Genomic DNA, 67232 nt, shown 5'->3' with positions numbered 1-67232 from the left:
GGAATTATTGAAAGAGGAGGGGAGTCCAAGACAGCCACACACAGACAGAGCAGAGATAATGAGAGAGAGGGAGAGAGAAAGAGAGTGAGTGAGAGAGCACAAAGCTGATAAAGGCAGGCAAAGGAGGACTGGGCCATAAAAAGGAGGGAAGACAATGCCAGGCAGATGGAGCAGAGAAGCCAGGGACAGAGTTTTCTGCTCCCCGGAGGTCAACTCAGACCCTACTTTTCCCTGCAAGGTATCCAGTCTGGTGGTCCCTCTTCTGCCCATCAAATCTTCTTTTGGAATTTTCCCTGCCCCCCAATCTAAATCTCCTCCAGATCTCACCTCCCTAGAGGTGGTGTGGGCAGAGGTGAAAGCCCTCGCAGGCCTAAGGCTTCGTGGCCTTGGGGCTTCATTAAAGGGTAGTAGCAAATGGCAAAGTCAGGGAGGAATAATAGTTATTATATGTATGGGGATGTGGTTAGAGTTGGGAGAAGAGCAAGGAGAGGCAAAATCCAAAGAAAAATCTCCCCTTCTTTCATTAGATCAGGTATTAACTCTTGTGTTCCATTTCCCTACCAGATATCCTGTCGTTTAGGGATAAGCATTACTTTTTGTCATTTAGGGAATGACAGGATATCTGGTGGGGAGGTGGGAGGAAGGTCTTTATTGTTGAGAGGAAGGAGGAGATATAAAGGAAGAACTGAGCTGGACAGGGATGAGTTTAGTTGAGTTAAATTATGTTGAGTGTAATTGGTTTTGTTTGGGTAGAGTACAGTGGAGTAGAGTTGCGTTGTTGTGTCATGTCAGGAAGGGTTGGGTCAAATTTATTTTAGTTTGGTTGAATGAGTGGAGTTTGGTTTGGGATTGGTTGAGTGGAGATGAGTTGGTTTGACTTGAACTGAATTTAGTAGAGTTAAACTGAGCCAGGTTGTGTTGGAATGGGTTGAGTTGACTGGAGTTGAGAGTTTGATTGACCTTGCATAACGTTTGATTTGAGTGGGTTGAGTGGAAGTAAATTGAACTGGGTTGCCTTGAGTTGAATTTAGGATAGTCAAGATGCATTGAGTTGAGTTGAATTAAGTTGGGTTGGTTGCGATAAGAAAGTTAAAAGACTCCTAGGAGACAGATCCAGGAGAATCGTGTCTCAGGAAGGTGGTGTGAGATTCCAGCAAAGAGAGACCTGGTGAGGGAAGGTGTCCATGGCTGAGATCTAAGCAGACTGTGAGTCCGACATGATTTGGCATATAAATGATTTATCTCAGTGCTTCTCCATTTTCTTTTGTACTCTACACTTTCATTGGTAATGGAGGCTCATGATTGCATGGGAAGAAAGCAATATCAGAATCTCATTGCATGTGCATGTGTGCTCACGTGTGTGTGTGTATGTGTGTGTGTGTAATTTGAAAAAATACCCACAAGTGGTTCCTTTTTTATTTTTAAAATTAATTTATTTTTAATTGACAAATAATAATTATGCATATTTATGTGGTACAATGTGTATTAGTTTGTTTTCATCCTGCTAATAAAGACATACTCAAGATTGGGTAATTTATAAAGGAAAGAAGTTTCATCGACTCACAGTTCCACCTAACTAGGGAGGCCTCACAATCATGATGGAAGGCAAAGCAGAGCAAAGGCACGTCTTACATGACAGCAGGCAAGAAAGCTTGCAGGGGAACTCCCATTTATAAAACCATCAGATCTTGTGAGACTCACTACCGTGAGAACAGTATGGGGGAAACCACCCCCATGATTCAATTATTTCCACCTGGCCCAGCCTTTGACACATGGGCATTATTAAAATTCAAGGTGATATTTGGGTGGGGACACAGCCAAACCGTATCAAATGTGATTTTTTTTTTTTTTTTTGAGACAGGGTCTTGCTCTGTTGCCCAGGCTGGAGTGCAGTGGCATGATCGCAGCTCACAGCAGCCTTAATCTCTTGGACTCAAGCAATCTTCCCATTTCAGCCTCCTGAGTAGAACTACAAGCACATGCTACCATGCCTGGCTAATTTTATTTTCATTTTTTTTAAGAGACAGGGTTTCACTGTGTTGCCCAGGCTAGTCTCAGACTCCTAAGCTCAGATGATTTGCCCACCTTGGCCTCCCAGAGTGCTGGGATTTACAAGCGTGAGCCACCGCTCCTGGCTAATGTGATGTTTTGATCTGTGTATTTGTTGTGGAAAGATTCAATCAAGCTAATTAACAAATCCTTCACTTAACTGACTTGTAATTTTTTGTGTGTGATGAGAATGTTGAAAATCTTTTAGCAATTTTGAAATATATAACAGATTATTATTAACTGTGGTCACCATGCAGGTATAATAGATGTCTAAAACTTCTTCTTCCTAACTGAAACTTTGCATCCACTCATCAACATCTCTCCTTTCCCCATTTCTCCTCCTCCCCACCTCCCTCTGCCAGCCTCTGGTAACCACCTTCCTATTCTTTGCTTCCATGAGAGTGACTTTGTAAGATTCCACATATAAGTGAGATCATACAGTACTTGTCTTTCTGTGCCTGGCTTATTTCACATAGCATAATGTCCTCCAGTTCCATCCATGTTGTGAATGTTTCCATCTTTTTAAAGGCTGTGTAGTATTCCAATGCGTCTACCTACCACATTTTCTTTCTTTGTATTTTTTTTTTTGAGATGGAGTCTTGCTCCATTGCCCAGGCTGGAGTGCAGTGGTACAATCTCGATCTCGGCTCACTGCAACCTCTGCCACCCAGGTTCAAGCAATTCTCTGCCTCAGCCTCCCGAGTAGCTAGGATTACAGGTGCCTGCCACCATGCCTGGCTAATTTTTGTATTTTTAGTAGAGATGGGTTTTACCATCTTGGCCAGACTGGTCTTGAACTCCTGATCTCGTGATCCACCCGCCTCAGCCTCTCAAAGTGCTGGGATTACAGGCGTGAGCCACCGCACCTGGCCACCACATTTTCTTTATCCATGTATCTGTTGATGGACACTTAGGTTGCTTCCATCTCTTGGCTATTGGGAATAATGCTGAAATGAACCTAGACGAGCAGATATCCCCTTGACATACCCCAAAGGTGATTCGTAAATGCCTCCCAGGCTACAGCATGTTCCAGGGGAGAGTCAATATCCCGCAGAATCTTCACTCTTGCCAAGAAGTTCTGTTTGGATGAATCCTTGGCTGGAAACAATTTTTTTAAGGAGAATGAAGGGGAGCATAAAGGTCAGAAAGTCTCCCCTCTCCGTTTCTTAACCCAATTCTTAGGTAGCAGCCTTTGAAGAAAAGAAAATGTAATATTTATTGAGCACCTAATATGTGGTAAGCATTTTTGCTTCCATTGTTGTATAGAACACTCACAAAATAGTTCTATTTTATAGTGGGGGAACTGTGGCCCAAGGAATTGAAGCAACAAGGCCAAGGTTACACAGCTAGTTTGATGTAAACCCAGGTCAGTGTGTCCCTTTTTGCCAAGAGAGTGACAGAAAACCATAGATGGTTTGGGGTGACAGCAACCAAAGGATGGTAGGGGAGGTGAACGGGAGTGATGAGCTAGGGTGGTGGTGGGGTGCTGGGGGACTGAGAGTGAGGGTCAGAGGAGACTGGGGTGCAGACAATGTGGGCTGAATGGTCTGTCAGAGAAGAGGTGAGAAGATAAGGGAGTGGGCAGTCCAGAGACACTTTGCAGGTGGAGGTCTGCTCATGGAACTTGTGGCCTCAGCAAGGCAGCAACAGGTCAGGTGCTGGTTTGTACACCTTCAGCACTTGGGAATTGAGACCCTCCTAAGAATCTGGCAGGTGAGTCCCTGCAAGGAGGTTCCCAGCGTTCTCCTCTCTCCTTTGTCTTCTGTTCCTGAGGTTCATCCCATCATCTCGGAGCTCCTTGACAGCTGAGCACTCCCAGGGCCTGTCTGGAGGTAGGCCAAGATGTCATGTTCTGAGTGTTTGCAGGATGGGTGCAGTGGAACTGAAGGAATCACAGAGCGGTGAGGTCACTCCTGTGTGCTGGGTGTTGGGTGCCCCTAGGAGGCTCCCAGTTTCTGTCCTGAGGGTGGCCTGGGGGAGGGGTTCAGGTCTGGAATCTCTGGGGTGCTCACAGAGCTGGTGCTCCTCTCCTCCGGAGTGGGTGGTTGTGGGCAGCCAGCTGCACGTCCTACTCACCACCTGGTTCTTTCTTGTGGTCCTGTGGTCCTGGCTGGATGGCTGGGCCTCCTCCTTCCCCAGTGCCTTGATGACTCACATACCCCCTTCCCCACCACAACACACACATACCTCCCCCCAACACAAGCACACCACACTTACCCCACACAACCACCGGGCAGCCCCACGAGAGAGTCCCAGGTTGGATGGAGGGAAGACTGACTCCTCCCAGCTGTGGAGCCGGGACAGCTCTCCCCATCAAGCTGCTCTGAGGGGCTGGGATCAGGATTCCAGTAGCTCCTTCATTCACTTGCTCATTCTCGGCTTAAAATATGTATATTTGTGGGGATAGCATGCATATAGAGAAGCCAGAGCCTGAAATTTTAGAACTGCAGTTCAACAAGCAGAAATGTCCAGCCAAGTCACCTCATCTCTCTTTGCCTGAGTTTCCTTATCTGTAAAATGTACATAATGCTCTCTTGCAGGGTGATGGAGGGGATCAAACAAGATAACAAAAGCCAAAGTGTGTGTGAACTGTAATCAGAGTTTATAGTTTACAAACATATAAATAGTCATTCATTCATTCACCCCATTGAACAAAGGCTGATGAAATCCTTGAGCACCAGGCAGTGTCCTAAGCCTCCAGGCTTCTACACCAGGCAGTGTCCTAAGCCTTTTACAAGCATTAACTCATTTGATCCTCCTAAAAACCCTATGAGGATGATGCTAGGATTGCCCCCACTTTATAGACAAGGAAACTGAGACCAGAGGATTTAAGTAGTTTGCTCAATGCCATCTGGCTAGCAAATGGTACAGCTGGGATTCACACCTAGTCCTTTTTGATCGACTCAAGAGTATTCCATTCATTCATTTAGGGAACATTTATGAAATACTTTCTCTTTTTTTTTTTTGAGACAGAGTCTTTCTCTGTCACCTAGGCTGGAGTGCAGTGGCACAATCTTGGCTAACTGCAGCCTCCACCTCCCGGGTTCAAGCAATTCTCCTGCCTCAGCCTCCTGGGTAGCTGGGACTACAGGCACATGCCACCACGCCTGGTTCCTATTTGTATTTTTAGTAGAGATGGGGCTTTAGCATGTTGGCCGGGCTGGTCTTGAACTCCTGGGCTCAAGTGATCCTCCCTCCTTGGCCTCCCAAAGTGCTGGGATTACAGGTGTGAGCCAACACATCCAGCCAAATGCTTTCTCTATGTGAGTCCCAGGACCCATGGAAAGGAACCAGAGTTGGTGAGGTGGTTGAGGTCATCACCCAGGGGCAGAGGTAGCCTCCTGAGGGTGGAGGTTGGATATGCGGGGTGCAGGAAGGGTTGCAAATTTTGGTTGTTAGCCAGCTAAGATTTCTGCCCTGTGCAGGACAGTCCTACACACGTTGTCAACAGAACCCCATTGATAAAACATTCAAGAAAAGAGCACAGGCTTTGGAGTCATCCCAGACCTGGGTTGAGTCCCAGCCTTACCATTCCAAGACTGTGTGACTTGGACAAATCGCTTTATGTCTCTTAGCTTCAGTTCCCACCTCTGAAAAACATGATTGAAGACATTATGTATGTGAAGTACCAGAAGTATCTAGCTTGCCTTGGTTGCTCAATAAACATGAAGGTCTTTTCCGGCTCAAGCAAATACCAAGAAGTATGGAGAAGAAGCAGTTTTGGCTTCTGGCATCCTCTCTCGTGAGGAGGTCTGAAGCAAGCTGGGTTCTGGACATGCAAGAGCACTCTCACCACATGGCCCTCCGCCTGCTCTCCATCCAGGCCCAGGGCCCAAAGCCAGTAAGGCTCCTAACCTACCAGCTCTGAGGCTCCAGGCAAAAGCCACTCCCCTCTTGGAGCCCTGGATTCTTTGTCTGTCAAATGGAGAGACGCAGTGCTGATGGCCATCAGTTGTTCCTGCCCATCTGGCATCCCTTCCCTCTTCTTTGGGTGACTGCAACCAGTTTTCTATTGGGGAACATCCTGCTCCCACTCTCAGTTGCCTGGGCATGTGGTCTGGGACTGGCCAGTCAGCATGTGGACATTCCATCTTCCTGTTCACAGCCATTGGTTCAGGTACAAGTGTGTGAGCTATCCCTGGAGCAATCACAAGTGTCCCAGGAACTCCTGGTACCAAGAAAAAGGCCAAGAAAGAGGTATTCTCTTCCCATGTGGGATTGGGGCATGAGAACAGCATAAACCTGGAGGTGCCTGAGACCTCTGTAACGTCACTTGGGGAGAACCTGCCTGAGGATGAAGCCAACAAGAGGAAAAGAGAGAGGAAAACGAGAAGGAGATGAGAGTCAGGGGAAGAGAGGTGGGGTGGAGAGAGAGAGGGGCAGGGGTGGGTAGGAGAGAGAACCTGATATGATTTCTGGATATAGCCTTGCCTGTCCTTGGATTTTCAGCTTGAGAGAAAATACCTCCCCTTCTTTTGCAAAAATTAGTTAGAATTGTGTCTGTTGCTTGTAATAGAAATAATCTTCACTTATTCAGGGGCTAAAAGCACTTATGTTGGCCAGGCACGGTGGCTCACACCTGTAATTCCAGCACTTTGGGAGGCCAGGGCAGGCAGATCGCTAGAGCTCAGGAGTTCAAGATCAGTTTGGGCAACATGGTGAAACTCTGTCTCTATAAAAAACAAACAAACAACAACAACAACAACAAACAAACCAAAATCAGCCAGGCATGGTGATGAGTGCCTGTATTCCCACCTACTTAGGGGGCTGAGGTGGGAGGACTGCTTCAGTCCAGGAGGTCGAGGCTGCAGTAAGCCGTGATCATGCCACTGCACTCCAGCCTGGGCAACAGAGTGAGACCTTGTCTCAAAAAAACAAAACAAAACAAACACAAAACATCTACATCAAAAGATTGCTGAGTAGATCAAAAGGGAAGATAATGTAAGCAAAAATGTTTCTCTATACTGTATATGGCTGAATGACGATAAGTTATTAGTGAAGTGTTAAAGCAGCAACACACATTCCATGCAAATGACGAGTCAGTCAGTCTAGTTCTGTTTGAAAGACTTGAGAAAATGGACTTTTACGGTTCTTGCCTGAGAACAGAAGGAATTTTTGGAAGTGCAAATTCTTGTGCCCTAAATTTTCAGTTCATTGGGTGCAAGTTTTCTAAGGATGAGGTATCCTTGCATTGGGTCACACTGTTTCTTATGTGACTTGTTCCAAGGTTGCTTACTTTACAAGAGGCCATAGTACAGTGAGGAAAGATACCTGGCCTGTTGGGGCAAGTCCCTGCCTGGCTCTGAGTCTCTGATTTTGTCACCTGAGTGGGGCTGGATTGGGCCTTCTTCTAGGGAGCAGCTGGCTCTGACCCACTGTGGTCCTGCTATTCCCAGACCTTATCCTGGGACAAGAGAAGTCTGCTCACCTCTGTTGTCTGCAGCATGCACTGGTTACTGAATTCTCCAGAGAAGCCACCTGTCCGAAACCACAGCCCATGCCAGAAAGAGGCTCTTTCTGGAGTCTGGCAGACATTTCCAACTCACTGTCTCTTCACCGTCTGTTCCAGAAATTCGATTTCTCAGCCTGCTTTGCAACCAAGTGAGGCCACGTGACATGGTTCTGATGAAAGAAATGTAAAGTGGAAATCTCCTGGGGCCATCTCTTCCCTTTCCAACCTTTTCCTGTTTGGAACATGGGCATGAAGTGCTAAGTGCAAGGACACAAACTATTTTGAGGATGACGGAGCTGAAAGATGGAAAGAATCTGGACTCCTGATGGCACTGCTGAGATGCCAAGAAGCCACAACAGGGCTGGGTTGCTTACCTTTGGACTTCTTGTCATCTGAGAGAAATAATTCTCCCTCCTTTTTGGGCTTAAGCCTCCATATTTGGAGTTTTTGAGATATGTAACCACATGCATTCCTGACACACCAAGCTAGCACTTGCCTGCAACCATTCTGTCTCTTTTGTTTTTTTAGAGAGATGGTGTCTTGCTAAGTTGCCCAGGTTGGTCTTGAACTCCTGAACTCAAGCAATCCTCCCACCTTGGCCTCCCAAAGTGCTGGAATTACAGGCATAAGCCACTGCGCCTGGCCACTATTCTCTCCTAAATTCTTTCTAGGCGTGTAGTCCAGCTTTTTTTTTTCTTGCATCTGGGGCCATAATGACAGAATTGGAGTAATTTTATACTTATTAATTATAATAATTCTACCAGCAATCATTATTTACTGAGTGCCTCCTGAGTGGCAGGAATTGAGCTAAGTGATTTGATTCTCACAACAGTCCCAGGAAACAAATACTGTTATTTTTCTCATTTTCAGATGAGGAAACTGAGGCTCAGAGATGACAAATGACTGGTTCAAATTCACACAGCTAGAATTGAAGCTGGCCTCTGAACCCAGGTCTGCCTTACACCAAAACTCCTGCTCTTCATCCTCAGCATGCCTAGTTCACCAAGCTTAGTTAATAGGTAGGGAAACTGAGGTCCAAGAGGAAGAATTACTAGCCCAAGGTCACACAGTAATTTCAGGGGGTCATTTTACAGGAAATCAGATCGACTGGGTCCCTGTTCCAGGGCTCTTTCTATGATATCCTGCTGCTTAGCAAATGCCAGGGCCTGAAGTCCAGGCTGAGGTCTGGGGATGGTGGGAGCTATTGAAGGTTCTAAACAGAATTAGTAGAGTGTTCCACATGCCAGAGGAGGGCTGTGGCAACACTTCCTCTCCCTTCCACTATGGTGGAGAAGGAAGTGGGGTGAGAAGACTGATGTTTTACAGCCTCATAAACTTCCTGAGCAACGTCCCCTAGCCAGATAATGGCTCTTTCCCCTGGTTTGTCCGTCACAGGTGGCTGAGTCCCCTGATCCCAGGAGCTGATATCTAATGCTCTGCAGATTACACTGATGGGGGGTGGGGGCGGCTGGGGAGGATGCCATGGCATGACCACTCAGCCATCCTGTGCCAATCATATGGTGCTGGCTGTCTAGTGGAGAGGTCTGTGGGGCAGAGGGCCCTGCAATGGAAACTCCCCAGATGAACTTGGGGACTCTCCACTTAGAGTCTCCCACTTGTTTATCTTCTTGGCCCATCCCTGGCAGGATCTGGGTGTCTGTTTAAGGATTCAGGGTTTGGGATCCAAGATAACCAGCGATGAGTGTCATAGGGAGTTATGCTTGTAAATGTTGAAATCATACAGGCCAGGGCTCAAATCCCAACTCTACCACCTATATGTAGCCTGTGGTATAGGCTATAGCAAGTCAGTTAATTTTCCTGTTTATAAAAATGGGGACAAGAGGAAAATCTACCTCATGGGGCTGTTAGGAGTTATAAAGGAGATGATGCACCAAAAACCTTTAGCATAATGTCTGCCATATGGTAAGTGCTCCAGAAGTGGTTAAAACTCCTCCCACTTTTCTTCCTCTCTGCATAATCTAGGGAAATCTTTGAGCCTCATTTTCCTGTTTTGCAAAATGGGGATCATGATACCTTCTTCTTCCAGCTATTGTGAGGGTTTCAACGAGAAAGGGATGTAAACACATTTGGTGGGCTGGGTGTGGTGGCTCATGCCTGTAATCCCAACACTGTAGGAGGCCAATGTGGGAGGATCACTTGAGCCCAGGAGTTCAAGATCAACCTGGGCAACATAGTGAGACCCCGGTCTCTACAAAAACAAACAAACAAACAAAAACAAATAAAAAAAATTAGCTGGGTATAGTGATGTGCACCTGTAGTTCCAGCTACTCAGAAGGCTGTGGTAGGAGGATCACCTGAGCTCAGGAGATCAAGGCTGAAGTGAACCAAGGTTGCACCACTGCACTCCAGCCTGGGCAACAGAGTGAGACCCTGACAAAAAATAAACAACAACAAAACCAAAACATTATTTTGTGACTCTCAATTCTCAGCTTCTCAGCTGAACTATATTCCCTAAATTGGATCCCCCACATCACCCCACAAGCAACTACCATCCTAAAAGAGCATTTCTGTTCCCTTTTAACTTCAAATACTGGTTGGTTATGCTGGGCCTTGGGTACGGGTACTCGATATTCCAGAACAAAGGGGTTGGGCCTTGAAACCTGACCCTTACTAGTTGTGCATCTTGGACAAGCTGCTTCAGCACTGGGCCTCAGTTTCTTTCTCTGTAAATGGAAGTGATAATACTGACTTTATAAGGTTGTTGAGAAAAATCACATGTAACAGTGCATTTAAAACACAGAGCATTCTGCCCTGCACATAGTAGATATTCAAGAAATATTAGCCATTATTATTATTACCTCCAATGGTCAACCCTAACCTGGTTCTGAACAGGTAAAGAGGAGGAACCCTCTTGCTCAGGTAGGGAGTAGAAGCAAGGGCCAGTAAAGAACTAGCATTGAGCTCCTACTGAATGTTGGGGATGCCCACAGGGACTATCTTACTTCATCCTCACAACAACTCTTGCAAGAGTGGCATTATTAACCACATTTTTACAGATGGGGAAACTGAGGCCCACAAAGGGCAGTTCACTGCTTAAGGTCACACTGAGAGGTCGGGTGGGGTGGAGGACTGGGATTTGAAGAGATGTTGGATTGAGTCCAGAGCCTTCCTGCCTGACTGCGAAGCTGCCTGCAGAGGTGGGGCCGCGTGGGGCTGGGTCCATGAGTGATTCAGGTAAGAGTCAGCTCTGGTTTTCCAAATAGTGGGTGGGGCCCAGCAGGAGTGAGGCCTCTCCAGGAGCATTACAATCCAGGCTGTAGCTAGGGTGAGCAGGAGGGCACATGATTGGTGTGGATAATGGGGAGGGAGCTATGTAGAGAGAAATCTTACCCCTTGTCACCATTGGGGTATAGGGAAGGAGGTCATTGCTGCCTTAGCTGGAAAGGGCTCAGGGCCTCGGGTGAAGCTGGACCTGTGGGCCAGTTGGGGGTGCTGGTCCATGGGACAAGCTGGAGAAGGCAGGGAAACTGAGGCAGGCAGTGATACTTTTGGTGGTCATCACAGCAGATGGGTGATTGGCAGTCACTTCGATGAGGCTGGTGCTGGACCTGTTTTTTTAATGCATTCACCACTCCTTTAGATACTCATTCACTTCTTTGTTCAAGCAACCAACATTCCCTGGATGTCTTTTATCTGCCAGATCCTAAGCTTGGCCTTGGGGCTACAAGAGTGACTAAGACTCTTATAGCCTTATAAGGTTGGGGGAGCAGAGGGACAATGTGATCAGGAGTGGCACTACTGTGGCCAGAGAAGGCACAGGGGCTTCCTAGAGGAGAGAAAGGGGAGGAGGAGGTGTGTTAGAGGAGGCCTCCCAGGGGACATGGGAGGTGGACTTGCCTTATGAGTGGAAGCTCACCATCTTGAGGACTAGCATGGTGACACCAGTCCCAGACATTTAGACTATAGGCTGTGCAGTAGGGAGCAGGAAAATGTGGCCCTGTGCTGTTCTCTCTTTCCCAGGTCTGGTGCAAGGGCTGCCCCAGACCTCTCCCCTATGTATCCAGCTGTATGCTGGGGCAGTTGCGGGTGCTGGCCCATGGGCCAAGCTGGAGAAGGTTTGATCCTCCTCATCCCCTGAGGCGGATCAAACACAAGAAACCCAAACCCAAATCCAAATCCCACCCACCTACTCATGCCAGCTCCCCTCCCTGGGTATTACCACCAGCGTTGAGCCAGAAAGCTAGGTGTCTTCAGTACCTTTCTTCCCCTAAGCTCTAGTGCTAATCAGTCACCAAGCCCTGGCACCTTTGCCACCATTTCTGTCATCTGCCTTCTCCCCACTCCATGCTCTTGGTCCTGCCCCATCCCTGGAGGGCTGCCCTGGCACCCTGCCTGCTCTCTCAGACTCCATCCTCTCCTGTGTTGAGATCTGCGGTGCCGGTCACAGAGCCTGGCTGCAGTGAGGGCTCAATTGCTCCATGCTGGAACTGGACCAGTCTTCAGAGACCTGCTCATTCTGTTGTTCAAATGGGGAAACAGAGGCCCAGTGAGGCCTAGAGGCTTGTCTGAGGTCACACCATGGAAGAAGTGACTTGAACTCACTTCTGATTCTGAGGCGAAGGCTCTTCCCATCAGTGCCAGGGCCACACAAGTGTTTCTTGTTTTGAGTGCAGATGGGTGGCTTGGAAGTCAGCAGGAGGCACAGGTGTGGTGACTTGATGGGCTCAGGGCCCAAAGGGAGGGAGGGCCTGGGAGTGGAAGATGGAACCTCATTTAAGCCCATCTCTCTTTTCTTCTCACCAGAAACTCCCCCTTTCTTTGGACAAGTGGACCCCTCCACCCTGTCCCCATCCCTTTTGCTGATAATCCCATCTCCTTGCCCTGTAAATGCCAGGGGGCACTTGGTCTGGGAAGGTAAGGAAGGCTGAAGCCAGTCCTGGCACCCTGAGAGCCCCAGGCCCTCTGCCTGCTCCACTTCTTCTCCAGGTCTGCCCTGACTTGCTCTGCCTCCCTAGGGCAGCTGGCTTTTGTCCCAGGGGAGCATGGGAACAGCTTGGGTGAGAATGGGGGAGGGGCTTCCCAGCAGATCTCACCTTTCCCACCTGGCATAATTTCTACCCTGCACCCAGCGATGCCCAAGAGCCAGCACAAGAACCTCTGAGCCCTCTTGCCGGCCTTCCCCACTGTGGGGCCCACAGGATGGCTGGGTGTGCTAGAGTAACTGAGATGACTTGTGGGTGCCAGGACCAGGGGACTTTGGGTGATTTGGGGCCTATTCCTTCTTCCTTCTAGGTGTTTCCTGAGCTGGAGAAAAGGAAAGCTGGATGCTGGGATTCTGCAAATTCGGTGGTGGGTGTGAGACTAGCTAGAGCATGGACCCCGGCCAGCCCTGGAATCTGAGTTCAGAGATCTTTGAAAAAAAAAATGTCTTCTGATAACTGAGCACCTACTACATGCTGGGCACGGCACCAGGAGATTTGTGTGCATTCTCTCATTGAATCTTACAACCACCTTCTGGGATGCTTTTTGCTATTAAGCCGAATTTGTAGATGAGAATACTGAGGGCTAGAAACGATAAGTACCTTGTCCAAGGTGACACGGCCAGTAAGCTTTGGAGTCTGGATTTGAACTAGGCTCTCTTGGACTGGAGCCCGATCTCTTCATTTCTGGCAGAGACCTGTGGCTTTAGAGGGCCGAGACCAACCCATGGGGGAAGTAAGTCCTTCCTGTTAGATCTGTCTAAGGAATAGTGAGTTTTTCATGTAGAAAACCACATGCAGGCCAGGCTGGACTGCCCCATTTCTAGCCCCCTTTCTTCTCTGCGGACTGCCCCGTTTCTAGGCCCTTTTCTTCTCTACCCTTTTCTGTAGAGTGCGTTAGACCCATTTTACAGAAGAGGACTCTGAGACCCGTTCTTCTCTGCGGGGCAGGGTGTGTGGTTCAGACGAGTCTCTTCCATCCTCAGTTCTGTCCCTAAGCCCTGAGTGACCTCAGCATTGAGCATCGTCTCTGAGCCTCAGTTTCCTGTCTATATCTAGTGCCACCAGGCATTAGAAACGTAAGTGCTTCAAGGATCTCGGGTGAAAAGCCGCCTTAGCAGCGATCATACACTAATTAATAAAATGCTCTTGGCCGGGACTGGGCAGAGGAAGTAAGCGGGCGGCTGAAGTGACAGCTGGAGGGAGGGGCGGGGTGGAGCCGGGAGAAGGGTGGGGAGGGGAGGGGCCGGAGCTCCGGGCAGTGTGCGAGGCGCACGCACAGGAGCCTGCACTCTGCGTCCCGCACCCCAGCAGCCGCGCTATGAGCCGTGAGTGTGACCCCGGTGCCCCGCGCGGCCAAGAATTTTTTTGGCCTCCTGGCGGAGCCTTGAATGCCAGGCTCAGCCCCTCGTCTCTCTCCTCTGCAGGGAGTCTCTTGCTCCGGTTCTTGCTGCTCCTGCTCCTGCTGCCGCAGCTCCCGGTCCTGCTCGCGGACCCGGGGGCGCCCACGCCAGGTAGGCGGCCCATCCCTCCCCACGGGAACCCCCAGTCTTGCGCCCCTGGTCTGGTTTCAACCCCCTCCCTTCCCCTCCAGCGGGCTCAGCTTCCCCTTTCTGCTCGCGATGCTGAGAAAGGGGACTGAGGCTGAGTCTTTTGGTGGGATGGGGGCTCTCTGAAGCCCCCCGGGAGTGTGGCCTGGCTAATGGGCCTTTCAGGGGAAACAGCAGAGTGGGATCTGGTGCCGACTTGGGGAGAAGGGACAGTCCCTATCCACCCCCCTCACCTGTTCTGGGCCCCAGATGTCTAAGTAGCCTCTGCACCCAACAACCCCACTGTTTCCTATAGGGGCCTCTTTGGGAGGAAGCCGCAGGCACCAAGGGAAATGAGTTCCCTTTCTCCAGCCGCTAACCGTCTGGGAACCCATCCTGATTCCCATTGCCAGTGGAGAAGGTCTCCCCTGGTGAAGACTTTGGGAGAACACGGGAGATGGAAATACATTTAGGAGACGCGATGTGTCCTCTGGGGTTTAAGAGATCCCCACTGAGCAGATGAGGAAACTGAGGCTCAGTAGGTGCCCTGATCCCCCAAGCTCACACAACACATGGTGGGCCTAGGATCTGAACTCAGGTCTGTCTGCCTCCACACACTTCACAAGGTCTTTCCACAGAAAGCTGCTTCTACCCACAATGGGCCATTCTGGGTTTCATGGGGGAGGTTGATGGGGAAATTCCGCCCCTCCCTCCCCCATGCATGTGCCAGGTTCCAGGTGAAGGAATTCAGCTCCTCCCTCAGCCAGCCTTCCTCCCCCAGCTTACTGTTTCTGTGTGTGTGCATGTGTGTGAGCGTGTGTCCCAGCTGGACATCGTTTCCTCCACCACCTAGCTGTGTAAAATCTCTAAAATGAGACCCAGAGAGGGCAGGAGGGGGCAGAAGGGGTCTGCACTTTCTGCTGTGATGCTCTAAGGATCTGGTGCTTAGGGGAGAGAGGAAAGATACGTACATGGACTTTGGATCCGACCAAGTTTCCTGAAACAGAGGCTTTGGGTGGGTGGCATTTAGGGAACCCAAAGAGAGGATGGAGGGTGCTCTAGGAAAGGGTTTGGGTTGAATAAAAGTCTGGTTTATGGGAAGAAGAGGAGGAAAACTCATGTGGCCAGCACTTTAAAGTTTACAAAGGTTGGTTGTGGATATCCACTTCTTTGGTGCTCTCAACAGCCCTGCCAGAGACGTGCGTTAGACCCAGTCTACAGAAGGGGACTCTGAGGCCCAGAGGGAGTGAGGCCACTTGTCTGAGTCCTCACAGTGAGCTGGTGGTGGGGAGTAGAAGGGGCTCATCAGGCTGCCTGGCTGAACCATCTTGTCAGTCCCTGGATCAGCCCAGCACTTCCTCTGAGCCCCCAGCTGGCTCCATCCAGGAACTCTTGGTATACAGGGCCACTCGCCTGTGTTCTTTTTTAGTCCATTCACTAATGTACAATGAGCCACGGTCTGTGCTATTTTGTTCTTTGCCTTTTCTGTTTCCTTTTGTATAATAAATGTTTACATGGAATTGTTTTTTTTTTTTTTTTCATTCCCAAGGGCTTATCTATACCAGTCTTTGGCTGGGGCCTGGAGACACAGAGCTGGGAGGAGCTGACAGGCCAGAAATGCCAACAGACTGTCATCCAAGGGGACCAGGGCTGTGCGGAGCTCATGGGAGGAAGCAGGGGTGTGCAGAGCCCAGGGGAGGAAGCAGGGGTGTGGGGAGCCCAGGGGAGGGAGCAGGGGTGTGGGGAGCCCACGGGAGGGAGCAGGGGTGTGGAGAGCTCAAGGGAGGGAGCAGGGGTGTGAGGAGCCCAGGGGAGGGAGCAGGGATGTGCGGTGCTCAGGGGAGGGAGCAGCTGCCTCTCAGTGCGAAGAATTGTGGGAGGCTACTTGGATCTGATGACATTTGGACTGGACCTTGAAGGAGGTGGCGGGTGGGGGAAACAGTAAGAGACTCCACCGTGAAACACCATAAGGGTAATTGGGAGCAGGAGGCTGAGAATGGATAATGTGGGGATGAGACTGGAGGCCGGAAAGCCGGTACCGAGGCTCCTGCAAGGATTTAGGAAAGAACGAATGACAGGTGGAGTGCAGGGGTAGAAGGTCTGGGTTGCCCTCATATTTCCAAGTCTGCAAGTAAACTGAGGGTCAAGCTACTTGGGCATCTGCCCCAGGAAGCCAAAGCCTGTGTTTTGCCTCTAGAGGCAAAGGAGATGAAGAGATGAGGGCTGCACTCACCTGAGAGGGCAGGCGGAGGGAGAGAATGCTGCTTTCCCTCTCTGTTAGGGGAGGAGATGGAGGCCAGCCTGGAGGCAAGGCTGTACCAGTGAACCCTGAATCCTCAAGTACTTCCCCTCTAGTCTCTGGACCTGACTCAGTGCCCATCTTCTAGATGAGGATAGGGCACAACCTGGCAACTAGAGCTGCGTGCCAGGCAGAGGAGCCCCAGGCCAACTGACCCGGGCACATGGGGAAAGCTCCCAGCCGTGCCAAGGCTGCCCAGGCGCCTGCATCTGCTCTGCCAGCACCAGCTGGGTCTGTGGACCAGGAGGGGGCTTCCTCTCCAGCAGGCTCTTCCAGCTGCTGGGCCCAGTTGTCTAGGTCTGGTGCGGTGGTGCTTAGGTATGGGAACTGGGACCCAGGCCAGACCAGTCAGGGTCCTCCACCCTTTTTTTTTCCTTCTGGCTGCCAGGTCCCCAGAGCCTCTCTAAATATTATTGTTTAGGGGATTTGGGTCCTGCCTCTTCACTGGGCAGTCTTGCAGCCTAACGCCTCCGCATCCTGGAGGACCTGGTGTTCCCCGGCTGTGCCTGTCCCCTAGTCACGCTCAGTCCTGGACCTGGAGCCCTGACTTCTGGGCTGGGGGATGTTTCCTTGCCCAAACCCTTGGAAAGGTTCTGGAACCAGGCAGTCCTGGACAGTTCTCATCTGTGGGGGTGGGGACTAGCAGCTTGGCCTTTCGGCCGCGTGTGTCTGTCATGCAGTGTGGTGTGCTGGTCACGTCTGCCTCCACGTGTCTTGGGGACTCAGTGAGAGCAAATGGGAAGGTTCTCTGATGATGGGACAGTTGTGGGAAGGTTGTACTGATACAAATAATGGAGAGGGACAGATTGGTTCTACCCAGAGTAGAAGGCCTGGATGTCGAATGGAAGGGCCTCCTTTAGCCCGCCTGCTGCACCCCCTTCATGGGATATACAGAAAAATGAGGCTCCAGAGGTGGGAGGGACTTCAGCAAGAATGCACAGCCGGTAAGAGCATCCGCTCTCTAATACAGCTCTCCTGAGCAACTACTTGGTGCCTGGCCCTGTGCTGAGTGTGGGGGACTCAAAGTGAATTAGATTGGTGCCTGCATCTCCCTGGTTCTCTTTCTTGATGAACAGGGATATCCTCCACTGAGCGCAGAACTGAGTTGGCATGAAAACATGCAGGATTGAAGTTAGACCGAAGGAAGGCCTTCCTGTATGAATACTTCCTAAAGGTCTGGTTGTGGCAGGAGATGGTGATCCCCCTGGGGTCCTGGTTTCATTCGTTCTGGATTTTCAAGTTTCACTTTGAAGGAATGTGACAAATCCACCTCACCTGGGTCATCCCCAGTCTGTGCATCAAAGCGACTCTCCCTTTCCATCCCTTCCCCAAATCCAGTCCTGGGCACCTCCAGCAGGAGGAGGAGGAGGAAGTTTAAGTCTTGACTCCGCAACTTCAAAGCAGAGGGATCTGGGCAAGCCTCCTGCTTTCTCTGGGCCTCACATTCCTCATTGTGCAATGGGGAGTCTCACCTACCTCTCCTAGGGAGTGCTGGGGAGATAAATGAGTGTTGGTGTGGAAGGTTGTGGACTTGGTCAGCTAGAGCCCTGGCTTTCTGGCTGGCTGTAGTTTAGTGGCACCCAGTCTCCTCTCTGCCCAACCTGACACCCTGGGGCACCAGCAGCAGACCCACTGTTGTCCTTCCTGGGAGAACTTTTCCTGTCCCGGAGCAGCTGGTGTTTATGGAAAGAACGTGGGGAGCGGGGGGGGGGAGGAGGGGGGAAGCTGGACAGGCCGGCCTGGGAGGGAGGAGCCTCAGCTCTGTGCAGCTTCTCTTGGCGGGGAGGGTGTGGGGAGCCATTCCAGCTTCAGCGTCTGGAGCTTGTGGCTTTTCTGCCTGCCGAGGCAGAGCTCTAGGGCCACGGCGGGAGGCCTTCTGGCTCCACCTCAGATAGCTGTTGAGGGTCTGGAAGATGAGGGACTCCCTTTGGTCAGGGTGGAGGTGGCCAGTCTCCTGACTTCATTTTATTTATTCCACGAACATTTGTTAAGCTCTGGCTACCACATCTGGATCCCAGACCTGGGTTAAGCCCCAGTTGTGTGCATAGCCTGTACTGGGGGAAGAGAAAGCTGGGGAAGGGAAAGGGTGGGAGTCCCTTCTCCTGGAAGCTTATGGTGGAGAAAAGCAGGTTGCATTGGAACCCGGAGCCAGGACAAGGGAGAGTGGGAGGAGGGAGTGTGGACATTCGGGGAAGCCTTCTTGGGGAGGCAAGGCGTGGGCTCAGCTGATTTGGAGGAAATGTATTAAGGAGGCTAACAGCCTGGATAAAGGATGGAGACGCTGAGGGTTTGGGGCTAAGGGAGGGGCTGGCGCAGAGTGTTTGAACTGCAGGGACCTCTGGAGTTCATTTTGAGATCCCTGCTGTGGCAGGGATGGGGAAATTGAGCCTAGGGGAGGCCTAACCCCTGTGCCCTTAGAGTGGTAGAACTGGACCCTGAGTCCTAGAGGGCCTTGTGTGCCAGGGTTGGGAGCTGGGCAGTGGGTGCTACAGGGGCTCCTGGGCAGTTGAGAGAGACCAGCAGGAGGGGCAAGAAGGAGAGTTCCAGCAAAGGTGACAAGTCCTTTCTGGGGGGACCAGACCTCTGAGCCAGCACAGGGGCTGATCCAGAGGACTCTTGGCCTTTCTGGGCCTGTGGCTGGGGGAGGCGGGGGCTGGGGTACTGCCAGGCCCTTTCCCTGGATCCTGCCTGCCAGGTTCGCCTGTGGTTGCCTGATAAAGCCTTTTTGTCCAGCCTTCTTCCCCCGACCCCTCCCTCCTACACCCCTGCTGGGGCCATTGTGGGGCTGTGGAGAGTTGCCAGGGCTTAAGCAAAACTATTTGCATGATTCTTGTGGTCCTTGCTTGTGTGTGTGTGTGTATGTGAGGTGGTGTTTTGGTGTTTCTGTCTTCGACGTGGGGACTAAGAGGACTCTGCTGCCCGGGTCAAGCCCTGTGCTGTGAAGTGAGGAGACTGAGACCAGGGCAGGGGATGTGGGCAGGTCTTGCCCAAGGTCATGCTCTCTGATCCTAGCACCCCAGTATTTCATCCTCAGCTGCTCCCGCCTTTCACTACCCTTTTGACCTGCAATAACCAGTTGCACTAAGAATACATGTTCCCTATAACGTTGGCTCTGAGCCCAGATAAGGAAGTATGTTTGCAGAAAGGAGCCCGGCGTTTTCTGGGTAAGGTCAGAGATGGAGCCTCCTGCCAGGAGTTAGGAGTTTTTGGTCTACCCAGCTCTCTTCTGTTTCCTTGGCCAAGTTGTCACCTCTCCCTGAACCTCAGCTTCCTTCACTGAGCAGTGGTGGTGGTGGGGGTGATAGTGGATCCTTCTGAACCTGAGGAGTCTGTAACTTTGCTGCTAAGGGATCACGGAGGCAGATTTAGCAAGGGCATGGTGGTCTGAGGGATCTGGGTTAGATGCTGAGAGGGACTTTCTCATAGAGTTTCTGCAGGAGGCAGCAGGGCGGACGCCAGAGCTCCACGCACCCTCCCAGGAGATCTTTCCAGTCCTATCTCTCCTATTCCCTTGGTCTGTGACCTTCCTCTGGATCCTAGAGCCCAGACCCCACCCTGATGCGGGCCAAGTCTGATTCCATCAGGAATGGGGGCTGAGGCAGCTGAGACCTTGGAGTCCCCCTCCTTCTGCACACCCATCCTCTGTCCCCAGGGTTCTGGAAAACTTCTTTCCTTAGACTTGGCTGCTGAGGCTGTGGGGGCGGACTGGAAGTGAAGGGATGGGCATTTGGTCTGGTGAGACTTGTGGGATGATAGGTCTGGCTTTCCCTTTTGCTGGCTTCAATTTCCCCATCTGCAATGTGAGCATGGTGATACCTGCTCTTCTCTACCTTCTGCAGAAATGGAGGGGTGGTGAGGGATCTCGTTTTCCTAGTGTTCAGGTGCTCAGAGCCTGGGGTGGTGGTCTGGGAGAAGTCCCTCTCCTCATCCTTGTCCCTTTTCTGACTGCCCCCCCGCCCCAGCCTGCCCTTGCTGCTGGACTCTGACTAGGCAGGAAGTGAACGCTCTAGAAGCTCGTGGCTGCGGAGTTTTATCAGCTCTTTCTTAACCTTCAGTGTCACAGCCAGTGCTCTGGACTCTTCTCCTGCCGCCATTTGGTGGCAATAGGGAGGGAGGGGGCACTTCCGCTGGGGGCCTGATGTGGGCTAGGCTGGAGTTCCAGAGCAGGGCGTGGAAATGTCAGGATGGGTGCTTTATGTTCACAGAGGTGGGAACGGTGGGGGGCTCTTGGGGGAACCCTGGAGCTCTGGTACCCAGTGATTCAGGACGGAGCTGCAACTTAAGTCTATGCCTCTGGCCCCTCATTCCCCCATCAGGGGCTAGATGGTGGTTAGGAGGCCACCCTAGCATGGTCTCTGACCTCCATTTCTCACCCACAGTGAATCCCTGTTGTTACTATCCATGCCAGCACCAGGGCATCTGTGTCCGCTTCGGCCTTGACCGCTACCAGTGTGACTGCACCCGCACGGGCTATTCCGGCCCCAACTGCACCATCCGTGAGCTGGGCCTTCAGCCCTCACTCCTGCCCTCTTGCACCCTCCTGTTCCCTGGGCCCCTTCTCCTAGACCCTAACTTCCTACCCTCCTCTCTGGCCATGGCCCTGTTCTCCTTCCTTGCCTGGCTCTGCCCCTCTCCTTGACCTGGCTTCAGCATAAACTCTCACGCTTGGTCCACCCTTACTCCCTGCTTCTGGGTTCCATGGTGCGTCTTCACCACATGCCCTGCCCCCTGTCCTCATGCCTGGTTCTGGCTCTGTCATGTGTCATTGCTCCCAAGGTTCCATCCTTACCCACTTCCCCATAGGTGCTACTCTGTTCCATCCGGGCCCTTGTCCTCAGTGCCTCATCTTCCACCCTGGCTACTTCTGGTCCTGCTAGGAGCGATGAACTGAGTGACTCCCATTGCTCCTGCAGCTGGCCTGTGGACCTGGCTCCGGAATTCATTGCGGCCCAGCCCCTCTTTCACCCACTTCCTGCTCACACACGGGCGCTGGTTCTGGGAGTTTGTCAATGCCACCTTCATCCGAGAGATGCTCATGCGCCTGGTACTCACAGGTGGGTGTGGGGCAGGGCCCCCTGACCTGGGGGAGCAAGCAATCCTGCCAGTCCTTTTGAATTCTTGACATCTGATAAGGGTAGTGGGTGGGGAGAGTCTATGATGCCAGATAAAATAAGCCCCAATCCAGGAGGAGGCAGGAACTGGGGTGGAGCTGGGGGTGGAAACACCCTTGTCACCATTATTTTTGCTCTCTGCAGTGCGCTCCAACCTTATCCCCAGTCCTCCCACCTACAATTCAGCACATGACTACATCAGCTGGGAGTCTTTCTCCAATGTGAGCTATTACACTCGTATTCTGCCCTCTGTGCCCAAAGACTGCCCCACGCCCATGGGAACCAAAGGTAAAATGGGGTGAGGAGCTGGACCTGGGGATCACAGGAGGTGGTCAGTTCTCCTCTTTGGAAAAAAATCAGGCAGAAGAACAATTATTGACCCAATTCTGCAGATGGCTAGACCAAAGCAAGACATATGACATGTCCAGAGCCTGGGCTGAGAACAGGAAAGGGCAGCACAGGGTCTTGCCTGAGGTCACCTAGAGTCAGACTGATGTTTCCATAGTTCCAGGGTGCCTCTTTGCTTGATCCTTTTCTAATGATGAGTTAGATCCCGCTGAGGTGGATGTGACTTGGAAGTTATGATGTAGGAAAGAATGAATAGTGAGCTATTTATTGGGTGCTGTCTCTGTGTTTGGTTCTTTACAAATGTAAATAGTTTTACATGCTTCACCAGTGTAAGGTACAGATAAGTCACTTTTTTTTCTTTCATTGCTCAAGACTCCACTTAGCCACACTGGCAGGGTTCTTCCTTGTAAGACTTTCCCATGCCACCTGCAATTATCCAAAAACCTGGGATATTATTCATTTCAGATCCATCAGTTCATTGTCAAGTACAGAGAGGACAAGAGAGGCTCATTAGTCCACTGCTTCTATACTTCAGTTCCTGCCACATGGTGGCACTGTTGAATGCCAGTCCTGTGCATCCTCATGGTTGTGTCCTTTTTTGGGTTCAAAACCTTGCACCCTGTCCCTGCTTGGGGCACTACTCTGATGGTTTTCAATCACATGGTTAGCTGCTATTCCCAAAGCATGACCGTTCTACCAGGATAGCTAGGTCTTGCCAACTTTACTGAAATCAATGCTTGCCCAGTGTCAGTGAGTGATGATTCCAAATTACGGTTGATGGATCACTGCTCTAACTTCCCTTTTGGTGGATTTTCTTTAGGGGTACTTGATATTTTTTGCTGCCAGAGGAACCCAGTCAGCCATCTTAATCCGAATAATTTCCATTGATCTTGAACCTTCAACATCAGGGCTCACATCTTGATGCATTGTGAAGAGATACCTTTACCAGAACTCAAAAAATTCTATTCCTTTCTGTGAGGGCATTGGGTGACAACTCATTTGACACTGACATAATTAAGGAAGGCCTCTCAATACTTATTCTAAGGATGACTTGTCTTTATGCCAGACATAGAAAGATTGGCATCATTTAAAATAGGTTGACAGGGCCAGGTGTGGTGACAAACGCCTGTAATCCCAGCACTTTGGGAGGCTGAGGTGGGTGGATTGCTTGAGCTCAGAAGTTCAAGACCAACCTAGATGACATGGTGAGACACCTTCTCTACAAAAGAATACACAAGTTAGCTGGGTGTAGTTGTGTGTGCTTGTAGTCCCAGCTACTCAGGAGGCTGAGGTGGGTGGATCAATTGAGCCCGGGAGGTCAAGGCTGCAGTGAGCCAGAGTGCAGAGTGGCACTGCATTCTGGCCTGTGCAATAGAGTGAGACCCTGTCTCAAAAATAAATAAATAAATAAATAAATAAAATAGGTTGGCAAACTACAGCCTGCAGGCCAAATTCAGCCCACCTCCCCATTTTTGTAAATACTTTTATTGGAACACAGCCACATGCATTTATTTATGTGTCATCTGTGACTGCTTTCCTGCTACAATAGCAAAAACTGAATAGATGTGACATGTCCGTATGGTCTGCAAAGCCTAAAATGTTTACTCTATGGCTTTCTCTAGAAAAAGCTTTCTGACCTTTGATTTAAAAAAATTATACCCACTGGTTCTCTGCCATGCTTACATTATCTCTTGCAATCCTCAGATTCACTGTATCAAATGGGCATCATTTGCCCCTTTTTAAAGATGGAAAAACTGACACTCAGAGAGATGAGATGACTTATCTGTGTTCACACAGCTAGCAAATGGCATAGTCAGTTGCAGACACAGGCAACCTTGACTCAGCGGAAGAGAGTTCATGTTTGTTTTTTTCTGTTTCTTTATTTCTTTTTGGTGAAATGTTTCATTATGGAAAAATTGCAAAGATGCACAAAAATTGAGAGAAAAGCAGAATGAACTATGTACTCATCTTTCAGTTTCAACATTTACCCACAATTTCTTCATCTTATTTCATTTCTGCCCTCTCATACTTTTGTAAAGTATTTTAAATCAAATTCTAAAAGTCATGCCACTTAAAATTCTAAGAATCATGCCACTTCACCCATAAATACTTTGAGGGTCTTTTGGTAGAGTGAGTTACTTGGTGGTGGTGGGGAGGTGGTCCTGAGGAGGCCACTCTGGGCTTCCTGCTAGGGCCAGTTTGCCTGGTGAGCCCAGATGTCCCTAGGGCAGCAAGATCCAGATAGGAGAAGGTACTGCTGTTTCCTATCCCCCAACCAGGGAAGAAGCAGTTGCCAGATGCCCAGCTCCTGGCCCGCCGCTTCCTGCTCAGGAGGAAGTTCATACCTGACCCCCAAGGCACGAACCTCATGTTTGCCTTCTTTGCACAACACTTCACCCACCAGTTCTTCAAAACTTCTGGCAAGATGGGTCCTGGCTTCACCAAGGCCTTGGGCCATGGGGTGAGTACCTAAGAAGGATTCAGAATTGCTCTGGACCTAATTTGGCACACGCATGTCATCGACAGTGGGCTGGAACCCTGGTGACCTGAGGGAACCCCTCTCTATCCACAGGTAGACCTCGGTCACATTTATGGAGACAATCTGGAGCGTCAGTATCAACTGCGGCTCTTTAAGGATGGGAAACTCAAGTACCAGGTAGTGCTGGGCCAGGTGGTAGGGCAGAGGGAAGGGTCTCCCATGGTCTTCTCTGGCAAAGACTGCTTGGGGCAGGGCGGCTCTGGTCACGTCCTGAGATGGCCAACCACGGGAGTGGGAGGCGTGTGCCAGGAGTGACAGTATACCCTGGGAGGAGGCAGCAGGTGTGAGAAGCCAGTGAGGAGCAGACATGGCCTCCCATGTCAGCCAGGGAGGTGGATTTTGGAGCTCAATAGGAGATGAACATTTGTAGTTTGCATGTATTTATTTAATTATTCCGCAATATTAATTGGACACGAGAGTATACCTGGCACAGGTGATTGAGTAGAGACCATTATAGTTATGGGCCCTGCCCTCAAAAAACCACAGACAAACTCTAGGATGCTCATTCTACGAGGGCTTTTGTCTAAATCAGAACTGTCCAACAGAAATATAATGTGAACCACATACATAGTTAAAATTTTCTAATGTCCATATTAAAAGAGGGAAACAGAAACAGGTGAAATGGATTTTAATAATACATTTTACTTAATGCAATATGTCCAGGTGATTAGCATTTTAACATGTAATCAATACTTGTTAATAAAATATGTCACATTCTTTTTTCATGCTAAAGCTTCAAAATCTGGTGTATATTTCACACTCACAGGACTTCTCAATTTGGATGTTCAGTTTTCACTGGAGTGATCTAATCTGTATTAAGATTTCATAAAATGTACAGCTGAATAAGTAGAGTGACATGTCCAACTTGTGACATGTCCGACTTGTTCCATGCATCCTTAAAGGTTTTCCAGTAGCTGAAGTATCAGTTTTAAAATTCAAATAGAAATTAAGAAAAACCTAAATAAATAAATTAAATAAATTAAACTAAATAACATAAATAAAATAAATTAAACTAAGTAACATTCAGTTCTCCATTCACACTAGCCAAGTTTCTAGTGCTCAGTAGCCACACATGGCTAGTGGCTACCATATTGGATCATGCAAATCTTAGGTAAGCACCAAAGCAAAGTTCGATGCTGAATCTTTAGGACTAAGAACAGGACTTGGCATGTAGTAGTCTCTTGGCATGTATTTACTGAATGAATGAAGAAGTTGCCAAATAATTAGGTACACTTGTAGCTGCCACCAAGGAGAAGCTGTGAGTGCCATTAGAGTGTTTGGATGGTGGGTAAAACTTCCCTAGGAAGTTACAAATAAACCCAGAGTTGCATGAAGGATGAGGAGGAGTTAGGGATGCTAAGAATGGGAGAGGACTTTCCAGGTAGAGGGTTTAACAAGTACAAAGGCTCAGAGGTGGAGAGCAGCTTGGTGACTTGGAAGGAGTATAAAAATGGGAGCATTTGTTGAGCCTAGCGATCGAGGGTAACAATGACTTTACGGGAAGGTAGAGATGTCTGTGGGGACCATGTTAAGGAATTCTACTTTCTGCCAAGAGCAGAGAGAGTATTTGGAAAGGTTTTAAGTCAGCTCATGATACAATATTTTTTTTTAAATGTTTTTTTTTTCTCTCTTTTTTTCTTTTTTGCTTGGGTGCAGTGTAGAGACTGGCCTGTCTGGGGATAGGAGTGGACATAGGGAACCCGCTTAGGGAAAGGAGTCAGAGTGGAAGATGAGGGTGGGTTGCTTGAGGTAGTGGTGGTAGAGATGGAGAGCAGGGGACTGATTTTAAGAGACATTTTGGAGGTGGAATCAACAGCCTTGGCTAAGGGGAACTGGCAGCTCCAGCAGGAGTGGGAGGGAGTTGGTTGTGGGCAGCTGGGGGTGACCCTCAACTTTAGGTTGCCAGGTGGCCCCATCCCACAGGTGCTGGACGGAGAAATGTACCCGCCCTCGGTAGAAGAGGCGCCTGTGTTGATGCACTACCCCCGAGGCATCCCGCCCCAGAGCCAGATGGCGGTGGGCCAGGAGGTGTTTGGGCTGCTTCCCGGGCTCATGCTGTATGCCACGCTCTGGCTACGCGAGCACAATCGTGTGTGTGACCTGCTGAAGGCTGAGCACCCCACCTGGGGTGATGAGCAGCTTTTCCAGACGACCCGCCTCATCCTCATAGGTGAGGACTCCAGACCTGCCCTGCCCTGGAAGGTCATGCCCTCCATCCCGAGAAGCGGGGGGCTGGGGGGTATTTAGAGGTGGAGGCTGGGATTAGAATCCTTGCTTTTCTGCTTAGTGGCCAGAAGACCTTGAGCAGGCCCCTCAACCTCTGTAAACCTCGGTCTCCAAATCTGTACATTGGGGTGAATGATGATTGTAAGGATTTATTGAGATCATGGATGGGAAGGCACCTAGCACATAGCAGGCCTTCAGAAAAATGGATGACTGTGATGGTTGATTATTAGCTGGGTGACTCAGCACATTTGATTAGCCACCCTGAGTCTCAGTTCCCCATGTGCTGCACCCAGATGCACACTTGTGGTCCCCAGCATGTGCAGGGTCAAACTCTAGCTTGCCTTGCCTTCAGGAATCTTCATGTTCCCTTCCCTGCATGTATCTACCTTCCTGCAGTTTGGTAGCTTCTAGATGACTCAGGGAAAGGATATTTTTGTGTTCCCTACGGGGGCGAGTCTGCAACCTAAAATGTCAGATGGTTTCCTGCCTGGGAGCTTGGCCCCTGATGTCCCTGTCCAGACCATGTTCACTCTGAGTCACCAGTAACTCCCTTCCCCCACCTCTGGGCACCACTGGGCCTGGCTGGTCCCAATTATAGAGCCTAATTCACTGGAGCCACAAAGAGCCAGGCACTAGGAATAGAAACAGTCACTAGAGGGAAGAGAGGCTGGTTCTGAAGTTTCAGCATCCTAGAGACCTTTACCAGAGAAAGCTGGAGGCTGCCCAGCACACTGGCTGGAGATGAAGCTGTGACCAAAGGCAGGACCCTAGGGCACCACACATCCAGTGCTTCATTTAACTCCCCTACAACCTCATGAGCCGGGTATGATTACCCTATGAAAATCAAGATTCAGGGAGGTTAAGTGAATTCTCCAGGGACACTCAGCAGATGGAGACTTGAGGTCTGGTTGCCACCAAAATTTATGCTACTTCCACTCCATCACGGAGGGGGCTCTTCTTGAATGGGAAGGGGTTGCAAGCCTCAGTATGATCTTCTGTGACATGCGAGTATTGGAAAGGGATTCCCCCTCACGTCTACACTTAGTATTCCTACTTTTGGCCGACATATATGGACACCCCCTCTTATGCCAGGCGCTGTGTCAGCAATTTCGCTGTATTCATTGTCTGCTTTTCTCAACAACCCTAATATAGTATTGCACTGATGTTATTATTATTATTATTATTTTTGAGATGGAGTCTTCTTCTGTTGCCCAGACAGTAGTGCAATGGCGTCATCTTGGCTCACTGCAACCTCTGCCTCCCGGGTTCAAGCCATTCTCCTGTCTCAGCCTCCTGAGTAGCTGGGATTACAGGTGCCCACCACCATGCCTGTCTAATTTTTGTACTTTTAGTAGAGACAGGGTTTTGCCATGTTGGCCAGGCTGATCTTGAACTCCTGACCTCAGGTGATCTACCGCCTCGGCATCCCAAAGTTCTGGGTTTGTAGGCATGAGCCACAGCACCCGGCCACACTGATATTATTATAACACACATTTGACAGTTAAAGAAAGTGAGGTTTTGAGAGATTAAGTAACTCAGCCCAAGCTCAGGTGGCTCGAAATGGTAAAGCCAAGATTTGAATCCAGGTCTACTGATCCCACAGTCTGTAGCTCCAGGTCAACTTCCAAAAGCCAATTTGTCTAATGGCTAATTGGCCTAAATATCAGTTTCTTTCAATATCTAGTTGCCCAGTTTTAATTTTGTTACAGAATATTCAATTTGCATCTTCTCTGGCTTTTTGCTTTCTAGCTGGTTATAGTTACAAAAGGGGCAGAGTAAAAATTTATTTATAAGAATCCTGCTATGTAAGGACATATAGGAAATACGTTTTTTGAAATATATTTAGGGCTGGGCTCCCCTTCTGTCCTCAGTATTCCTTTTTGCCACTGCAGCAGCTCTGAGTGGTCTCCTTGAAGTCCCCCTCTATCACCGAGGGTGTCAGCATGATGACAGCTCTCACCAGTAAATCCTCCACTTTTCCATCTTTTGTAGTCTCTCCACCTGCTTTTAATGGGCTTCAGGAGGGAGGTCACGAGACCAATTCTTGGACACCTCCTTTGCATGTCCCACTTAGTTGGGCCTAGAACCTCCCTCTGAAATGTGGGAGTAGCTGGTGCTCTTGTCTTGAGACCTCAGTCAAAATAGACCAAAAGTTCTATTTTCACATCCTGTTACAAAGAGACAAAATGGAAGAGGCCAAACAAAATTAAACATCAACAGCAAGGCCAGGTATGGTGGCTTACACTTGTAATTCCAGGGCTTTTGAGAGGCTGAGGTGAGAGGATGGCTTGAGGCCTGCAGTTCAAGACCAGCCTGGATAACATAGCGAGACCCCATCTCTTAAAAAAAAAAAAAAAGCTGAGTGTGGTGGTGCACGCCTGTGGTCCCAGCTACTTGGGAGGCTGAGGTGGGAGGATTGCTTGAGCCCGGGAGGTCCAGGCTGGAGTGAGCTGTAATTATACCATTGTGCTTCAGCTTGGGTGACAGACCAAGACCTTGTCTCCAAAAATAAAAATAAACATCAACAACAACAATAAACAGACCAAAAGCAAGCACTTTTCATGAACTGGCCTGCTTTCCAAGCTGGGCATCTAAATCACTGTGCTTGGCTGACCTTATTTCCAATCCTTCCCTGCCCAGGGGAGACCATCAGGATTGTCATCGAGGAGTATGTGCAGCAGCTGAGTGGCTACTTCCTGCAGCTAAAGTTTGACCCAGAGTTGCTGTTTGGTGTCCAGTTCCAGTACCGCAATCGCATTGCCGTGGAGTTCAACCATCTCTACCACTGGCACCCCCTCATGCCTGACTCCTTCAAGGTGCGCTCCCAGGAGTACAGCTACGAGCAGTTCTTGTTCAACACCTCCATGTTGGTGGACTATGGGGTCGAGGCCCTGGTGGATGCCTTCTCTCGCCAGAGCGCTGGCCGGGTAAGCCCCAGAGGAGTGCTGGTGAGGGCAGGTGGGCTGAGGGATCCAGCAGACCTGGGTCCAAATTCCAGTTCCTCTTCTGTAAAATGGGGCTAGTGTCACTTCTACAGGGCAGTTGTAAGCATTCCCGCATGAATCCTTTGGTTCATTTGTTCATTCCATAACACCAGACATTTACGCCAGGTACTGGAGATGTAGTGGGAACAAGACCTATGTGGTTCTTGGCTCATCTTTTAGTGCTCACACCCTAGAAAGTGATGGCAGTCATATGACAGCTAACAGCATTCGGGCCCTTACTGTGTGTCAGACACTGTTCTAAGAGCTTCTCATATGTTATCAGAATTCTAAGAGTGCGCTATAAACCACAGTACAAAAACCCACCATGCTCTGGGAATCAGGGAGGGACATCTGACCCAGAGTTGTGGGTTATGGGAAAGAAGTGATGTCTGAGCAGAAATTGGAAGGAGGGATAGAGATTTCCCAGGGTAAGAGGTGGTGTTAGTGGCAGGGGATGGCTGTGTTCCAGATAGAGATGACGGCATGGGTGAAAGGCATGAAAGTCAGAGGACATGGCAATTTGAGGAACATAAGGACATTCAGGGTATGGTAATGTATGTAACGGTGCCTGCCTATGGTGTTTGTTAAATCATAAGCCTCCACTATGGGCTGAATTGAGGTTCCCCTAAAGTTCATATGTTGAAATCCTAACCGCCAGACCCTAGTATGTGACTGCATTTGGAGACAAGGTCTTTAAAGAGGTAATTAAGTTTAATTGAGGTCATTAGGGTGGGCCCTAATCCACTGTGACTGGTGTCCTTATAAGTAGAAGAGATTAGGTCACACACACAGAGGGAAGGCCACATGAAGATGTAGGGAGAAGACAGCCATCTACAAGCCAAGGAAAGAGGCCTCGGAAGATACCAAGCCTGCCAACACCTTGATCTTGAACCTCCAGTCTCCAGATGGAGGAAATAATTTCTTTTTTTTTTTTTTTTTTTGAGACGGAGTCTCGCTCTGTCGCCCAGGCTGGAGTGCAGTGGCCGGATCTCGGCTCACTGCAAGTTCCGCCTCCCGGGTTTATGCCATTCTCCTTCCTTAGCCTCCAGAGTAGCTGGGACTACAGGCGCCACCACCTTGCCCGGCTAGTTTTTGTTTGTTTGTTTGTTTGTTTTTGTATGTTTTTAGTAGAGACGGGGTTTCACCGTGTTAGCCAGGATGGTCTCGATCTCCTGACCTCGTGATCCACCCGTCTTGGCCTCCCAAAGTCCTGGGATTACAGGCTTGAGCCACCGCGCCCGGCCGGAGGAAATAATTTCTATTGTTTGAGCCACTCAGTCTGTGATACATTGTCATGGCAGCCCTAGCAAACAAACACATTCTCTTTCCCTGCAATTACCAGCCAACTCCTTCCTCAATCTCCCCTTCGGCACATTCGGAAGCTCCCATCTGCTTCATTGCAGTCTCTGGCTCCCCTGTTGCCTCCCAGTCCTCTGCTTCTCTCTAATCCTTGTCCCTAAACCCTGTCATGAAGTTGTGGCATACATGGATTTCCATTTCCTTCTGATAATTTGACTAAAATTAGCTTTTGCTGCCACAGGTGGGCAGCTGCTGGCTGCTTTATGGCCTCTTTATGGGTTTCTTTATGGTTCTTTGTGGGGACACAAGACATGATCAGAGACAGTAACCTTTGTATGAGGCTGGACAGTTTCCAAAGCATTTTCAAGGAATGACCATGATGATGTGTGTGAAGAGCCCTGGCATCGTACCTGGCACAAGGCAGAAAGACCACAGAGATGTATTGACTCGCAAGATTTTTTTTTTTTTTTTTAAATAGAGATGGGGTTTTGCCATGTTGCCCAGGCTGGTCTTGAACTCCTGGGCTCAAGCGATCTGCCTGCCTAGGCCTCTCAAAGTGCTGGGATTACAGGCGACTCTCAGGATAATAAGAAGAGTGAGTGATGTTAAGACAGGCTTCCCCTGATAACCATTGTGCATGGCTACCCTCTCAGGGGTTCCCATGTGACCGATACTGAGATAACAGCTTTGCATAGTTTATCCCATTTAAATTGAACACAGCCATATCAGGTAGATGCTTTTCCCTTCCCCATTTTTACATATGTGGAAACTCAAACTTAGCTCGAGGTCCCTATGTTAGTTTCCTTAGGCTGCTGCAACAAAGTACCACAAACTGGGAAGCTCAGAGCAACAAATGGAGGCTAGAAGTCTGAATTCAAGGTGTCAGCAGTGCCATGCTCCCTCTCAAGGTTCTATGCCTCCTTGGCTTCTGATGGTGGCCGACAGTCCCTGGCATTCCTCGGCTTGCAGAGGCATCGCTCCAGTCTCTGCCTCTATCATCCTGTGGTGCACTCCCTGAGCTTGTCTCTCCTCATTTTATAAAGACACCAGTTATTGGATTGGAGTCCACCCTAATCCAGTAGGATCTCATCTTAAATTGATTACTTTTGCAAAGACTTCATTTCCAAATAAGGATGCATTCACAGATGCAGAGAGTTAGGACTTCAACACATATTTAATATTTTGGGGAACACAGTTCAACCCTCAACAGCCCCACAGCTTGTAAAGCTGTAATTGGCACCATCCTCTGCTTGCTTTGCTCATATGATTTCATCCAGCCATGCCTTTCTTTTTTGCCCAATTATAGTTGTTCTATTAAAATGACTATCTCTTAAGCATGAACGTTATTGTTTCATCCTAAGCACCAGAGCCTTCTTTTCTTTCTTTCTTTCTTTTCTTTCTTTCTTTCTTTCTTTCTTTCTTTCTTTCTTTCTTTCTTTCTTTCTTTCTTTCTTTCTTTCTCTCTCTCTCTTTCCTTCCTTCCTTCCTTCCTTCTTTTCTTTCTTTCTTTCTTTCTTTCTTTCTTTCTTCTTTCTTTCTTTCTTTCTTCTTTCTTTCTTTCTTGTTTGCTTGCTTTTTGAGATGGAGTCTTGCTCTGTTGCGTGGGCTGGAGTGCAGTGGTATGATTTCGGCTCACTGTAACCTCTGTCTCCTGGGTTGAAGCGATTCACCTGCCTCAGCCTCCCAAATAGCTGGGATTACAGGCACCTGCCACCATGCCCAGCTAATTTTTGTATTTTTAGTGGAGACGGGTCTTTGCTATGTTGGCCAGGCTGGTCTTGAACTCCTGGCCTCAAGTGATCCACCCGCCTTGGCCTCCTAAGGTGCTGGGATTACAGGTGTGAGCCACCGTGCCTGGCCAGCACCAGAGCTTTCTTTAGACTAATGTGCCTTAACTGTTAGTAATCAGAATCTTTTTCTGCAGCCTCTTTTATCTCACGAGGTTACCTGAGATTTGAGTCCTATTTTCCCTCCCTTCACAGGGGGTTACAGTACCTGTTGGTGTAATTCAACGGACTGGGGAGCAGTGTGAACCACAAGAGAGGTCCTCTTGGTCCATTCCACACTTCAAAGATGAGGAAGCTGCCGGGTGTGATGGCTCATCCTGTAATCCTGGCAGTTTGGGAGGCCGTGGTGGGAGGATCATTTGAGGCCAGGAGTTTGAGACCAGCCTGGGCAATATAGTGAGACCTCACCTCTACAAAAATAAAATAAAACAAAATTAGCTAGGCATGGTGGCATGTGCCTGTAGTCCTAGCTACTTGAGAAGCTGAGGTGGGAGGATTGCTTGAGCCTGAGGAAGTTGAGGCTACACTGAGTCAAGATCGTGCTATTGCACTCCAGCCAGGGCAATGGAGTGAGACACTGTCTAAAAAAAAAAAACAAAAAACCCACACACAAAAAATGAAGAAGCTGAGACTCAGAAGGGCTTCCTGAGACAGCATGACAGCAGCAGGCCCAGGGGCAGGTCTACAGCATCACAGCTGCTAGGCTGTCCAGCACTCTCCATCCTAGCTCAGAAGGGACTCCCATTGGAAGCTGTTGTCCCAGGAACTTACCCAGGCTCCAGGACAGCCTGGCCTGGCTCTCAGACCACTGCTGTACTTCTCTCTCGGCAGATCGGTGGGGGCAGGAACATGGACCACCACGTCCTGCATGTGGCTGTGGATGTCATCAGGGAGTCTCGGGAGATGCGGCTGCAACCCTTCAATGAGTACCGCAAGAGGTTTGGCATGAAGCCCTACACCTCTTTCCAGGAGCTCGTAGGTGAGCAGTTGTTTCCTGGATGCAGTCCCTGCCCTTGAGGGACTGGCAGCAAAGTCAGGGAGACATCAAGGAAATAGAACGGGACCATACATGCGGCAATGTGTAACAACAGACTTACAACGGGCGTGGAAGTGCTGTGCCGGGGTGGTAAATAATCCTGCTTGGGGAGAGAAGGTGACTTTTCAGCTGGGTTTGGAGAACAGATGGCAGTTTCCAGTGGGAGAAGAGAGGGAGGAGCATTTTAGGCAGAGCCATAGAAAGTACAAAGGCATAGAGGTCAGACAGCAGGTATCTGGGGAAACAGTCGTAGATGTGGCTGGGGCAAGGGGCTTATGCTGTGGGGGTGATTAGTGGTGGGAGGTTGGGGCCAAACCGTGTAGAATCTTGGCTTTCATACTAAATATTTTGGGTTTTATTCTGTCTGGTGCTTTCTAAGTACCCACTTATGGGCCAGCTGCATAAAAATCACTTAGAAAGCTGATTAAAATACCAAATCTCAGATGCCTGTCCTACAGATTCTGATTCAACCATCCTGGGTGGTGCCCAAGAATCTGCATATTCATATGAATAGAGTATATATACATATATATGAATATATATGAAGAGTATATATACATATATATGAATATATATGAAGAGTATATATACATATATATCAATATATACGAAGAGTATATATACATATATATCAATATATACATACACATATGTATACACATATACATATACAAATCTATATAAATATGTATGTATATATAAATATATATGTGTGTATATATAAATATATGTGAGTGTGTGTGTGTGTGTATATATATATATATATTCCCCAAGATCCTCAGATATTGGGCAGCCAAGTTGCCAACCCTTGTCACATACAGTGGGGAGCCACTGAAGCAGGGTGTGACATGGCTCATGAGAGTTCCCAATGGAGGATGGATTTGAGGAACCGGGCAGGGAAGCAGGGAAGCTCCACATCTGTCTCCCCTTGGCCACTATCCATGAACATGTGGGTATTGCAGAGTGGAGCAGATTCTGTACCTGAGTTCCCTGAGATCCTGAAACAGCAATCTTTGTTATTCTTTAGTCTCCCATGGGAAATGGTCCCCGGAGCAGAAGGAACACTGCCACTGAATTTCTGTGTGAGCTCGGACATGTTACATCTTTGAGCTCTAGTAATAAAAGGGCTTGGCCCAGGCTAAGGTCTTGAAATCTGTCTGTGAAGGAAGCAAGATGGGGAGCATTCTCCTCTATGTAATCATCAGATAATTAGGGCCCAGAGTTGCTCAAGGTTACAGGCTGTTTGGGGGCAGATCTAGGCCTCTGACTTTCTCTTTAGTAGCATTTTCCTTCCCTAGACCCAGTCCCTGAGGAGGAGCAATTTGTGATTTTCTTCTTGACCCTTTTCCCCAGTGCCAACCAGGCCAAATTCTAGGGCACATGCTCAGTTGCTCACGTTATTCTCCTGGAGTCCCTATTATCCCCAGAAAAAGGTGGACAGAGAAGGGTCACACCCCAGGTTGACCTTAATGGCATCATGAATCTGACGCTAGCGTTTCCCCTTATCTCCTTGCAGGAGAGAAGGAGATGGCAGCAGAGTTGGAGGAGCTGTATGGAGACATTGATGCGTTGGAGTTCTACCCTGGGCTGCTTCTTGAAAAGTGCCATCCAAACTCTATCTTTGGGGAGAGTATGATAGAGATTGGAGCTCCTTTTTCCCTCAAGGGTCTCCTAGGGAATCCCATCTGTTCTCCGGAGTACTGGAAGCCGAGCACATTTGGCGGTGAGATGGGCTTTAACATCGTCAAGACGGCCACACTGAAGAAGCTGGTCTGCCTCAACACCAAGACCTGTCCCTACGTTTCCTTCCGTGTGCCGGATGCCAGTCAGGATGATGGGCCTGCTGTGGAGCGACCATCCACAGAGCTCTGAGGGGCAGGAAAGCAGCATTCTGGAGGGGAGAGCTTTGTGCTTGTCATTCCAGAGTGCTGAGGCCAGGGCTGATGGTCTTAAATGCTCATTTTTTTCTGGTTTGGCATGGTGAGTGTTGGGGCTGACGTTTAGAACTTCGAGTTTCACTCATTATCTGGAATATTGTGATTCTGTTTGTTCTTCCAGAATGCTGAATTCCTTGTTAGCTCATCAGATTGTTAGGAGTAGTTCTCATTTGGTCTGCCAGAATACGGGGTTCTTAGCTGACAACCTAGAATGTCAGATTTCTGGTTGATTTGTAACACAGGCATTCTAGAATGTGGAGCTACTGATGAAATCTGCTAGAAAGTTAAGGGGTTCTTATTTTGCATTCCAGAATCTTGACTTTCTGATTGGTGATTCAAAGTGTTGTGTTCCTGGCTGACGATCCAGAACAGTGGCTCGTATCCCAAATCTGTCAGCATCTGAGTTTCTAGAATGTGGATTTGATTCATTTTCCTGTTCAGTGAGATATCATAGAGTGGAAGAGCCTAAGGTCCAACAAGAATGCATTCCCTGAATCTGTGCCTGCACTGAGGGGGCAAGGAGGTGGGGTGTTCTTCTTGGGACCCCCACTAAGACCCTGGTCTGAGGATGTAGAAAGAACAGGTGGGCTTTAGTCATGCCTTTGGTTGGAAGCTACCAGGGCTCTATCCCCATCCCTTGACTCATGGCAGCTGTTTCTCATGAAGCTAATAAAATTCGCTTTCTAAAGTTGCCTGTTATATCTCTTTTGGTCCCATCCCTCAAAGCGGAGGCAACCGAATGTGGCTAGCCTTTCTCCTAGCCACAGCTGGGCGTGCTAGAGGTTGCAGCATGAGATTTTCTGCTGGGATCCCTGGGCCCATCACTGTGTAGACATGTTACCACTGGAGCTTTCTTTTTCCCTGCGGGCCAGGCACTGCCCTTTTCAGGATGCTCTCCTAAAATATCCATTGCCCCAGCCCCGGGAGATATAACTTTCAGTTCTCATCGTCTGATTAAAACAAATTCCTCCCTTACAGAGCAAACAACAGAGGGACACCCGGGGAGGAAAGCACATACTGTGTGCCAATTTCACTCTTTCAATTCTCATTTGTTCTCACACCAACAGTGTGAAGTGCGTGGTATAATCTGCATTTCAAAACCAAGGAAGCAGCCTCAGAATCGTTGTGTGACACGCCAAACGCAGGCTGAGTCCAGAGCTTGTGCTCCTCTTGATTCCTGGTTTGACTCAGTTCCAGGCCTGATCTTGCCTGTCCGGCTCAGGGTCAGAGACAGAATGGTGGAGTGTAGCCTCCACCTGATATTCAGGCTACTCATTCAGTTCCAAATATGTATTTTCCTAAGTGCTTACTATGTGCCAGTTCCTGTAACAGGTGTGGGGACACGGCAGTGAGTAATCAATACAGACAAGGTTCTGCCCTTATGGAGCTCACACTCCAGTGGCAGAGAAACAGACCATAATTAAGGAAACAATGAAATAAGATATATATATATATATACCAGGTAAGTGTGACTTCCCTTCTAACCCACTCTGCTCTGTCCTCCCCTACTGTGCTCTCAAGACCAGAGACCCAACAGCAGTGATCTCAGGGCAGACGCCCTCCACCCCAGTCCCGAGACCCTTTTCTCAGGACCTCTGTAGGCAGCAGAGAGAGAGGACAGAGGGGTAAGATGAGGGGTTGAGGGAAGGTTCTTCATGATCCATACTTTGGGCTTAGCATTTCTCAGGAAGAACTATGGCCCAGAAACAACAGGGGAAACTAGAGTTCAGTCTGACAGTCCTTGGGGTTAAGTCTCCTGTCTTATAGTCCAGAAAATCCTGTTTCTCCTTAGTTGTCTGGAAACTGCTCCCATCATTCCTTCTGGCCCCTGCTGAATGCAGGGAATGCAATCCTTCCCTGCTCTAGCAGTGGCTCTGATGTAGAAAGATCCTTTGGATGCTGGAAGTGTCCATGAAGAGCTTGTGTCCTGTCCTTTCTTGCAGATTCTTTCCCCTCTTCTGCTAATACCTCTTACTTTGCTTGAGAATCCTCTCCTCTCTTACTAATTTCAGTCTTGGTGGTTCTATCAGGGGTGCATTCTGGCCAAGGGGTGGGCCTGTGAATCAATCCTGGGCAATCAGACACCCTCTCCTTAAAAACTGGCCCATGGAGACTGAGGTCACTGACTCTGCTTCATCCCCACAGCTGGCTCTGACAAGATGGTCCATTTGTTTCTGCTTCTGAGATCCCCAGGGCAGCCTGGATCCCTGCCCTTCTCAAGACTTTAGCTTTTCCTTCCATCTGGTGGCCTATTCCAGGAATTCCTCTTTTGCTTAAATCAGTTGGAATTTGTGTCTGTTGCTTGTAATCAAGCCTTTATGGCTGCCTGGCTAAGTGACACAAGCACTTTAATGGCCTGGAGGAACTTTTAATCAGTGAAGATGCAATCAGATGAGTGTTTTGGAAAGAGCATCCTCAGGAAGGGTGGACAACAGAGCAGAGCAGGATGGACAGGAAGCTGGCAGAACTGAGGAGGCTACAGCTGTGGTCCAGCCAGGAGCGGACGGCAGCTGGGGCTAGGGGAAGGGCTTTGGGGATGGAAGAATGGGATGGGTTCCAGAGGTCTTCCTCTCTTGAGTGCAGGTGCCTAGATTAGGTAGACTTTGCTTAGCATGGACAACTGCACATGAAAGTTTTGCAAAGGGAAGCAGGCTAAATGTACCAAAAAGACTTCTTCAGAGTGAATAATCTTAATGCTTGTAATTTGAACATTTGTTCCTGGAGTTTTGATTTGGTGGATGTGATGGTTGGTTTTATTTGTCAGTTTGGCTGGGCTATAGCACCCAGTTATTTAATCAAACATTAATGTAGGTGTGGCTGTGAAGGTATTTTGTAGATGTGATTAACATCTACAATCAGTTGACTTTAAGTAAAAGAGTACTTAAATAATTTGGGTGAGCCACACCTAATTAGTTGAAAGACCTTAAGAACAAAAACTGCAGTTTTGTGGAAAAGAAGAAACTTTGCCTCAAGGCTATAGCCATCAACTCCTGCCTGAGTTTCCAGCCTGCTAGTCTGCCCTATGGATTTCAGATTTGCCAACCCCAACAATTGTGTGAATTAATTTCTAAAAATAAAGCTATATACAGCCATTCTTTGGTATTTGTAGGGGATTTGTTTCAGGGATTGCTATAGATACCAAAATCTGTGGTTCCTCAAGTCCTTTATATAAAGTGCTACAGTATTTGCATATAACCTATGTGCAGTCTCCGTATAACTTCAATCATCTCTAGATTACTTACAATACCTAATACAGTGTAAATGCTAGTTCTTATACTATATTTTTTCTTTGTATTATTTTTATTGTATTATTATTTGAATATTTTGATCTGCATTTGGTTGAATTCACAAATATGGAACCCATGGATATGGAGGATATGTGCATATATATATAATATAGTGTATCCTCCATATATATATTCAAGATATATATATATGTTTATATTTATATATATATTCTCTCTCTCTCTCTATATAAATATATATATATATTCTACTTCTCTCAGTAATAATGCAAGAACAGAAAACCAAATACTGCATGTTCTCACTTAATTGTGGGAGCTGAATGATGAGAATACATGGACACACGGCGGGGAATAACGCACACTGGGGCTTGTTGGAGGGTGGGAGGCGGGCCATCAGGAATAATAGCTAAAGGATGCTGAGCTTAATACCTAGTTGATGGGGTGATCGGTGCAGCAAACTACCATGGCACATGTTTACCTGTGTAACAAACCTGCACATCCTACACATGTAACCAATAGATGTATATTATTATTTGAGTTCCAATAATCAAATTATACACAAATCCCTGTATTATTTGATTATTGGAAATTAAATGATAATAATAATATACATATATTCTATTGGTTCTACTTCTCTGGAGAACCCTGACTAATACAATGGGTGATTCATTCAGGACTCTCAATGCAAACAACAGAGCCTTCTCTAGACTGTATAAACAGGAAGGATTTTATTATAGGACATTACATAGCTCATGGAGCCACTGGGAGGACCAGGGAATTAGGCTTGGAGGCTTTGCACCTAGGAATGGTGGCCACTGTCCAGTGGAGATGCCTCTACTACTGCCATGGACACAGCCATCTCAAATGACACCTTTGCTGCCCAAACCCCACTACTGCTGCCCCCCAAAACAGGCTGCTTCTACAGCCACTCTTGCTGGAAAATGGATTCTGTGCAATACTTGCTTCCTCTCTTTTCTCTACTTAGAATTAAAATTATCTTTATTTTGTGTCTGATCAGTGGAGCCCAGCTCATGTGTCTGTACTGCAGCTACAAGGAAGAATGGGAAAGTGAGTTTTCTGGTTTGTGCCTTGAAAAGGAGGAACCCATAATGAGGAAAATTCGTCATACATAGGAAAGGTATTCAAAGGGGCTGGGAAACATGGAAAGTCTACTTCAGTGAATCTGAATTTTCTTACTTCTGTTCTGCCTCTGTAGGCCCTATCCCTAGAATGCTACAAAGATCATCACAATGGCCTTACTGTTGACCTGGTAGCAGCTCAATATTGTTGCAAGCAAAGAGCTTAAGAAGTGAAGTTATGTAATTACAGAACAACAGAGAAACAAAGACTGTTGAGTACACACAGTCCACTCTTTTAGTAATTTTTGAGTTCAAAAAAGTGTCAACAACGCAGGAGGCAGAGCAAGAAGGCAGAATAGAAGCTTCTACCAATTGTCTTCTCCACAGGAACACCACATTTAACAACTATCTACACAAAAATGCACCTTCATTAGAACCAAAGTTCAGGTAAATTATTGCAGTACCTGGTTTTAACTTTGTATTACTGAAAGAGGCACTGAAGAGGGTAGGAAAGATGGTCTTGAATTGCCAGAGCCATCCCTCCCCCGATCCCTGGCAGGAGCCATATGGCATAGAGAATCTGTGTAGGGAGAGTGTAGTGGTTGTAGGATTTTGTGTTAGAACTCAGTGTTGCCTTGTTACAGCGGAAAGCAATACGAGGTCAAACTCAGCTAATACCCATGAGGGAGAATTTAGACCAGCCCTAGCCAGAGGGGAAAACCATCCATCCTAGTTGCTGAATGGGCTAAAGGGCTCTGGGGTTCTAAATAAACTTGAAAGGCAGTATAGACCACAAGGATTACAACTCCTAGGAAAGTCTGATCTGCGCTTGGAGCCAGTGGACTTTAGGAGCATGTGACCTGCTGAGATAGCCAAAAGAGTGCTTGCGTCACCCCTCTCCCAACCCTCGGCAGTGCAGCTCACAGCTCTGAAACAGAGACTCCTTTCTTCAGCTTGAGGAGAGAAGAGTAAAGAGGACTTGTCTTGCAACTTGGATACCAGCTCAGCCACAGTAGATTAGGGCACTGGGCAGAGTCCTGAGGCACCCATTCCAGGACCTAACTTCCAGATGACATTTCTAGACACACCCTGGGCTTATATGGGCCATATAAGGCAGAAGGGAACCTGCTGCCTTGAATGAAAGGATCTAGTCCTGATAGTATTCACCACCTGCTGACTAAAGTGCCATTGGGCCCTGAATAATCAGCACCTGTAGCCAGGTAGTACACACTATGGCCCTTGAATGAGATTCTGAGATGTGCTGACTTCAGGTGTGACCTAGCACTTTCCCAGCTGTGGTGGCTATGGGGAGAGACTCCTTCTACTTAAGAAAAGCAGGAGGAAAAGTAAAGGGGATTTCGTCTTGCAGCTTAGGTACTAGCTTGGCCACAGTGGGGCAGAGCACCAAGTGGGCTCTCAGGGTCCCTGATTCTAGGCCTTGGCTCTTGCACAGCATTTCTGGATTTGACCTGGGCCAGAGGGGAGACCACTGCCCTGAGAGGTGAGTCCCAGGCCTGGCAGCATTCACCACAAGCTCATTGAAGAACCCTTGGCCTTGCGTGAACATTGGTGGCAGCAGGCAGTACTCCCCATGGGCCTGTGGTGGTGGTGGCCATGGGGAGAGACTCCTCTGCCTGTGGGAAGGGGAGGGATGAGTGGCAAAGACTTGTCTTATGGCTTTGTCTGCAGCTCAGCTGCAGTAGAATAGAACACAAGGCAGATTCTTAAGATTTTCAACTCAAGGCCCTGGTTCCCAAACAGCATCTATGGACCTGCTTGGGGGAACTTGCTGTCCTGAAGGAAAGGACACAAGCTTTGGCTGACTTCACCACCTGCTAACTGTAAAGCCCTAAAGCCTTGAGTGAACAAAGGTGGTAGCCAGATAGTGGTTATAATGGGCCTTGGGTAAGACACAGTGCTGTGCTGGCTTCAGGTCTGACCTAGTGCAGTCCCAGTGGTGGTGGCCACAGGGGTGCTTGTGCCATCCCTCCCCACTGCAGGCAGCTCAGCACAGAGACAGAGACTCTGTCTGTTGGGACTCTGTCTGTTGGGAGAAAGTAAGGGAAGAGAAAAAGAATATCTGCCTGGTAATCCAGACCTTATCCAAGATCTTATCCAAGACCACCAAGTGGTACCTCTATAAGTCTGCAAGAGCCACAGCATTTCTGGGCTTGGGGTGCCTCCTAATGTAGATATGACTACAGTGACCAAAAACTTAGATAACAACACCCAGGTCTCTTCGAATACCTGGAAAACCTTCCCAAGAAGGATGGGTACAAACAAGCCCAGAATGCAAAGACTACCATAAATATCTAACTTTTCAATGCCCAGACACCAATGAACATCCACAAGCATCAACATTATTCAAGAAAATATAACTTCATGAAACAAAGTAAGTAAGTCACCAGGGATTGATTCTAGAGAGATAAAATATGTGATCTTTCTCTATCTCTCAGAGAAACGTCATATATCTACACCTCTAGACCTTTCAGATAGAGAATTCGAAATAGTTATTTTGAGGAAACTCAATGAAGTTCAAGATAATACAGAGAAGGAATTCAGAATCCTATCAGATCAACTTATCCAAGAGACTGAAATAATTAAAAACAATCAAGCTGAAATTCTTAAGTTGAAAAATGCCACTGACTACTAAGGAATGCATCAGAGTCTCTTAATAGCAGAATTGATCAAGGAGAAGAAAGAATTAGTGAGCTTGAATATAAGCTATTTGAAAATACATGGCCAGAGGAGACAAAAAGAATAAAAAACATTGAAGCACAAAAACAAGATCTAGAAAACAGTCTCAAAAGGGCAAATATAAGAGTCATTGGCTTCAAAGAAGTGGTAGAGAGAGAGAAAGAGAGAGATAGGGGTAGAAAGTTTATTCAAAAGGATAATAGCAGAGAGCTTCTCAAACCTAGAGAAAGATGTCAATATTTAAGTAGAAGAAGGTTATAGAACATCAAGCAGATTGAACCCAAAGTCCACCTCAAGGCATTTAACAATCAAACTCCCAAAGAGCAAGGATAAGAAAGGAACCTAAAAGCAGCAAGAAAAAGGAAACAAATAATATACAACAGAACTCCAATGTGTCTGGCAGCAGTTTGGTGGAAACTTTACAGGCCAGAGGAGAGTGGCATGACATATTTAAGGTGCTGATGGAAAAAAACTTTTACCCTAGAATAATATATCCAGAAAAATTATCCTTCCAGCATTAAGGAGAAGTAAAGACTTTCACAGACAAAAACTGAGGGATTTCATCAACACCAGACCTGTCCTACAAGAAATGCTAAATGGAGTTCAATCTGAAAAAAAAAAAATGTTAATGAGCAAGAAGAAATCAACTGAAAGTACAAAACTTGTTAGTAATAGTGGGTACACAGAAAAACACAGAACACTGTAATTTTGTTATACTTAAAATATATATAAGTGGTGTACACCTAAGATATATGTTAAGTATACTTAAGATATACTACTTGTATCTTACGTAGAAAGACTAAAAGATGAACTGTTAAAAATAATACCTACAACAACTTTTTAAGACCTAGACAGTACAATAAGATATAAATAGAAACAACAAAAAGTTGAAAAGTGAGGGGAACAAGCTGAAATGTAGAGTTTTTATTAGCTTTCTCTTTGCTTATTTGTTAGTTTTTTAAAGTAATCAGTGTTAAATTGTCATCAATTTAAAACAATGGGTTATAAATATTATTTGCAAGCCTCATGGTAACCTCAAATAAAAAAAATACAATGGATACATAAAAAATAAAAAGCAAGAAATTAAAACATACCACCAAAGAAAATCACCTTCACGAACAGGAAGACAAGAAGGAAGGAAAGAAGGAGGAGAAGACAACAAAACAATCAGAAAACAAATAAGAAAATGGCAGGATAAGTCCTTACTTATCAATAATGACATTGAATGCACATGGACTAAACTCTACAATCAAAAGACATAGAGTGGCTGAATGAATAAAAAGACAAGATCCAATGATCTGTTGTCTACAGGAAATACACTTTACCTATAAAGACACATAGACTGAAAACAATGGGATGAAAAGGTATTCCAGGAAATGGAAACCAAAAAAGAGAAGGAATATCTATACTTAAATGAGACAAAATAGGTTTCAAGACAAAAAGTATAAGGAGAGAAAAAGAAGATTATTATATAATGATAAAAGATTCCAATAAACAAGCAGATGTAACAATTGTAAATATGTATGCACCCAACACTGGAGCACCCATATATATAAAGCAGTTATTATTAGAGCTAGAGAAAGAGACCACAATACAAAAATTGGGGTATTCAATCCTACTGGATTCTTCAACACCCCACTTCAACATCCTGCTTTCAACACACCCCACTCTTAGCATTGGACAGATGGGGACTTCAACACCCCACTTTCAGCACTGAACACATCTTCCAGACAGAAAATCAACAAAGAAATATTGGACTTAGTCTACTATAGACCAAGTGGACCTAAGAGATATTTACAGAACATTTCATCCAGTGGCTGCAGAATACACATTGTTTTTCTCAGCACATAAATCATTCTTAAGGACCAACCATATGATAGGCCACAAAACAAGTCTTAAAACATTAAAAAAAAAAATGGAAATAATGTCAAATATCTTCTCTGACTACCATGGAATAAAATTAGAAATCAATAACAAGACGAATTTTCTAAGCTGTACAAACACATGGAAGTTAAACAATACATTCCTGAATGGCCTGTGGGTCAATGAATAAATTAAGAAGAAAATTTAAATTTTTCTTGAAACAAATGAAAATGGAAACACAACATACCAAAATGTATGAGATACAGCAAAAGTAGTACTTAGAGGGAATTTTATGGCTATAAGTGCTGACATAAAGACTTCAAATGTATCCAAGGATACATCCTAAGGAACTCGAAAATCAAGAGCAAACCCAAAATTAAAAAAAAAAAAGAAAAGATCAGAGTAGAAATAAATGGAATTGAAATGAAGAAAACAATACAAAAGATCAACAAAATGAAAAGTTGTTTTTTGAAAAGATAAATAAATACAATTGAGAAACTTTTAGCCAGACTATGAAAAAAAGTAGAAGGCCCAAATAAATAAAATCAGAGATGAAAAAGGAGGCATTACAACTGATACCACAGAGATTCAAAGGGTCATTCGAGGCTCCTATGAGCAATTATATGCCAATAAATTGAAAAACCCAGAAGAAATGGATAAATTCCTAGGCACATACAACCTGCTAACACTGAATCATGAGGAAATCCAAAACCTGAACAGACCAATAACAAGTAATGAGATGAAAGCCATAATAAAAAGTCTCCTAGCAAAGAAAAGCCCAGAAAACTGTTAGAATTGGTGGACAAATTCAGTAAAGTTGCAAGACACAAAATCAACATACAAAAATTAGTAACATTTCTATATGAAAACAGTGAACATTCTGAAAATAGTAATCCCATTTACAATAATTACAAATAAAATTATGTACCTAGAAATTAATCAAAGAAGTGAAAGATCTTGACAATGGAAAATAAAACACTATGAAAGAAATTGGAGAGGACACACAAAAAACAGAAAAATATTCCATATTCATAGATTGGAAGAATCAACATTGTTAAAATGTCCATACTACCCAAAGCAGTCTATAGATTCAATACAATCCTTATCAAAATACCAATGACATTCTTCATATAAACAGAAAAAACAATCCTAGAATTTATACAGAACCACAAAAGACCCAGAATAGCCAAAGCTGTCCTAAGCAAAAAGAACAAAACTGGAGGAATCGCATTACCTGACTTCAAATTATACTGCAAAGCTACAGTAACCAAAATAGCATTATACTGGCATAAAAACAGACACATAGACCAATGAAATAGACTAGAGAACCCATAAATAGATCTATACATCTACAGGAACTCATTTTTGATAAAGCTGTTAAGAACATACATTGGGAAAAGGACAGTTAATCTTCAATAAATGATGCTGGGAAAACTGAAAATCCGTGTGCAGAAGAATGAAACTAGACCCCTATCTCTTGCCATATACAAAAATCAAATCAAAGTGAATTAAAACTTAAATCTAAGACCTCAAACTATAAAACTACTATGCAAAAACTCTGTGGAAACTCTCCAGGACATTGAAATAGGCAAAGATTTCTTGAGTAATACCTCACAAGCACAGGCAACCAAAGCAAAGATGGATAAATGGGATCACATCAAGTTAAAAAGCTTCTGCACAGCAAAGGAAATGATCAACAAAGAGACAACCCACAGAATGGGAGAAAATATTTGCTAACTATCCATCTGACAAGGGATTGATAATGAGAATATATAAGAAGCTCAAACAACTCTACAGGAAAAAAAACCTAATAATCCAGTTTAAATTGGGCAAAAGATCTGAATAGACTTCTCTCAAAAGAAGACATACAAGGTTGGGCACAGTGGCTCACACCTGTAATCCCAGCACTTTGGCAGGCCAAAGCAGGTGAGTCATCTGAGGTCAGGAGTTCGAGACCAGCCTGGCCAACATGGTGAAACCCCGTTTCTACTAAAAATACCAAAAATTAGCTGGGCACCTGTAATCCCAGTTACTCGGGAGGCTGGGGTAGGATGATCACTTGAACCCCAGAGGCAGAGGTTGCAGTGAGCCGAGATCATGCCATTGCACACTGGCCTGGGCAATGAGAGTGAAAATCAATCTTAAAAAAAAAAAAAAAGAAGACATTCAAATGGCAAACAAGTATATGAAAAGGTGCTGAACATCATTGATCATCAGAAAAATGCAAATCAAAACTACAATGAGATATCATCTCACTCCAGTTAAAATGGAGAGAGACGAAAGAAGGACAATAACAAATGCTGGAGAGGATGTGGAGAAAAGGGAACCCTTGTATACTGTTAGTGGGAATGTAAATCAGTACAACCACTGTGGAGAACAGGTTGCAGGTTCCTCCAAAATAAGAATAAAAATTAAGAGCTACTCTACAATACAGCAGTTGCACTGGTGGGTATGTACTTACAAGAGAGGGAATCAGTATATTGAAGAAATACCTACACTCTCATGTTTATTGCAGTACTATTCACAATAGCCAACATTTGGAAGCAACCTAAGTGTCCATCAACAGATGAATGGTTAAAGAAAACGTGGGACATATACACAATGGAGCACTATTCAGCCATAAAAAAGAATGAGGTCCTCTCATTTGCAGCAACTTGGATGGAACGAGAGGTCATTATGTTAAGTGAAATAAGCCAGGCGCAGAAAGACAAACTTTGCATGTTCTCACTTATTTGGAAAGCTAAAAATTAAAACAATTGAACTCATGGAGGTAGAGAGTAGAAGGATGGTTACCAGAGGCTGGGATGGGTAGTAGGGGATTTGGGGGAAAGAGGGATGTTTAATGGGTACAAAAAATAGAAAGAATGAATAAGATCTTATATTTGATAGCACAACAGGATGATTATCGTCAATAATAAATTAATTGTATATTAAAAATAAGTGAAAGAGTAGAATTGTAATTTGTAACATAAAGTATAAATGCTTGAGGTGATGGATACCCCATTTACTCTGATGTGATCATTATGCATTGCATGCCGGAATCAAAACATCTCATGTAACCCATAAATATACACATCTACTATGTATCCACACACAAAATATGTCACACACAAAAATACGTTAGACATGCCTACAACTGACTTTTCAACTTTATCATGCTTTTCCTATAAAAATGAACTCTAACTTAAAACAGTTATGGGTGAATGACAGAAAGAAATACTAAAAGTTAAAAGATACTTTTATTGAGTACTATTAAGAGTAATCACAATGAAGCACTTTCTTCACTATCTTACCTGTTATTCGTGTTTCATTCAAAGTTGGTTTCCCTCCACATTTGGTCAAGATAACGTCTTTTGCTTTCAATCTTTTTTTTTTTTTTTTTTGAGACGGAGTCTCGCTCTGCCGCCCAGGCTGGAGTGCAGTGGCCGCATTTCAGCTCACTGCAAGCTCCGCCGGGTTTACGCCATTCTCCTGCCTCAGCCTCCCGAGTAGCTGGGACCACAGGTGCTACCACCTCGCCCAGCTAGTTTTTTGTATTTTTTGGTAGAGATGGGGTTTCACCGTGTTAGCCAGGATGGTCTTGCTTTCAATCTTTATCCTTTAGCCAAAAGGGATTTTGGGCCATTTGTACAACTGAAGCTAGGGTTTCAGAACAACGCGGCAGTACACCCTTGCAGATTTCTGTGGCAGTTCAGTCTCCCTCCTGCCTTCAACTGGAGTATAACATATAGCAAAGAGCACTAATCTTATGTGCATAATTCGACACATTTTTACACATGTATAAACCGCCAAAGAAATCAAGATATAGAACATTCCCAGCATTCTAGAAGGCTCTTTTGTGCTCCTTCCCAGTCAAAAACCACCGAAAGGTAACCACTATTTTCGCTTTTATCGCTTTTGATTAGTTTTGTCTACTCACGAACTTCATTTGACTAGCGTCATAAAGTATGTACTTTTTTTGTGTGTTTGACTTCTTTTGCTCAACATAACATTTGTTGACATCCATGTTGCTGTGTATATGAGCAGCTTGATCTTTTTATTGCTGTGTAACTCACGTATATCACAGTTGATTTATCTCGTCTCCTGTTGATGGACATTTGGGTTGTTTCTATTTTTTGACTATTATGAATAAACATCATGCCCTCTATGGTAGATTTTAACTCTTTTTTTTTTTTTTTTTTTTTGGGATGGAGTCCCACTCTGTCGCCCAGGCTGGGGTGCAGTGGCGCGATCTCGGCTCACTGCAAGCTCTGCCTACCGGATTCACACCATTCTCCTGCCTCAGCCTCCCAAGTTGCTGGGACTACAGGCGCCCGCCACTACGCCTGGATAATTTTTTTGTATTTTTAGTAGAGACGGGGTTTCACCGTGTTAGGCAGGATGGTCTCGATCTCCTGACCTCCTGATCCGCCCGCCTCGGCCTCCCAGAGTGCTGGGATTACAGGCGTGAGTCACCGCGCTGGGCAGATTTTAACTCTTTCAATGAGGGCTGTAATTAAAACATCATCTTTAAACACACTTATTAGGGGAAATGGTTCCACTTCTCTATTCAAAATTTCTTTTTGTGTCTTATCTTGCTTCACGGACTGATGGAAAGAGAAAATAGATTCATGAGTGTACATGTACCATTACAGGAGAAAGGGAGCATATATTTATTAGACATCTACTCTGGGGCATGTATTTTACCTGCCTATTTTATTAACTCTTCCTAACAACTTTGTAGGTAGGTTTTCCTGTTTCACAAAGGATGAAATTGAGACACAGAAAAATTAGGTGACCTGTCTGGAGTCATACAGCTACAAAGTGGTTGGAGGTCACATGAAATTCCAAAGCATGCCCTTTTTCCACCATGCACCCTGTCCAAATCATCTAGAACAAGAACCACAGTAGGGATGGGGGAGTGGAGGGTGGTGGGCATTGTTGATATTGATGCACTTCCAGATGATTCTATCCATAAGCCTCAGAGGGAGCCCTCTGCACTGTATCATGCTGCCTTTGGTCATTCTTTTTCTCTTTAGATGAATGGCGTTTTCTTTCCTCTCCCCATGACTCACATTTTCCAGGCTTGCTGTCTCCTTTCTGATTTATGACTCACACTCTGCCTCCTCAGTGATGTTCACTGCACATAACTGGTTATCTGAAATCTCAAAGCAGTGCCTTCTCTCTTCCGCCTGCTGCCCACTTGACCTTACGTCTTCCCTCACCAAGTGAGCCACACTCAGTGAGGCCCCAACCCAAGCTCTGCCTCCTTCACCAGGCTGATGCTCAAGGACCTGCTCTTGTCTTGATTCTCAGTTTCTGCCCTTATGGGAGGGATTCAGGACAGATCTAATTTCCTCCTCCTCCCCACTCACCCTATGGGATAGAAAAGACGCTCTAGCAGTTATTTTTCCTTCATTGTGGTAAAATACATGTAATGTAAAGTTGATCATTTTAAACACCTTACAGTGTGCAATTGAATGACATTTAGTATATTCACAATGTGGTGCAACCATCACCAATACCTAGTTCTAGAACATTTTCATCATTCCAAAGGAAATCCCCTAACCATTTTCAGCAGTAACTCTCCATTTCCAGCCCCTGGCAACCATTAACCTTCTTTCTGTCTGACAATGTTGAGAGCACTCACTACATGCCAGGTATTGTGCTAATATCATGATACACACACCTTATTAATTCTCATGCAAGCAGCTCTGTGAAATTGGGGTTCTTCCTTCCATTTCACAGGTGAGATATTTGAGGCTCAGAGAGAAAACATTTATGTGAGGTCACAAAGCCTGTAAGTGGTAGATCCTGGATGAAACCACCCCCAACTCCAGCCCAGCGCTGTTTCCAATGACTGCTAAATGATGACCAAAACCTAAGAGTCTTTCCTGTGATAAACATGAGTGATGCAGGTGTGGGTAACTCCTAAGCACATGTATTTTCCATTCCAAAAGAATATTCTTTCCATTCCATCCTGAAGGTCAGTGGTAACAAAAAACAAACAAACAAACAAATGCAGTGAACACACATTCAAATGACTTACGCTTTAGGAATTTTCTGGGATCTGTGACCCCAGAAACTGTCAGTTGACTTCTCAGATCTTGGGATGGCACACAGGGCAAGCAGAGTAAGAAATAAAGTGACTCCAAATGCTTCACAGGCTGAGGGGGTCTCACAAAAGGAAAGGTTCTAACATCTACCAGATGGCTGTTTCTCATGCCTTGTTGTCTAAGATTCTTCCTTCAAGAGCTTGGGCTTTTGGTTGCTAGGACCATGTAGGCTGACTTCCATTATGGTTCCAGAAATGAAGGAAGCAATTGAAATCTCCATGTTCACAAAAAAAGGAGGACCTTATTAGACTTAACAGAAAAGCTACCATATGACATGCAAGCAAAGCTGCATTTTCCTGACCTTCATGCAATTAAGACAAATCTGTGTTGGATGCCTCTTCCTACCTCATATCAAACATGTTAAAATGTAGCCATATAGCACATTTAGTATAATTTACATATATATGTTGAGGTAGGTTGTAGTTGACTAACATAATGCCTTTTGTAGACATTTAATTAAATATAATTTTCATTTTGTAAGTTTTTGGGACACTACATTATTTCTTCCAAGTCTCAAATAATTCCATAAGCCTTTGAAAAGGTCAGTGACCATCAGGCGTTGTGCATTGTGTGGGTTTCTTGAACAACCTTGCTTTGTGAGCCTCTCTGCATGATCGCTGTGGTTGAGTAACATTCTGGTCATTGGTCTGAATCTGATTGCCTTTATCATTCAGCTAGACAAGAGCTCAGAGGTGGAGTCTCTGCTGATTTGGAAAAATATGGAACATAAGTTCACCAGCAAAATGTTCCAGTAGATTATTTTTACATATGGTGCTTCATAAATATAGCTGAACTTGTAGCTGCCATTCAAAATGGCAGCTGGTCTTGACCCTAATTGTTAGCAATTTAGGGAGGGAGCAGGGAATCTCACCATTGAATGGACTTTGAGCAGTGTAAAACTTGGTAAAGTATAGGGTACCTGTGGGCATAAGCTTGCTAGTAGAAGAGTAGTGACCGAAAAATCATCAAAGTCTTAATAGTGAGGTGTCTTAAAAATAAATTTACAATGCAAATTGAGGCATATTTTACTTACATTAAAATGCACACATCTCAAGGGTACAGCTTAAACTTTTTTTTTTTTTTTTTGAGGCAGGGTCTTGCTTTGTCATTCAGGATGGAGCGCAGAGGTGTGTGATCACAACTCTCTACAGCCTTGATCTCTGAGCCTCAAGTAATCCTTCTCCTCAGCCTCCCAAGTAGCTGGGACCACAGGTGTGCAAAACCACACCTGGCTAATTTATTTTTATTAATTTAATTAATTTATTTTTTTGAGACGGAGTCTTGCTCTGTCGCCAGGCTGGAGTGCAGTGGCACAATCTTGGCTCACTGCAACCTCTGCCTCCCAGGTTCAAGCAATTCTCCTGCCTCAGGCTCCCAAGTAGCTGGGACTACAGGCACCCATCACCGTGTCCAGCTAATTTTTGGTATTTTTAGTAGAGATGGGGTTTCACCATGTTGGCCAGGGTGGTCTCAATCTCCTGACCTTATGATCCGCCCGCCTTGGCCTCCCAAAGTGCTAGGATTACAGGCATGAGCCACTGTACCCGGCCTATTTTTATTTTTATTTTTTTGTGGAGATGGGGCCTCCCTATGTTGCCCAGGCTGGTCTTGAACTCCTGAGCTCAAGAAATCCTCCTGCCTCAGTTTCCCAAAGTGCCACGATTACAGGTGTGAGCCATGGCACCCGGTCTACCTGAACTTTTTTTTAACCTAAAGAGGTAACTACTAGCCTGACTTCCAGCACTGTAGATAGTTTAGCCTGTTCTTGAACTTCATACGAATGGCATCATACTATATATATTCTTTATTTTTAATTTAATTAATTTTTTAAAGAAACAGAGTCTCATTCTGATGCCCAGACTGGAGTGTAGTGGTGTCATCATAACTTGCTGCAGCCTTGAACCCCTGAGCTCAAGGGATCCTCCTGCCTCAGCCTCCTGAGTAGCTGGGACTACAGACACACACCATGCCTGGCTAATTTTTATTTTTTATTTTATTTTTATATGGATGGAGTCTCGCTGGTCTTGAACTCCTAGGCTCAAGTGATCCTACTGACTCAGTCTCCCAAAGTGCTGACACTACAGGCATGAGCCACCACATTTGGCCTATATATATTCTTTTGTTTCTTACTTCTTGTGCTGAATGTAATGTCTTGTGAAATTATACATGTTGCTGTGTTTATCAGCCGTTTGTTCTTTTTCAGTCCTGGGTGGCATTCTGTTGTGTAAACATACAGCAATTTGCTTGTTTATCCTTGCTTATCCTTGCTGATGGACATTTAGATTGTTTCTTGTTTGGGCTACTGTGAAAATAACTATTGTGAGTATTTGATACAAGTCATTTGTGAATATAAGTCTTCCTTTCTCTTAACTAAATATCACAAATATTTGTAATACTTGTAACTTCTAATAGGGATAAGACACACAACCAACAAGAAGGCAAAAGATTTCAGCAGACACATCATAAAAGAAGATATGCAAACAAATAATGTAATAATTTTCTCTAAATAAATACTTGGAGTAGAATTTCTAGATCATATGGTAGATAAGTATTTAATTTTAAGAAACTGCCAAATAGTTTTCCAAAGGGGTTGTAATGTGCTGCACTCCCTCAACAACGTATGAGAGTCCTAGTGGTGCCACATCTTTGGCAACACTTGGTTCTCATATGTTTTTAATTGAGCCATTTTCCTGGTGGCTGTTAAGTGGTATCTCACTGTAATTTTAATTTTCACTTCCCTGACAACTGATGACATTGAGTATCTTTTCATATATCATTGGTCATTTGCATATCTTCTTTTATGATGTGTCTGTTTGAACCTTTTGCCCTTTTATTGGGTTGTTTGTCTTATCACTATTATAAGTTATAGGAATTGCAAATAGTTTCTCCTAGTCTGTGGCTTGCCCTTTTATTTTCTTAACATAACTTTGAAGAATATGATTTAAAACATTTTAATAAAGCCCAACTTACCCATTTTTCCCTTATAGTTAGTGTTTTTATTTTTTATCCTGCATAAAAAATTATATTTACTGCAATGTTACAAAGATATTCTCCTGTTTTTTTCTCTAGAAAGTTTGTAGTTTTACGCTTAGGTCTCCACTCCATTTTAACTTATTTTTTGCATAACATATGATAAGGCCATGATACAGATAGCGCCAAGGTTTATTTCTTTCCATTTAGACATCTAGTTGCTCTGGCATCATTTGTTGAATAGACTACTCCTTCCCTCATTTAATTGCACTAGCACCTTTATAAACAGCTAAGTGACTGGATATATGTGCGTCTATTTCTGGACTCTCCATTATGTTTCACTAATTTATTTATGCTTATGACAACATCACACAGGTTTGTAGCTTTATAGTGAGTAGATAAGTAGCTATTTAGTAAGTCTTGAAAATGTTCAGTGTAAGTTTTCCACTGTGGTTTCAAAAATTTTTTTGAAGATGATTTTAGCTTTTCTAAGTCCGTTGAATTTCCATAAAAATCTTATAATCACCTTGTCAATTTCTATAAAAACAGCTGCTGGGATTTTGATAGGGACAGTGTTGAATTTATAGATCAAATAGGGAAGAACTAACATCTTAATATTGAGACTTCCAATTTAGGAGCATGGTGTATTTTTTCCTTTACTTAGGTTTTTAATCTCAGTATTGTTTTGTAGTTTTCAGTGTACAGATTTTATATGATTTTGTTAAATTTAGCCAGAAGTATTTTAAAGTTTTTGATGATATCGTAGACGAAATTGTTTTTTTTCCCTACGTTCATTTTAGGATCAAGGGGTACATGTGCAGGTTTGGTATGTGGATAAATTGCTGAACTGTTTTTTTTTTTTTAAATTTACTTTGGCTTTTTTTTTTTTGCCTAGTATATAGAAACACGTTTGACTTTTTGGATCCTGGAAACTCACTAAATTTACATATTGACTTTAGTAGATTTATTTTCCTTTCATAATCTTTATGGCCTTCCTATGTATATGATAGTGTTATCTTTGAATAAGAACAATTTTACTTCTTTCTTTTTAACATGCATGCCTTTTTACTTCTTTTTCGTGCCATGCTGTATAGCTAGGATCTTTAGTACAATATTTAGTAGAATCAGTGACAGAAGACATCCTTCCCTTGTCCCTATCTTAGGGTGACAGCATTTAATCTTTCGCCATTAAGTGTAATGTTAGCTGTGTTTTGTGGAAAGACCTTTCATCAGTTTGAGAAAGTTCTTTTTTATTCTGAGCTTACTGAGAGTTCTATTTATTGTCGATTTTTTTTGGTCATGTGCTTTTTCTGCATCTATTGAGATATTAAAGTTGTTTTTCTTTTTTACTCTATTGATATGGTAAATTACATGAATTGATTATTTATTTATTTATTTATTTTTATTTTTTTATTTTTTTGAGATGGAGTCTCACTCTGTCGCCCAGGCTGGAGTGCAGTGGCTGGATCTTAGCTCACTGCAAGCTCCGCCTCCTGGGTTCACGCCATTCTCCTGCCTCAGCCTCCCCAGTAGCTGGGACTACAGGCGCCTGCCACCTCGCCCAGTTAGGTTTTTTTGTATTTTTTAGTAGAGACGGAGTTTCACCGTGTTAGCCAGGATGGTCTTGATCTCCTGACCTCGTGATCCGCCCATCTCGGCCTCTCAAAGTGCTGGGATTACAGGCTTGAGCCATCACTCCCGGCCATGAATTGATTTTTAAATGTGGAAACAATTTTGCATATCTGGGATAAACCATCCTTGGACATAAGGTCTTATTCTTTCTATGTATTGTTGGATTCAATTTGATAATATTTTAAGTAGATTTTTTGGTTTATATTTATGTTTTTATGTTTATTTTTATGTTTTATATTTATGCTTATGTTATCAGGGTAATGCTGGTCTCATGAAATGGATTGGGAAATGCCACACCTCTACTTTCTGAAAGAGTTTACATAAGGTTGGTATTATTTCTTCTTTAAATGATTAATAAAACTTATTAATGAGTAGATCAGAAAGCTGAGCAAAAAAAAAAAGAATTATTAATGAGGTCATCTGAGGATGGAGGATCTGTTTTGGGAAGGTTTTAAGTCATTAATTTGATTTTAAAAAGAGATACAGAGTTATTTAGATTTTCTGTGTTTCTTGAGTCTGTTTTCATAATCGTGTCTTTCAAAGAATTTGTCCTTAGGTCATTGAGTTTATTGGTAGAGAGTTGTTCACAATATACCTTTATTATACTTTTTTATTTTTGTTTCTTTGAGACAGGATCTTGCTCTGTCACCCAGGCTGGGGTGCAGTGGTACAATCACGGCTCACTGCAGTCTCGACTGCCCAGGCTCAGGTTATCCTCTCACCTCAGCCTCCTGAGTAGCTGGGATTGCAGGTGTGCACCACCATATCCAGCTTATTTTTGTTTTTTCTGTAGAGACGGAGCTTTGCCATCTTGCCTAAGCTGGTCTTGAACTCCTGGGCTCAAGCAATCCTCTCACCTTGGCCTCCCAAACTGTTGGGATTATAGACGTGAACCACCATGCCCAGCTCCTTTATTGTACTTTTTTTTTGGTGAGGGGGAGACTGGAGTTTTATTGTTACTCCAATCAGTCTCCCCAAGCATTCAAGGATCAAAGTTTTTAAGGACAACTTGGTGGGTAGGGGGAAGCCAGTGAGCCAGGAGTGCTGATCGGTTAGGTCAGAGAAGAAATCACAGGAAGTAGAAGCTGTCTTCTTATTCTGAGTCAGTTCCTGGGTAGGGGGGCACAAGATCAGATAAGCCAGTTTATCGATCTGTGTGGTACTAGCTGATCCATTAAGTGCAGGATCTGTAAAATATCTGAAGCACTGATCTTATGAGCAGTTTAGGGAGAGTCAGAATATTGTAGCCTTTAACTGCATGGCTCCTAAACCATAATTTCTAATCTTTTTTTTTTTTTTTTGATAGAGTCTTGTTCTGTTGCCCAAGCTAGATTGCAATCGCACAATCTTTGCTCACTGCAACCTCTGCCTCCTGGGTTGAAGCAATTCTCCTGCTTCAGCCTCTTGAGTAGCTGGGATTACAGGCACTCACCACCACACCTGGCTAATTTTATATTTTTAGTAGAGACGGGGTTTAGCCATGGCTGGTCTTCAACTCCTGAACTCATGTGATCCACCCACCTTGGCCTCCCAAAGTGCTGGGATTACAGACATGAGCCACTATGTCCGGCCCATAATTTCTAATCTTGTGGCTAATTTGTTAGTCCTAAAAAGGCAGTCTAGTCCTCAGGCAAGGAAGGAATTTGCCTTGGGAAAGGCCTGTTCTCATTCTTTGTTTTAAACTATAAACTAAGTTATTCCCAAAGTTAGTGTGCCTATGCCCAGGAAATGAACAAGGACAGTTTGGAAGTTAAAAGCAAGATGGAGTTGGTTAGGTCAGTTCTCTTTCACTGTCTCAGTTACAATTTTGCAATGGTGGTTTCAATCTCTCCCTTTGGGTTTTATAACACCTTAATCTTAAGGTGTTGGCTAAAGAAGATGGAAAACGGGTGAAGATCACTCTAACTTCTTTCTGCTGATCAGGGTGTAGTGGAGGTAGGTGTTGATCCCAACGTGAGAGGAGTGGAACCACTTTGCAACTGTCTGAGCATACTCATGCAGGCCTGGCTGGAGTTCCAAGGCTTGCATGGAAAAGGGAAGGTATTGTCATCTATACTTTTGTACTGCATTTAAGGGAACACCATATTATAAGGTAAATCATGAGTACTAGGGTAAGGAGTGCAGTTCCCAGTTTTAAAAGTAAATATTTGAAAGCATTAGTTTGGAGACTTGCAGCCCACAAAGACTTTAGGATCTAGTGCAAACTGCAGAAAAAAGCCAAGAACAGCTAACAACAGGTGTACTATAGTTTTTTTTAAGCATAATTTTTCTCTCACCAGTTCCCATTTTTATTAAAAACAAATCATGATAGAACTGATTTGTTTGCAAAATAAACTTTAGTCTGATTATATTTGGCCTATTTGCATAAAGTGCAGCAAGAATAATTATTCCCACATTGGCTTTTTAAATTGGCTTTGATGGAACTCTATTCCATAAGGAATCTCAGATAATATTTTTTAAAAGCTGAGCCCAGCCATGGGTTTGTACCCTCAAATTACTATGAGTGGGGTATATTCCTCTCCTCTTGAGGTCCCAGGATAACTTGGGGCTCTTGGGCCTGTTAAAAAGTGACATGCTTTACTTACCAAAGGTCAGGAACCCTATACAGGGACTGTATAGACAAGGTATGAGGCCAGTTTTACCAAGGGGCTTTTATTGGCTCTGTAAGTCAAGTTAGATTCCTTAAAGGAAAACATGCCATTCCAGTCTTGGTAAAGTAACCAGTTTCTCCAATTGTGTCCTGTTACAAAAGAAAGCAGATTCTTATTGCACTTATGCAATAACTATACTGTCATAAGTTGAGAATGTTCAAGTAGTTTCCAAATTCTGGAGAAATCAGGTAGAGAGACACAAATATGCTCCAAATTTTGATCACAGGAGTATATTTTACTCAATTGTTAAAAGCTATACATAGCTCAAAAGATAAGTTTTCTTGGCTCTGGAAAGAAAAGGATCAGCAATGTTTTTAGCAAAAAAGTCAAAAAAATGATTACTTCAGTTTCTTATTAGTTCGATCCATTCAGTTAACTCCTGTTCTGCTTGATATTCATGAACATTTCAGCTCTCCATGAGAGTCCCAAAAGTTTTTCCTCTATTCTAATGTCACAATCTCCAAAGTTATTCGAAACCTGCATTCAAGAACACTTCTCAAAGTCCTATAGCCTATTATAAAACACCTTTTGAAGAGGATTGTAATAACACAACAATTGCCTGTGGATGACAGAAAGTCTTAGGATAGCCATTATTATAGCCACAGTTAACTAGGAATTTTGGTTGCCTCTGTGGCATACACTAATTTAACATAAAAATTATCATTATTACTGATAACATATACTGAGTCATATCAGAATTATAGAAGTTTCACATAATTTTGGAACATATACCAATACACATTTACACAAATATAGCCCAAAGAAAGTCAAACACCATTTTATATTCGACAATGCTTCCTATATGATTTTTATACCAAATAAGCCAAACATATTATTTTTGGACTTCAGGGGACTTAAAGTCTAAAGGATTAGTTAGATCAGAAAATGACATACTTTGTAATTTGATTTTGGAAAGGTTGTCAGATATCAAAGGTTTAAAACACTGGATATCACAAAATAGGATCATGGGTTGTTCATTTATCCAAAGTAGTAACTCAAAGAAGCTTTTTTAAAGGCAAAAACCCTTTACTTTGATAGAAAAGATACAGCTTTCCAAACAAGACCCAATGAAGTTAGCAAGAGGCCATCTGAATTTTTCTCTTTTCTCTTCTCTCTTTGTTTTTTCACTGTAATTTACCCAAAGGGGCAAACAAAAACCTTTCATTATCTTTTAATATTACATAAAGATATTTTTCAAAAGAGAAAACCGTATTTCATGTTTGCTTTACTGCATCTTTAATGCTAAAGCTAGTTTTTAAGTAAAATTTTATAAATCTACCTAGTTTTAATTAGTTTGACCCTAAGGTAAGATTTTCATAAACTTTTTAGAACTCTTCACAATTTTCTGTTAAACAGCAGATCGATTTTCTAAGAAAATCCTGTTATTTGGACACATGGGCCCAGATTCTGGCCCTGCATTAGTGTGCTTTTATTTTAATGTTCAACCTATGGAAAAAAGTTAAATAATCCCCTTCAAATCTTAGCCAACTTGCTCACACCCACAGAACTTTCTTTACAAGACCAAGCCTTCACAAACCCTTTTTACTTTGCTTAAACTTTCAGTTTTGTTCCATTACTCTTTTAGGTTAAGATGATATTTAAAACCCTCTGAAGTAGATAAAATTACATTCCCTTTAACAAAAGCCATATTCTCATGCCATATTCTCATTATAAAAGTATAATCTTTTACCAAAAACACATTCTACTTTCCTACACATCTTGTACATAAAACTACCTCTCAAGTAGCCTCAATTACATGTTACAACATTAAGTATTAGCAATGTTTACTTTTGGTGGAAAAACCTGATAAGTGATTTTAATTATGTACTAGGGATGGAACCTAGGACATCAGTCAGAAGTGCAGATAAGGTCTGACTCTTCCCAGCATAGCCAGAGGGTTGAGTGGGGGTGGGGGGCATGGCTAACTCCACATGTCTTCGGGCCTTATCAAGAATCTCATGCTACAAAGTAGGTAAATTGAACAATTATCAAAAGTCAAAGAAGCAGTCTATGATCTTAAAGCAGTTAGCAAATCTGTTGTCTGACCTTAAATTTAGAACAAATGCCTATGTTTTGAAGACATTTTTATTTTACCAATAAACTTTAAAACTGTCTTTCCCCCCAAAATATTAATAAAGTCATGTGAACAAAAACGCATTAAAGTGTCTATTTTTCTGACAAAATATGATTTAAGCACTTATTTTTCTAAATCAATTAATCAGGGCTTTTTAAATATAAACATCACACAAACAAGACATAAATACACAGACAGACAGACAGACAGACAGTCCAACAGTTGTAAGACTTTTCATTTGCTAGGTTTTAAAATGGGATTACTGGCTTCTGGGTGGAGTACTTGGGAGAACAGGGTCAGGAAAGCATGCAGTTTCTAGGGCCTAATAAGGAGGCACAGGTGGAAGGCAAAGACAGTTCCCCAAAATTAAGGGTGACATTTGTATTGCATGGTATGGTATGGTATGGTATGGTATGGTATGGTATTGTATTGCATTGTATTGTATTGTATTTTGAGACAGAGTCTTGCTCTGTCACCCAGGTTGGAGTGCAGTGGCACAATCTTGGCTCACTGCAACTTCTACAACTTCAAGTGATTCTCATGCCTTAGCCTCCTGAGTAGGTGGGATTACAGGCACCTGCCACCACGCCCAGCTAATTTTTGTGTTTTTGGTAGAGACAGGGTTTCACCATGTTGGTCAGGCTGGTCTCGAACTCCTGACTTCAAGTCATCTGCCCACTGCGGCCTCCCAAAGTGCTGGGATAGGGTGTTATTTTATACTGGATCCTGGATCCCCCAAAAGGAGGGCAATCCTATGGAAGAAGATAGTGCACTGCTTCTACCATGCATTTCATTGCAAGGCAACCCAAAGCCAATCAGCCCATTTTGTAATCAGCCCATCCTGCATGGGAGTCTTATGTCTCAGTGGGGATGTTGCCATATCTTCCGGGTGGCCAAGAGCATGCTTCTGTGTTTGAGGAGTACAAAGAGCCAAGTATCCCTCCATGACTGCCATTAGCTATACCATAAAGTGTATTTCCTACCTAGTTAATTACACACCAAGAAATGCCAGAAGAATGAAATGACTTTTGATGACCCTGCTTGCTGTACTATAGCTGTAGGGGTTAAGCCCCTTTACAACAGAAAAATCACCCTTTTCTGTTTTATGGAAACAGAGACAAAAGATTCTCAATTTTGCAAGATGTTGCACAATGGGCTGCATAGAAAACTGAATTAACATTGTCCATCCCAGCTGAAGCAAAATACATATAACAAAACAGACACTAGTCACCTTGTTCAGGACCCAGTATCAACATGGCAAGGCTCAAATTTTCTCCCATTGGTCCCTGTTGTCCTTGGTCTACTCCAGGTGGGGAGGCATGATCTTTGAACAGTAATTCAGTGGGTGGTCTCTGGGCAAGACAAAGAGTGGACAATCTCACCAAGTCAGGCCTGTTGAGCTTTCTTCAGGGCTCACTGAATGTGACCAGTCAAATAAGGATGGGGGATGTTCTCTGAGTTAGGCCTGCTGGACTTCTGTCAGCAATTCCTTCTGAGATCTGCTCCACATATACAAACACACACAAAGATGAGATAGACAAAGGCCTTCCAAATCAGATCCCTAGCCAAGAACTCCAACAGTATCCCTTCTAACTATCCTCCCATTCTCCATCTGAGAAATCTCTCCAAAGTCTTCCTGATTGAGAAGTCTCCCAAACCAGGACTCTTCCTACTAGTTAGGGAGAGCCAACCGAGACCCCTCAGGAACCGAACTGAGACAGACACCCTCAGTGGGACTACAGACAAACTGTGACCCCTGAAGGAGCTGAACCAAGACAGACACCCTGCGGTGGAGCTACAAACAGACACCCCACAATGGGGCTACAGACAGACACCCTACCATGGGTCCACAGAACCAGTCAGGAGAAGGAAGGAGGCATTGGCACTGTCTAGGATACTCACCAATGCAGACACCCTGCAGTAGGGCTACGGCAGACACCCTGTGATAGGGCTGCAGTTATGGGACATCTCCCCAGGACTTTTCCTCCATTGCAATTAAATCCATGCACATTGGGCTGGCAGCACCCTGACAGTAGAGAGAGTACCAGAATCAGTTCCAGTCCAAGAGAACTAGGTGGCTGCTTGGGCTGGCCTCTGGACCCATCACTGGAGGGGGGCTACTGGACTATGGGCAGGTAGCCACAAGGGCAATCCTGGGCAAGCCCCCAAATTTGTAACCACCCAATGGGTTCAACTTGCCTGCTGCCTAGACAGAGCTGGTTTATTGAGACAGGAGAACTGCAAGAGAAAGAGTAATTCACATAGAACCCCTGTGTGGGAGACCAGAGTTTTATTATTGCTCAAATCAGTCTCCCCTTTATTATGTTTTTAATGTATGTAAGGCATGTAGTAATGTCCCCTCCATCAATCCAGATGTTGATATATTGGCTTTTTGCTTGAGTGTTAACCACCTTGCATTGTATAACCTGGAGAATGCCCTCAGAAGAAAAGCCAAGTAAATATGAATCTCACCCAGGTGATTTCCTTCTTGCAAGGTTAATTCCTTCCATTTTGTACCTGCTTTTGGTTATGCTCAAAAGCCTTCAAACAAAATTTTTTCCCCAGAGTTTCCCTCCCAATAATTTAAAATTATTAAAATGGGAGGCTCAGACTGAGACAAGATGCTTTGCCATTACTGCAATAGAAATTCTAGTATCTTGCTACATATTTTCTATTTGTCCTGCCTGTTTTTTGTTCCTTTTTCTCTGTTTTCTTCTTTTCTTTTAAATTACTGTTAAAATTTTGGTCTTCTATTAGTTTGTTAGTTATACATTTTATTCTCTAAGTTCTTACCTTAAACATTATAATGTATATCCTTTACTTATTAAAGCCCATATATTTTTTTTTTTTTTTTTTTTTTTTGAGGCGGAGTCTCGCTCTGTCGCCCGGACTGGAGTGCAGTGGCCGGATCTCAGCTCACTGCAAGCTCCGCCTCCTGGGTTTACGCCATTCTCCTGCCTCAGCCTCCCGAGTAGCTGGGACTACAGGCGCCCGCCACCTCGCCCGGCTAGTTTTTGTGTTTTTAGTAGAGACGGGGTTTCACCGTGTTAGCCAGGATGGTCTCGATCTCCTGACCTCGTGATCCGCCCGTCTCGGCCTCCCCAAGTGCTGGGATTACAGGCTTGAGCCACCGCGCCCGGCCAAGCCCAATATATTTTTGTATTTTTACCATTTCATAGTAAATGCAAGAACTGTAGAACACTTTAACTCCATTAGCTCCTCTCCTGCCTTTTGAGTTAGAGTTTTGATGTATTTTAATTCAACACATATTTTAAACCTCACAAGACATCCTTAACTATTGCTTTTAGTAAGCAATATTCTTTCAGAGTATTCACATTATTTTTCTTTTTCTTTTTTTTTTCTTTTTTGAGACGGAGTCTCGCTCTGTCACCCAGGCTGGAGTGCTGTGGCCGGATCTCAGCTCACTGCAAGCTCCGCCTCCCGGGTTCATGCCATTCTCCTGCCTCAGCCTCCCGGGTAGCTGGGACTACAGGTGCCGCCACCTCGCCCGGCTAGTTTTTTTTTGTAGTTTTTAGTAGAGACGGAGTTTCATCGTGTTAGCCAGGATGGTCTCGATCTCCTGACCTCGTGATCCGCCCGTCTCGGCCTCCCAAAGTGCTGGGATTACAGGCTTGAGCCACCGCGCCCGGCCTCACATTATTTTTCTTTCCATTGCACTGCACTGCTTGCATTTTGTGCTTTCACCTGCGATCATTTTCTTTCTTCCCTTAGTGTTTTTTTAGTACAGGACTTCTGATGATATATGATTCACCCAGTTTATGCTTTCTTCATCAATTCCCCACTCTGCTTTCAATATCATGGACTATTCTGTAGCTAACCCTCACGGTAACTTTAAGGAGGTGTGTCTCTCATTCTTTCTCTATTCTTAGAGGTTCTATCTTTTGTCTTTCTATTTCTTGCTATAAATACCTCTATTCTTTTTGTTTTCCTTTTCCCACTAGAGAGTCGTTACCAGTCTCTTTTGTCTTCTCATATCATTCACCAAGAACTCCTCTCTAGGAGTTATTCTTGTGCAGCACTCCAATTACTTAGATCAATGCAGTAATTGCAACAGTAATCTGATGTTAAAAGTACAATGGAGAAAATTATTTATCCCACTTGAACCCAAGGATAAGGAAGGATGCTCAGAGAAAGCTATAGAGAAGTCAGGCCTTGGAGGATAGCAACTAGGCATTGACTGAGTGAAGAGAAGGAGTGATATCACAATAACCTACAAAAACATGGAGGTATGAAGAAGCGTTAAGTGTTCTGGGAATGCAGCATGGTTCAGGATTTGGTATAGGGCAGAGATGGAGAATATATAGCTTTCATCCTACAATCTCCCCCTTCCATGTCCATGACGGACATTGCTAATATATCACAGAGCATTATTTCTCATGGGGATTGATTTGAACCTTTGAATCATCCTCAACTTAGCACTCCAGGGAGCTACTCTTAGTTAAATAGTGGCAGGGTAAGAGATGGAACCTATTTGTTATTTCTGGCAATAGAAAGAATGATAGATCATGAAGAGAAATGAGGCTAGAGAGTTAGGCAGGGTCCGGCTGGGAAGATGATTTTGATAATGGTGTTGGTTGGTGATCAGAACCTCTTGAGGAAACCAGGAGGTTTTGAGTGTAAAATATCAGAAAAGTTTCAGTGTGCATGTAGCTGCCTCTGTGGGGTCTGCTCCATTCTTGTTAATGAGGCCCCAGAGAAACTTCATTTGAGAATCTCCTGGCTCATCTGCTTCGATACTAATTAGTCATGGAGAGAAGGTCTCTGTGATTTAATTAAGTGGCATCTGTGGTTAAAAGTTTGTCTTCTCCTAAGGGACCAATAATTAAAAATTAAGCGTAGTCTCTCCGTGGATCAGTATCTTCATTGGAAACACAGACTTTGGCTATCACCAACTCCGAATACTGGAGAAACAGGCACTTCTCTCTCAGGCTCATCTGCTCCCCTTCCCAGTCCAAAAAGTAGGGCCTACCTGGGTCTGGTCGGCACTGACACCTAGAGTTGAGGGACCAAGTTGGGGGAGATGGGTCTTGCATGGCCATAGTCAACCTTAGTGATATCCTCTGTGTTGAAGGAGGCATAACATTATAGAATGGGATTGGTAAAGCACTGAGGTAGTAATGCACCTGATGTATTTAAGGAGTAACACACCAGTGTGGCTGGACTGGGCTTAATGAATAAAGAGGGGAAGGTGCTGAGGTCAGAATGGCCACAGGACCAGTTCACATAGAGTCTTGTAGTCAGATTATTGCAAAGACTTTGGCTTTAATATGAGCCAACTTTATCAATATTTTGTTTTTGCTACACTCTGATCTTATTTAGAAAATATTTCCATAGCCCAGGTTCTAAAATACGATTACTTTTATTTTCTATGAAGCGTTTTTTTCTAAAATTAGGTTTTCTAAAGCATAATTTATGAACAATAACATTTATTCATAAGAAATATTCCATTTGATGAGTTTTGACAACAGCATGCCATTATGTAACAACTACAATGAAGATATAGAATATTCTTATTGCCACAAAAGTTCTCTCCTATCTATTGGTAGTCACTATCCTTCTCCCACTCCTAGCCCCAGGCAAACACTGATCTGATTTCCTCCTTCCTTTTCCTGAATGTCATACAGTTAGAATGATATAAGATGTAGCCTTTTTTTGGTTTAGTTTCTTTGATTTAGCATACTTTTTTTGAGATTCTTCCAAGTTGTTGCACATATAAGTAATTCATTCATTTTTATTGCCGCGTGTGGATGTGCCACAACTGGGTTATCCGTTCATCATTGGTGGGCTGTCTCCACTGTTTGGCTACTGTGAATAAAGCTATTGTAAACATTGGCATACAGTTCTTTCTGCAAACATATGGTTTCTTTTCTCTTGGGTAAGTACCTAGGGATAGGATTGCTGGGTTGTATGGTAGGTATGTGTTAAACTTTTAAAGAAACTGCTAAACTGTTTTCAAAAAGGGCTGCTCAATTTTGCAATGGATACAAGTTCCAGGTGCCTCTCTCACCAGAGCTTGGTATTAGCCGTTTTAGTGATGTATAGTGGTATTTCATTATGGTTTTGATTTGCATTTCCCTAATGATCAGTGGTGTCAAGCATCTTTTCGTGTGCTTATTTGCCATCTGTATATCTTCTTTGGTTAAGTGTCTGTTCAGATCCTTTGCCCACTACTTGAGCTACTTGTCTTATAATTGATTGTTAGAGTTCTTTTTTCTGGGAAACCTTTTTTTTTTTTTTTTTATTATACTTTAAGTTCTAGGGTACATGTGCATGACTTTTATATCATGTATAACTCCCCAATGCAATCCCTCTCTCCTCCCCCCTCCCCATGATAGGCCCCAGTGTGTGATGTTCCCCTTCCCGAGTCCAAGTGATCTCATTGTTCAGTTCCCACCTATGAGTGAGAACATGCGGTGTTTGGTTTTCTCTTCTTGTTTTTATTAGGTATGTGTTTTGCAAACATTTTCTTCCAGCCTGTGGCTTGTCTTTACATTCTCTTAACAGTATCTCTCAAATAGCAGAAGTTTAAAATTTTGATGATGCTGAATTTAGCAGTTTTTTTCTATTATGGTTTTTGCTTTTTGTTTCTTATGTGAAAATTATTTGCCTAATCCAAGGTTACAAAGCTTTTGTTTCATATTTTCTTCTATAGGTTTTACAGTTTTAGCTCTTACCTTTAAGACTATGATCCATTTTGTTTTTTTTTTTTTTTTTTTTTTTTTTGAGACGGAGTCTTGCTCTGCCACCCAGGCTGGAGTGCAGTGGCCGGATCTCAGCTCACTGCAAGCTCCACCTCCCGGTTTACGCCATTCTCCTGCCTCAGCCTCCCGAGTAGCTGGGACTACAGGCGCCCGCCTCGTCGCCCGGCTAGTTTTTTGTATTTTTAAGTAGAGACAGGGTTTCACCGTATTAGCCAGGATGGTCTCGATCTCCTGACCTCGTGATCCGCCCGTCTCGGCCTCCCAAAGTGCTGGGATTACAGGCTTGAGCCACCGCGCCCGGCCCTATGATCCATTTTGAATTAATTTATATATATGGTGTGAGTTAAGGATTGAATTTTTTATATGGATATCCAATTGTTCCAGTATCAGTTGTTGAAACACTGTCCTTTCTCTATTGCATTGGAATTTTTGTCAAAAATCAATTGACCATATAACTGTAGATCTATTTCTGAACTCTTTTTGTTTGATTGAGCTATAAAACCAAAAGTATACTGTCTTGATTATTACAGTTAGTAAGTCTTGAATTGCATGGTGTGAGTCTTTTTCCCCCCGCCAAAGTTATTTAGGTTCTTCTAGGTTCTTTGCCATTTCCATATAAATTTTATTTAAAAATTTTCAACTTACAAAAGAGCCCAATAGAATTCTGA

General features: G+C 44.9%; 1 protein-coding gene across 5 annotated transcripts; it reads left to right on the top strand.

Annotated features, from left to right (window-relative positions):
- The first annotated feature begins 13656 nt into the window (after positions 1–13656).
- On the top strand, positions 13657–38628 carry PTGS1 (prostaglandin-endoperoxide synthase 1). Of its 5 annotated transcripts, XM_033237550.1 has the most exons (12): positions 13726–13769; positions 13869–13955; positions 14287–14508; positions 20649–20765; positions 21183–21323; positions 21525–21668; positions 24008–24189; positions 24301–24384; positions 26191–26437; positions 29134–29420; positions 33395–33542; positions 35116–36227. In XM_033237550.1, the coding sequence occupies exons 3-12, from the start codon at positions 14490–14492 to the stop codon at positions 35469–35471; spliced, it is 1725 nt and encodes a 574-aa protein (XP_033093441.1). In that variant the 5' UTR covers positions 13726–13769; positions 13869–13955; positions 14287–14489; the 3' UTR covers positions 35472–36227. The 5 variants fall into 5 exon arrangements, with proteins under 5 accessions (XP_033093440.1, XP_033093442.1, XP_033093443.1 ...); XM_033237549.1 differs by lacking the exon at positions 14287–14508 and having other exon boundaries at positions 13657–13769; XM_033237553.1 differs by lacking the exon at positions 20649–20765 and having other exon boundaries at positions 35116–38628.
- The last annotated feature ends 28604 nt before the right edge of the window (positions 38629–67232 follow it).

Source organism: Trachypithecus francoisi, unplaced genomic scaffold (genome assembly GCF_009764315.1).
Source record: "Trachypithecus francoisi isolate TF-2019V2 unplaced genomic scaffold, Tfra_2.0 Lachesis_group16, whole genome shotgun sequence".
In the NCBI taxonomy this organism is placed as follows: domain Eukaryota; kingdom Metazoa; phylum Chordata; class Mammalia; order Primates; family Cercopithecidae; genus Trachypithecus; species Trachypithecus francoisi.
Note: the sequence above shows the minus strand (reverse complement) of the source record. Positions and strands in the feature narration are given on the sequence as shown.

What these genes read in the sequence shown, in the direction of transcription:
- PTGS1 (XM_033237549.1), top strand. An exon ending in CATGCGCCTGGTACTCACAG is followed by an intron (nt 21,324 to 21,524) that starts GTGGGTGTGGGG and finishes TGCTCTCTGCAG; the next exon opens with TGCGCTCCAACCTTATCCCC. An exon ending in CCAAGGCCTTGGGCCATGGG is followed by an intron (nt 24,190 to 24,300) that starts GTGAGTACCTAA and finishes CTCTATCCACAG; the next exon opens with GTAGACCTCGGTCACATTTA.